We start from the raw sequence: 72,089 nt of genomic DNA, 5'->3' as shown, positions 1-72,089 counted from the left end.
CACATGCCTCATCCCTCAAACATAACCATATTTCAACATAACTTTTTTTTTCTACCAAGCTACTTAAAGAGACAATATTTTTTCCAAATTCTCTACCAATAACAATTTTCACAACTTTTCTAAAATTAATTAATCACATGATCTTTATACCAAAAATTATGAAATATGCTCAAGAGTAGCATTTTCAAGGTAATGAGTTCAAAAGTCCAAATTTCACATTTTTTATTTTCACAAAAATGAACACAACTTTATCATCAACATACCATCTTTCATAAAATATCATGAATATAACACTCTTAGAGTTTTTAATTCTAAAACAACTCTATAATCCCAACTTAACAATTTACACAATATTCCTCAATATCAATTTATTTTTCTCAAAAATAAATTCCGAAATTAAAGATAAAAAAATAATTCAACTTTATATTTCTCAAAATAAATCATCTAATCATAATATGATGTAAATACAATCATACAACCTTTAAATTTTATTTTCAAATTTTTTTTACAAAATTAACAACACAAAATGATTTTTCCAAAATCAATCTCAAAATGCCAACATTCTTAACATTTCAACATAATTTTCTTCCAAAAATTATCAAACAAAAATCTGAAAATTATATATATACATATATATGTGTGCAATACCTCTTAAAATGACATATTTTCTCAAAATAACCCTAACATAGCTTTAATGTAAAAATATGAAGAAAACCCCTACCTTCAAATAATGACGAAGAGCAGATCTGGAAGGAAAATCTAGCCCGATCATGAATCCAAGACTATCATTGCAAAGATCACAACGAGCTCTCTGACTTTTATTTACAACACTTTTGCAAAATCCCACTCTAAAGACTCCCACTCTAAGCTTAAAGCTTAAGCCAACAATGGAGGAAAGAGAGAGAGAGAGAGCAGGAGCTCTCTGCTCCACCCACCAAATGAAATGCTTAAAGAAAGGAAATGAAAAGATGGAAGGAAAAAGTGGGGAGGCAACCCACGTGGGTTTGCTTTCCAAAGTTTAGATTCCCCAAAAATATAATTTTTGTAATAATACCTCAAAATTTTATAATATAAATTATAAAATGATATAATTTTTCTCACCACAAAATATAACATTTTTGTGTACCACAAAATATATTATTTTGTTCACTACGAAATATACACATTTTCATTCTTTATAAAATATATAATTTTTCACCATATGGTACACACCATAAAATCAACTATTAAATATTTATTATAACTCTTATATAATAAATAATAACAACTCTCAAGGTGGTTACTACCAATCACATAATTAAAAAGGACCAAACAATTAAACATGAGTCATTAAACAAACTCAAATACCAATCACATAATTAAAAAGGACCAAACAATTAAACATGAGTCACTAAACAAATTCAAATTAAATTAAATATAAGTCATGGGTCTCACCCATAAGCCAAACATGGTCCAATTATATATTAAAATAGACCCAACAAATTTATCTAAATCATGATCTAAACATTCAAAATTAAATAACAAAATTTTGCATAAATTAAACTGAACACCAATCAGTCCGTGAATTTTCATAAAATAAATACTCATTAATAAATTCTGAAATTTTTACCCAACGTGCTAGATTTGTATATGAACAACATATAAAAATTTCATAATTTTTTGAGATCGGAAACTATTTTAAAAAAATACAAAACCGAACTATTTTCGCACAGAATTTACACAGCAGTCAAATCCAAAAATTTGCTCAATTAAATTATACACTGTCTATTTTTTTTTTAAAAAAAAATCTGGGTCATCACACCCACTACAGTTGAAAGATGGACTTGCCCCTCCACCCGCACATTCGGGCTAAAACATGTCCCCAATTTTTCAGAATTCACTTTTTGCCCAGAGGCCAATTCATATTTCTGCAACATAGCTTCAACTGTATGCAATGAATGGTCAATTGCCTTAGCAAACAACAAGCTATCATCGACGAAAAAAAGATGGGAGATTTGAGGTCCCCCTCGACTAATTGATATGCTAGAAAGTCGTCCCTATAGCGATCCAGGTTTTCCCGTCATTGTTTAATTGCATTCCGGACTCGGTTCCGTGGATGTGTTGTTGCCTTATTCTCGTTTCCATCATTTACTCTTTGTATTTGAGTCTTGGGTTGTGTTGAGCAGGTTTGGAACAGGTTGGTTGTGTACAGAAACCAAAAGTTGATGCCCAGATTTTGACCTCCACGCTCAAGCGGGGCTTTTGACGCTCGAGCGAACCCTTTTGTTTTTGCTTCTCCGCTCGAGCGGGCGTTTTGACGCTCGAGCGTGATTTTCCATCTCACAGTATTTTGTTCTACAGGTCGTCGGACGCTCGAGCGTCCACTTTCACACTCAAGCGGGGACCATCGACTACAAAACTTCTGGAAGTGTGCATCCGGCGCTCGAGCGGCGCTTTTGACGCTCGAGCGTAAGTCTGTGTCTGACGCTCATGCTCGAGCGAACCTGTTTGTATTTCAGTCCGAATTTCGACTTTTTGGATCACTTTTTCGGTACCTCTTCTCTCTCTAACTTTTCAAAACCTCCATTGGAGAGCTCCTCACTCTAAAACTTCAACTTCTCTCTAGGGTTTGATCTAGTTTGAGTGATCTTCTACCTTAGTGTCTTTATAAAAAGTGTAGAGCTTGGCTTGGGCTACATTTCCATCCAAAAATCTTGAGTTTTGGAGCATTTCGAAATTCTTCATCTTCTCCATTTGGTCTCTCCATTTGAGGTAGGGATAACTACTTTTTATGAGCTTTAACATAGATGTTGGGCACTTTGTATAAATGGTTTGATTTGGGAAAGTTAGGGTTTGAGATTTGAAATATTGAAAAGAGGGGTTTTGTTATTTTGACCAATACATATGTGTTTTGGGTCTTAAAAGATGGTATTGATGTTTATTGTTAATATTTGGACCTTTGGAGTCAATGTTGAAAAAATCGGGAAAAAGCCCTAATTTATTATTATGAATTAATTTGTATAATTAATTTGGAAAAGTTATGGGAATATGGACTTGGGTTGAAAATAATGAAATTGGCATGTTATGAGATTGAATGGTGGAGTTGGATTTATTAATCACCCACCTTTGAAAATATTGATAATTTATCTGTTGGATGTAATTATTATCTGTTTAGAAATAATTGCTTTGGGCTATCGGTGGAGGATAGTCTTGATTGTTGTAGACACCGTATGTTGATTAGGGAAAACTGAAACTAATTACATTGAGTATGACATTGAATAGGACGGTTGAAATAATACATCGAATATGTGTATTGATTGATCATTGTATATGATAAGTGTTTATATGCATTGTATTGTGTGAGAGGGGATAGGAGATGTACTCCACTGTTTGGTGGGAGATAGGGGATGGACTCCTAAATCAGATATTATTTGGGATGAGATAGGGAATGGACTCCATTGATACAGCAAATCTGTGTATCTATTGTGAAGTATGGAAGTGTTTTAATATGACTTTGATACAGCAAATATGTGTATCTAATGTGAAGTATGGGAGTGTTTTGATATGAGTTGTTATCTCATTTGAAATTGAAGTACTGTTGATATGGGATGTAGTCTCATTGAATTGCATTGTTTGGCCAGGTTCTGAGCAATGTTTATGAATTGAATCGATTAAGTAAAGGAAAGTGGAATGAAACATGGACATATTTGTCATGGAATTGGAATATGTTATAAGTTGGTTTATATGAGTTAAACATTTATCAAAGGCTAATGTTTTAGTTATTGCTCATAATATGTTTAGCATATCTCTACTGGGCGTTGGCTCACCCTATATGGGACATCATTTTCAGGTATAGGTGATATGCCGCCTCCAAGGATGTAGCTTGGGAGGTTGTAGAAGCTGAAGGTTTCCTTTATGTGATTATTTTGTGTATTACATGTAAATCAAGCCAAGGGCTTATTTTATATTTTGAGTTAGTACTCTCTTTTTGTAACCAAGTGTTGGGTTGGAAAGTTGTATGCCCGTAGGGCATTTACTTTTAATGTTAACATGTAATACTTTTGTAATAAATACTCTGATAAATAGAATTATGTTTTACTCTCTTAAGTTTATGGATATCTTGGATGTTTGATTTATGGGTTTATTTCGAGGGCGTTACAGTCCCTCTACTTTAGCTTGTCGTATTAGAGTCGATAAGGTCTCTGCACACAACAAGAAAAGATAAGGGGAGATAGGATCAACCGATGTGTTGGCTTACCATTCAGAAGCATCGAATAAGAGACACTCGATACACAATGCATCACCAAACCAACAAAATTTAACGAAAAGCCCATCTTAACCATCACCACCTCCAAAAAGCCCCACTCCACCAGGTTGTAGGCCTTACTCATATTAAGCTTTAGCGCAAAATACCCGATTCTGCCCAATCTTTTATTCTTAAGGTAATGGAACACTTTGAAATCCGTCAATACATTATTTGTAATAGCCCACCCTGGGACAAAGGCATTCTAATTTAACGACACTACCGTACCCAACACCTCTTTAAGCAGTTTAGCCAAAACCTTCGAAACTAGCTTGTACACGACATTGCACAGACTAATTGGATGAAATTGACTCGGCAGTTGTGGCTTGTTCAATTTTGGGATTGGAACAATATAGGTATCGTTAATAGAAGAAACAACTCGCCCCTCATTCAGAATTCCCAAAACAGCCCTACACATGTCTGCGCTCACTAAATCCCAAAATTTTTGGAAAAAGAGAGCTGGAGTACCATTTGGCCCAGGGGCCTTTGTGGGGTGCAGTTGGAACAAAGCTATATGAACCTCATCTGCCACAAAATGCCTATTTAGCCTTTGAGCCATCCATTCGGTTATAGATGGAGTGATACAGTCAACTACCTCGTCCATTTGACTAGGAGTATAAATGGTAAACAAATCTTTAAAGTAGCTTAACACAATCTCCTCCAATTCAGCTGGCTTCGAGCACCATTCACTCCACCCATTCTCCAGACCTGATATTGCCTTCTTCTTTTGTCGTTGGGATGCTTTCATATGGAAAAAGGCAGTGTTTCTATCTCCATCCTTCAGCCAATTCGCCCAAGTCCATTGAGCCCACATTATTCTTTTTCAAGAAGCTCTTCCACCTCCAATTGAACTCGACGCAACTCCTCCATTTCAGCATCACTAAGAACAGACAAGGCTTGTAACCGTTGAATAGCGGCCAATTTTAGTTGCAACTTGCGTTGCACATTACCCAGAACCTGCCAATTCCAAGTTTGTCATTTTTCTTCTTCTTTAAATGATTGAATTCAAACCTTGATCATTTCGGTTCAACAAAACAAAACAAAACAAACAAAAAAAACCCTTGATTGCTTGGGTTAAACAATGTGGGCCTGCAAAGAGAGAGCCCAAAAACTCAAAACAATGAAAACACTAGGGCCCGTTTGTTTTCAGAGGTAGAATGGAAGGGATTCATAGTAAGGGGATTAAGTAAAATTGTGTTTGTTTTGATGATAGTTGTTAGTGTAAGGATTGTTAAATTATTTTTACTTAACAAAAAATACAAAAAATACAAAAAATTAAACATTAATGTTCAAACAAAAAAATGCCCAACATGTAAAAAATAATAAAATAAAAAATTTGTAGTCCTTGGGACTATTTTTTTAATACCATCTCCACCTCCTCATTTTAATTCCCCTTCCAAGGCCTATCCTAATACCAAGGGATTAGGAGTTCCCTCTCCATCTCTCAAAACAAACACCCCATATACTGAGTCCACCTCACTATAAATCTCAATCCCCTCCCCATCAATCTTAACCCCCTCCCCATAACCCCAAACAAACGGGGCCTAGGGTGATTCAATTTGTACTCAAATAGTAACTTAGCCTCCGTTTGGGAAGTGGGTTGGCTTTTTGGCTTTTTGACTTTTTTGGCTATTTTAGCCTAGGCTAAAAAGCTTGGTTTGGGAAGGACTTTTTGGCTTTTTGGTTTTTTTGACTTTTTTTGTGAGAGAAGAGTGTAATGATTATGAGTTGGATGTGATGTTTTGTTTGTTGTGACTAAAATAACTTGTTTTGTCTTTTGTGGTTAAAATAGCCACAAAAGCCCTTGCCAAACGGAGCCTTAGTATAGAGTACTGTTATTAGTACCTATCTAATTTTTTTGGTCTCCCCAATTCTTTTTTTTTAATTACAATTATATCCTGAAGTAAAATTACATTAAATGACAACTTTTGATGAAACACCCACCCACCAAATGAAAATAATCAGAATGACACTCTACAATATTATACACCTACCTCCATCTCCCTCTCATATTCCTTACCAACCTAAACCCTAATCGTATTCTTCTTCATCACTATCCTAAACCCACGTATTCATCTTCAATGAAAAATATTTGAAACCAACTAATCAATAACGTTTTATTCGGTAGTTTCAAATGTGTTCAGTGTTCCAAATCAATCAATTAACGTTGTAAACAATTCTACATTTGTGGTCATTTTCACCATTCGTTTATGAAAAATCTAGAAATCCCCTAGATGTTGATTTGTGATTATGTATCAATTTTAAGCAGAATATAACAATCCCAATCAAACAATCAAGACAAAGAGACACAACGATTTTACGTGAAAAAAATCACAATTGGACACCTCCAACTGTGATCAAAAAACCACGGGCAACAGCCACAAAACAATCCACTAAGAAGATTTAAAGGAATTACACAGGTATACTCTCAATTACCTAGCGAATCCACGCCTAATTGAACCAAACTCTATGTGCCTCTTCCAACCCGTCTTCACCTCAGAATTGCCTTTACGATGAGCCACCCCGGAATCCACCAAAGCTTCAGGCTCGAATTCTTCAGAATCCACCGAAGAACAACTCTCTCTTTTGTAGAACAAACAAGACCTTTGATGTATACTCTTTAAAACATGAGTTGAATACTCAATCAAAACATCAAAGAAAACTCACAAAGTATCCCCAGATATAAACCTTAAGAACCAAAAAGAAGATCTAGAGGAATTAAATAGTTTTGGGAGAAAACCAACTATTTATAGAAAATCCAAAAGTAATCCTAGTTTTGGAAGAAATCCAATTACTTTTGGATATCCTAGTTTTGGAAGAAAATCAACTTCTTAAAGAAATCATTGTTAAATGGGATTGCCAATAATAAAACCTAACAATCTCCCCCTTTGGCAATATCGTGACAAAACACACCTAACAAATAAAATCCTAAACACTCAACCCATTACAGCCAACAAAAACAAACTTCTTTCTCAAGGTCATGATCTACAAAACAGCTATTAGTGCCACAATCTCCAAAACAACTATTAGTCCCACAAGAGTATAAGAAAAAACAATAAACATATGACAAGATTATCTTGAAATATGAGATGGAAAACATGAATAGATGAAAACTAAGACTCATGAAAAACAACTCTCAAACAACAAAAGCAAGATCATAAACCAACAACAAAAGCATGATCATAAACCAACCCAAGTCAAGATGAACCAAACTCCCCCTTACTAAAAGCAACCACAAACACTAAAAACAATGAACAAGAAGAAAACAAAAAAAATAATATGGTGGAGCAATCCAGAAATTTCAGATTAGTACCTTAAAACACACAAAACTATCCAAGAAGCACCATTACAAGAAAACACAATGTGCGCAGTCTGTAGAAGATTCCTCATGAAAGAAAGTGATGCATTATGTGAAAAGCATAGATCCCATGATAAAAAGTGTGTGTGTAACTCTTAGAGTTCGACAAACACTAGATTCAATCCTAGTAGTGATCTGAAAGTTGGGCCTCCGACAAGAGAATCTAAGCACGACAAAGGAAAGTCAAACCACTAAGAATCAAGGGGTATTTGGTGAGTAAACGCGGAGGCTCCCCTTCAATCAATGAATCTTTTTTTTTTTTTTCACACACTTTTTCTTACTTTTGCACATTTTTTCTTTCTTTTGCATATTTTTTCTTTTTCTTTTTCTTTTTCTTTTTCTTTTGCACAATCATTGGCGGCTGACACACTCAAGAGTATGAAAACCGAACCAGAGAAGCATGGATATAATAAGGATGACCTGGTTGGTGACTCTGAGGTAGCCTTTTCCTAATGGCTAGACTGCAAAGAATTAAGGGGAAAGCCGTGGAGGTGCAAAAAGATGGAAGGTGGTTAAGAGACTCAACATCACCCATGATATGCTAGTATAGGTCAATTCCTCTAGAAACGCAAAAGATCAATGACAGAAGTCCATAGAGAAAAAATAATCACTAAGACGGAAGACTCTAAAATTTGCTAATCCAAGAGTGTGTATAGAATGAGACATGCTAATCAAAAACACACACTCCAAAACGAGTAATGACCACAGAAAGCACACACATATTAACATGTAATGGATATTCTCATCTATTCCAATATGCACCAAGGACCACTCAAAAATTTCAAGCTTGCAAAACCATACTAAGAAAATCTTTTTGGGATTTTTTTCTTTTTTTTTTCAAAAATAAAGCAAGACAAAAAAAAATGAACAAGCACACATTTTTTTTTTTCATTAAAAACAACACACAAAAACCCAAAAGCTAAAACAAATAAACAAATTAACACAAGTCAAGTTTTCTCACCCAAACTGCTTTAGTACGAACAAAATTGTGAGAATTACGGTTCTTGGGTGGTGTTTTGACGTTGTGGTTCCTTTCCCCTGCAATAGGAACCCGTCTCGACATGGTTTCCAACTTCCTATTCTTAGGTCTAGGCAAATACACTCTCCCATGCAACTTATAACAATAAGGGCGAATATGACCAAGCATACCACAATGATGACAAATAAAAACAGGGTGTACCTTCTTTTCTTTTACTTTACCAACTCTAGGAAGTTTGAGAAGTCCATCCTTATGTTGAATTTTTTGTTCTCCCTTTCCTTGAGTTCTTGTATCATGAGATGTTGAAGCACTCTATTTTTGCTCTTTCTTACCACCAAAGCCAATGCCACTCTTGTCACAACTCTTTTGTTGAGATCCAATGATATCCTCCAAAGTTTTTGATCCTTTGTTCCAAAGACCAATGGTAGCCATAGCACACTTGAGCTCTTCATCTTTCTTGATCATTAGTTCTTCCAAAGCAACTTGTGACATCTCGAGAGATTCAATCTTTTCTTCATACATGGCATGGGTTTGCAGTAGCTCATTCCTTTCTGTCTCACAAGTCAACAGTTTTGCAAAAAGAACTTGTCGATCATTAGCTACCTTGATGGCATCAATCCTGGCCTCGAAAATCTCCTCCTTAAGTTTGACATTCTCACTTTCACATGCTTTGAGTTTCTTTGTGAGTTTGTCATTCAATTTGAATAAGTTAAGAGATTCCTTATACAACTTTTCATAAGCTTGCTCAAGCTCTTCATGATCACTCTCCGAGGATTCATCATCAGTGATATTCTCAACTGACATCTTCGGAGAATCTGTTTGTCCTTCAACTTCAGAAGCCGCCATGAAAGCAAGAAATTGTTTATGACCCTCTTCGCCTTGGTCTTCGTTGTCACTTTCATCTTCATCAGATTCTGATTCATCATCCCAAGTGATAGCAAGGGCTTTCTTCTTCCTCAAACGAGTGGGGCATTCTGAAGCAAAGTGGCCAAATCCTTGGCATTCATAGCATTGGACTCTTTCAGAGTTCCCTTCTATCTTTCCTTTCTCCTTCTTGGCAATATAATTAATTTTGAGTTTATCTTTGCCTTTAGATTTACGAGTATGAATAGATTCCAAAAGATTAGGATTCTTTTTCAAAAAAGATTTTTTAAATTGTTTAACAAAAGCAGCTGTAATCTTGGAATCTATCTCATAATCCTCATCAGAATTCTCTCCAACTCTATGAGCACTACTAAAAGCAATAGTATCTTTTTATTTCTTTTTGAAATTCCTGTGTGTCTCATAAGTTTGGAGATTTCCAACCAACTGATCCAGCTTGAGGTTGTCAACATCTTGAGCCTCCTCAATAGCCGTAACTTTTGGTTGGAACCGATCGGGCAAGGATCTCAAAATTTTTTCCACAACTTTGGATTCTGGAATTTTTTCACCTAAATTGAAGTTAGAATTTACAATGTCACTCAACTTCGCATAAAATTCATCAAAGGTCTCACTATCTTTCATTGAAAGGTTTTCGAAATTAGACGTGAGCCTTTGAAGTTTTGAGCGTTTAACAGAAGAAGTGCCCTCATGAATAGTTTGTAAGATATCCCAAGCCTCTTTTGCGACTTCACAATTGCAAATACGACTAAACTCTTCAGGTGTGACAGCGCAAAAGAGAGAATTGATAGCTTTGCTATTCCAGCTACTATTTTGGTAATCAGTTGTGTCCCACTTATCAATTGGTTTGGGGATTGTAACTCCATCAACAGTAATTGTTGGTTCAGTTCACCCATTCATGACGGATTGCCAAACTTTTTCATTAATAGATTTTAAAAAAGATCTCATCCGAGCTTTCCAAAAAAAATAATTGGATCCGTCAAGTAGGGGTGGTCGAACCATAGAATTTCCTTCACGAATTGTATCCATTATCACAAATCAAATAAGATCTCGTTCTAAAAGAATTTTTTTTAAAAAAAAATAGAACGACCTGCTCTGATACCAATTGAAAAATCTAGAAATCCCCTAGATGTTGATTTGTGATTATGTATCAATTTTAAGCAGAATGTAACAATCCCAATCAAACAATCAAGACAAAGAGACACAACGATTTTACGTGAAAAAAACCACAATTGGATACCTCCAACTGTGATCAAAAAATCACGAGCAACAGCCACAAAACAATCCACTAAGAAGATTTAAAGGAATTACACAGGTATACTCTCAATTACCTAGCGAATCCACGCCTAATTGAACCAAACTCTATGTGCCTCTTCCAACCCGTCTTCACCTCGGAATTGTCTTTACGATGAGCCACCCCGGAATCCACCAAAGCTTCAGGCTCGAATTCTTCAGAATCCACCGAAGAACAACTCTCTTTTGTAGAACAAACAAGACCTTTGATGTATACTCTTTAAAACATGAGTTGAATACTCAATCAAAACATCAAAGAAAACTCACAAAGTATCCCCAGATATAAACCTTAAGAACCAAAAAGAAGATCTGGAGGAATTAAATAGTTTTGGGAGAAAACCAACTATTTATAGAAAATCCAAAAGTAATCCTAGTTTTGGAAGAAATCCAATTACTTTTGGATATCCTAGTTTTGGAAGAAAATCAACTTCTTAAAGTAATCCTTGTTAGACGGGATTGCCAATAATAAAACCTAACAGTTTATACTTATAGAGCAATGGAGAGCGATGACAACAACTTTGATGAGGTTGGCGTTCCATTGGTAAGGTTATCTATTTTGCATTTACGATTCTAAGTCATTTTTGGTTCAGTATTGGTTTGCCGACTGTTAAGACATTTAGTTCAGTAATACAGTGCTGAATATAAACATTTTGTTTGACACTGGAATGCTGAACGGTTCCATTTGTAGGATTTTTCCCCTATTTTGGTTTTTTTTTTTTTTTTTTTGAGGGTTTTTCCCTCTAAAACTCCCTGTATTGATGGTTTTACCCTGAAATAAACAATAATAATAATAATATGTAATGGGGAGTTGGAGGCTACCTGAGAGAAGAAGAAGGAGACCGTCGAAGAGATTTCCAACTAAGATACTGTTGTTCACAGTGACAAGGAGAAAGAGACCATCATTTATGAGAGAAGGAGAAGAAAGGACACTCTATTCATCTCTCAATCGTTTGTTGTTTTCAATCGTCTCTCAATTGTTCATCGTTTACTGAGAGAAAAAGAAAAGAGGGTGCGCAAAATTAGGTAAGTGTGCACTTGGGTGTGATAATATTATGAATATAGATAAAATTAATATTAAGTGGAGTGTTTAAAGAAATTTTATTAAATTTTAGGATTTAGGGTAGAGGTTCAAAGAAATGGATGGTTCAAAGAAATTAGATAAGTGCTAATACCAACCCTCTTAGTATATTATTTAAAATTTTGAACATTTAGTTCCTATTATATTCTAATATAAATTTACTAATAAGGATAATACATATTAAATTTTAAAATAAAATGTTATCGTTTTTCTTATGGTATACCCAAATTACTTATACATATTCAATTGAGAGGGTTTGATGGAAGAAATGGATTTTAGGGTCAAGAAGTTTCAAAACACCAAAGAATAAACTATAAATCAAAATCTTCAATGGCATAATTTTATGAACAAAATATAAATCAGAATCTTCTCCAAAACATAAGCACCCTTTTAGGACAATACAAACCCAAAACTTCAATCAATGGATGCACCAACAAATCCAATTTGAGACATTATTGTTACAACCTACACAAAATCCAATCTATTAGAGGGTTCTGGCATTTGTGTTACAACCTACTGGGTTGTGGCTATTGAATTTTTTGTTGATGAATGCACTGTATGGAATATCTGATGATCCCTATCTAATAACATTTCAACATTCGATTACCACGTATGGAATACCCGATGATCCCTATCAAATAACATTTTAACATTCGATTACCTCAACAGACAATCTAGGTCTTTTGAACGTTTGTTTTTCATGTGTTTTACATATTCCAATCATCTATAATTCAAAGTGGTGTAATTTGAGATCATTTATTTTTAAAAGTGTTTTTTAAAGTGGTATAATTTGAAATTTTTGATTTGTTAATTATTTGGGTATACTTTGAAGGATAATTTGGCCCCAAAAAAAAAAACACAAGGTGTATTGAGAAAAATTAGAACCCTAAGGTGTCGTTTGGTAACACTTACGTTTTCAGTTTATATTTACAAAAATTTAAAAAACTCAAATAAAAACTTGTGTGGTAAATTTTTGATTTAAAAATCAGTGGTCTCAATTTATAAATTTGACCAAAAAATATAAACTCAAAAAATGTGTTTCCGTTTTGAGTTTTCAATTTTTTTTTTTTACCACCCAATACTAGCCGCTATCTGCCACTATTTTTCACCACCGTCTTCCGCTACCGCCGCCGCCACCACCACCACCCACCCTCCACCACCACTTGCCGCCACCACTCACCACCTACCTGCCACCCACTCGCCACCACCACCCGCCCCTCACCGCCGCCGCCGCCACCACCACCCACCCCCCGCCACCACCACTTGCCGCCACCACTCACCACCTACCTGCCACCCACTCGCCACACCACCCGCCTCTCACCGCCGCCGTCGTCGCCACCACCACCCACCCCCCGCCACCACTACCACCACCACTACCACCACCCACCACCACCACCCACTCGCCACCGTCACCTACCACTACCCACCTACCATCACCATCCACCCACCCGTTACCGCTTTCCACCACCGTCTTTCGCCGCCACCACCCGCCACTTGCCACCACTTTCCACCACCGTCTTCTACCACCACCACCCACCCACCCACTCGCCACTTGCCACTACTTTCCACCACCGTCTTCTGCCACCATCACCCACCACCTGCCACCATCTTTCGCCACCATCACCCACCACCCGCCATCATTTTTCACCACCGTCTTCCGCCGCCACCACTCGTCACCACCCGCCACCACTTGCCATTTCTCACTCTTTTTTATATTTTTAATTTTTTTTAAACATTTTATCTAAACCAAACACGTTTGTAGTTTATGTTTTTCTAAAAATAAACAAAAATAAACAAAAACTAGTTTATAAAATTTTTGTAAATATAAACTGAAAACGTAAACATTACCAAACAGGCCTTAAGTAATTGAATAGGGCGTATTGAGAAATTAGGCGTACTTAAAAAAATTTTAAGTGCAAATAGAATCTCCCAAAACACTATAAAGAGCTAACCCCTCATTTGCCATCCAAAGTTGGGAGGCTAAAAGGCTAAAATAACAACAAAAAAATAAAATGTCATATCTAAATTATAATTATTTTATTTTTTCTCTTACAAAAGTCAAAAAAATCAAAAACTCATCCCAAGTATTTCACCCTAGACTAAGGGCTCGTTTGGGAACATGCTAATTTAGTAACTTTTTGGCTATTTGGCTAAAATATGAGCTAAAAAAAATTAGTATATTTGGGATGACTTTTTGACTTTTTATGAAAAGATGTGCAAAAAGTAGAGAGAAAAGAGAATCTTTGACTTTTTTGTATGGGTTGTTGACTTTTTGTTTTTTTTAGTGACTTTTTGGCTAAAAAAGCCACTTGCCAAACAAGGCCTAAATTAGCAAAAAAATTAAAAAGTCAACTCACATCCCAAACAAAGCCAAGATGTCTAGTTCAAAAAAAAAAAAAAAAAGAAAACTAAGACGTGAAGTCCATCATATAAATGGTTCTATTTGAGAGAGAGAGAGAGTCCATAATAATAATAATAATGAATGGCCACGTTTATTTGGGTGGACATGTGCTTGAGATTTGCCTAATAGTCTAATAAAATTATTAATTCGATATTTGATAAAAAAAATTGAAATATAAACTAATAATCCGTCTAGATATGGTATCACACATATAATGGACTATTCAATCCCACCGAGGAGAGTGGGATATAAATTGGGAGACTAACCCAAAGTCTGGACTAACTTATCAAATGACCAAATTAACCTGACTATATATCTATATTTTTTTAATAGTTGCTTATATATATGTAAATTTTATAGTTGAATGATTTTTTTATTTTTTCTATTAAAAAAAGTGGATTAAATTTTGTTCAAATGAATTGAAATGGATGCGGAGCAACAATTGGGAAATTTGCTTTTTAAAAATTATAACACATGTTAGTGCAAAATTTTATATTAATTATAATAGGGGTATTATGGTCAATTTGGATGTCCCATGTCCTATCATATCTTATCAATTTCAATCACCTTAAACAAATATCGAATTGGGTAATATTTTATTTACCTCTTCTTATAATTCTAACTCAATTTAAACATAGGATATGATATACAACTAAAAGAGATTCATATTCCTACGACTATTAATTATAAAAATGCTAATCTAAGGCCTATATGTATTGGTACAACATCTAGCAGGTAAGAATCCTCAACTCTGATCAAACAATTGAAAATGGTAGATAAATACAAATAAAAGGTATATTTGTTCAAGTTGGGTTAGACCTATAAAATTAATCCTAAAATAAAATTTAAAAAAAAAAAAGAAAAAAGAAAAAAAAAGACAACTTTGCTGAGCTTATATCATGATTTTAATACTAAGTAGATGGTGTGCAAACTCAATAAGTATTCTATGAAAATCAATATGTTGAATGTAGAAAGAGTGAAAGAAATTGAAAAATTATCAAAATTTGAAATTCAAAATTAAAACTGAAGTAGTTATGTAGGTGTAGTAAACAACAATTTGGAAATGAAAGAATACTATTCACACCAACAGAGCTGTGTACTTTATATAATAGTATAAAAGATAATATAAATACATGCTATGATCAAGAAGAAACTATGGAAATGAATGTAATTTGTCCTCTATTTTTTTTTTTTTAAACTAATAATTTAAAAAAAAAATTCAACCACATCATTCGATTCCAGATACATATTACTCAATACTCCCATTACCACTATTTAAAATGAAACTTCAGTTCAAAGTCAAATTTGAAGTTCAGCTACTATCATTTTCTCAGATAGTTTAGTTTCCTTTTGTATATTATGTAGATTCAGGTTTTGTCTGTTTGTGAACACTATTCTAAACTCAAGTTGTTCCAAGGTTAGATGGAGTTAGGAGAGAAAAAAAATGCCCAAATTCCCAACTCCACAAGCTACAAAATCAATCCCAAAACATTCACAACAGGAAAACCATCTTGAATTGGGAAAAACACAATCCCCAGATGGATATTTCATCATCAAAAGCCTGCTTTCTTCTCTCCCTCCCTCTGTTTTTCAATCTTTGTTTTGGAAATAGTTTATCATATCTCAATACCAGCTCAAGCCACAACAATTTGATCTACAGCCACTGTCCAAACCAAACATTCAATGATCCTAAAGGGTCTCTACAACAAATCTTGTCATCCCTTTTTCAAGAACTTGTCGATCAGTCCTCGAGATCCAAGTTCTACCAAACCAGCACAGGCGACGAAAAAATTGCCATCTCCGGTCTCTTCCAGTGCAGGATTGATCTCAGCAACGGCGACTGCCATGGCTGCGTGAGCGGGCTCCCTGACATGTCAAGTGGTTTCTGTGGCAAGGCCATTCCGGCTCGGATTCACCTTTCTGGATGTTACTTGAACTACAAGGCGGACGGGTTTGAGACTTCCTGGTAAGGATGGACATAGCCCTGCAGTATTAACTATTAATTATGTCTAAGCTATACAACCCTTCTAGATTTTTTTTTTTTTTTTTCCCTTTTAAAATTTAAATAGTTTTATGCTATTTTTTTTTTTTTTCCCTTTTAAAATTTAAATAGTTTTATGCTATTTTTTTATTTGGATTGGGCTTTACTTTTGTTAAGAATTTGGGTTGTACAGTGCAGTCATTTCCCTGAAAACTAATCATGGATCCCACTTAATAATTTGATTAATTCATTTCTTAGATTCTGATCATAAGAAGAAAAAAAAACAAATTGATTTAATAAACTTGGTCATATAATTTTTTCACATTCAAATGGACGATTTGTTTATAATATTATACTTATTGCTTATTTTTTTTTAAATAAATATATTAAAATAACGTAGTTACTTGAAACAATCTGATTTGAACGAATCAAATTATTAAGAAAGGGTTTCTTGTACAAATAAAATTTGATATTTTTATTTTTTTCAAAAATTTGATTAATGTGTATGTTTGTCACCTCTAAATTAGAATCTTGAGTTCGTCTCTGCTTGCTTGCAGGGTGCAATTGCAACACAAGACCTGCAGTGAATCCAAAGCGGACTCGAGTGGGTTTGTAGAGCTGAGAGATGCAGCATTTGCAGCGCTAGAGAGCAATGTTGTGAGCAGTGCTAATGGGTTCATCGACATGACCTATGAGAGCATGCACATGGTGGCTCAGTGTGGAGGAAACTTAGAAGGGTGTGAATGTGGAGGGTGTGTGAACAATGCAGTCCAAATTGCTCAAGATGAATGTGGAAATTCACTCTCAGGAGAAGTATATCTGGACAGCTGCTTCATTAGCTATAGCTCCAATGACAATAATGGGATTCCTGGCAACTCAAATCAAGGTAGGGAAGAGAGAGAGAGATTTAGTTCTCTCACTCTTATCTCAACATAATTTTAACTTTGCAAATACATGTTAATCAACATTATGAATATTTTAGTAACAAACTTTTTTTTGTTTTATTTGAACTTAATAAATAGGGAATGAAACAAATCAAATTAGTACATCTTCAGGGAGATTAGTAGCAATTGTTTTGGGAGGAGCAGCTGCATTGCTATTTGTATTCATGTTCTTCTATTTCTATCGATCTTCAAAGAGGAAAAGCGACGGTACGTAGTAGTATCAGCTGTGTTTGGTTGTGTTTTTAATTTTATTTTTTTTTCATTTTTTGTTAATCGTATTTTTCGAAACACTAGTGGGTTGTGTTCAGAATTTTTTTTCAAGAATGGGTTTTTGTGTACTTTACAAAAAAAAAAACTTGCACACACAACCAAACTTTTTGAGACATGAGTGTTTTGGTAATGTTTCGAGAGGCTTGAAAGTGCTCTAAAAGCTGAGGTAATTAATACTAATACATGTGTTATTTGGTGCAGAATGGTGAAAGGAGAAGTCTAGATTTGATTTAAAAAGAACTCTAAAAGCATAGGCAAAATGTTGTACCAATTGGCATTTCTTTCAACTTGCAAGAAACTACTTCTTGCTCACAATTGGCGAGTGAGATAAGGAAAACTTCGAAATGTGTGATTTGGTTGGGTTGTTCTGAAGAATTGAGTAATATGACATTTACAATGAAAATGTTGTACTAATTGGTATATCTTGTTACTTGTAAGAAACTACTTCTTGCTCACAATTGATGAGTGAGGTAAGGAAAACTTGGAAATGTGTGATTTGGTTGGGTTGTTCTGAAGAATTGAGTAATATGACATTTACAATGAATTCTCTCTCTCTCTCTCTCTCTCTCTCTCTCTCTCTCTCTCTCTCTCTCTCTCTCTCTCTCTCCCTGTTATGAAGAATTGAGTAATATGACATCTACAATGAATTCTCTCTCTCTGTCTCTCATTTCAAAAGTAGTAAATTCTGTATAATTTGTTTTCATTTAAAATAGAAAAATGTTTACTTCACTGAAATAGAGGTTGTCCAATTCTGTCCAAATGATATGATCGGACGATCGGTATTACACTTGTCAATTGCGACGGTCACCTTTGTCATCTAGTGTGTCAATTGGCATTTGCCCTGATGACCAGTATCTTCCTGGATGACCGACTGGATGATCGGCATGCACAAATTTAAACAATTCAAGTAAACTCAAATTCAATGGATATAGTATTATTGTTTAAAATATAGTAATCTCCAACAATGTTATTGCTTGCTCGCGCACACAAAAAAAATGGTTCAAACTAATTTAAGATATAAATTTTATTATATAAAAATTGAATTTGGACTATAATTTTTGTGTAATTATTATTTTTCAACAATGCTAGAGGGCCACAAATTTTGTGGCCACAATGGCTCAAAACTGTCAAAACGACGTCGTTTTGGCATGTTTTGCACCCAAAACGGCGTCGTTTTGACAGTTTTGAGCCATTGTGGCTACAAAAATTGTGGCCCTCAAACATTTTCCATTATTTTTACTATACAATCTCTTCATTGTTAGGGGAAAATATATGATTCTCCACAAGTAAATCAATCAATAGGAATAAAAACTAACGCGAAAAAATTAAATCAAAAGTAACATAATAATTTTACGTGGTTCCCTCAATATGAGGTACGTTCATGGGATCGAAATCCAATTTCACTATCAACCAAACAGTTTCCAAACGATTATAAACGAGACACGAATGATCTCACAAAATCACCCTTAGGTGAATTTCAAATAATCACAAATAAATAAAAAGAAAGATCTCACCAAAAAGACGAACAAAAATCTTCAAAATCAAAATTAAAAAAGACCCAAAATAATAATCCAAATCAACTTCAAATTAAAGATAAACAAACTGTTGCTCCACAAAGCAAAGTCCACCGAATTGATTATCCAAGTCCTATCTCACCAAAATCAATTAGCTGCTCCTGCTATAAATGTAGAGAAAGACAAAACAATATTTATATATATATTGTTAACACTTGGAATTGTTTTGTCAAAATTCTACTTATTATCAAATTAAATTGGGTTCCGCAAATTAGATATAATATATAAAAATATATTATAATTAACATCAAATTAAATTAAATTTTTTTAATAAATCAATTAGGTCTCATACTCCAATAAGGATGTATACCTAACAATTCTCCCGCCAAAGTTCGACACTTCAAATGTTTGTACATCGACAAAGTCTTTGTCAACATATCTAAAATATTATCTGTTAATCATATTATTTAATTTTGATGATATCTAAAATATTATTTGCAAAAATTTAAATTTTTTAATATACATATTATTTGACACAAAATATTATCTGTTTAAAATATATATATATGTTAAATATTATTTAAATAAAAATATTTTTGAAAACTCTACTATTCACTTTTTGAAAATTTAGGCTGATCACTATTCACTTTTTGACAAAATTAAAATTGATTAATTATATTATTTTGACAAAATTGATTGATTGGTTGTATTATCTTGACAAATGTGATATTGATAAGTTGTCTTCTTTTGACAAAAGTGATATATCCAAATGGAGTGGAAGGTTATATTTAATTTAAAATCTCTACAACATATACAGAAAAATAATATATATGATCAGATTTATTATAAATATTACTTAAAGGGATTTTACTATATATGCAAATATTTGATTAGAATATTATATAGAATGCATAATATAAATAGAATACATAACGTGAGCAATAAAATTTTTTACACTACATTAATTATATCATATTATAATAAAACAAGAAGAAAAAGATGGAGTTATATATTATAATAAAACAAGATGGAGCAAATCATTTGCTTGATTGAAAGTTGTGAACTTTGTATTAAATTGTCTACAAAAACGGTGGCTCAATGTTTGAAAAAACAAAAAAAAAGAAAAAGAAAAAAATTAGTTTTACTTTTATCTTTTTAATCATTAACATTTGCTAACTATTTAAAATCAAGGAGCGTGCTTATGTAAGCCATGACGTCAGCAGCGTGCTTATGTAAGCCATGACGTCAGTAAGGAGCGTCCAACGGGTATATTTTTGTGTATAAATAGAAGTGTTGTGTGTGGAGAAAAACCAAGAACTTGAAGAGAAAATTTGCTGTGAGCTCCAAAAATTCTAAGTATATTGTATTCTGCTCTTTCACTTTCAGATCTAAGTCTAGCATTTGTTCTTATACTTTCATATCTACTCTTTATGAGAGAATTATTATAAAAGAGGATTTAAGTACTACTTATTCTTATTCCTTATTTTGGTGAGAGATTTTGTAAAGGTAAAGCATTTATTATTGAGTGAGGCTCAATAGTTAAAAGTAAGTCCTGTGCCAAATCCACAAGCTTGGTGGTGTATTTATTCAATTAATAGTAAAGAAATTCTTAAGGAGGTTTCTTGGGGAGTGGACGTAGGCCTGACGTGCCGAACCACTATAAATCTCAGTGTTTGATTTTCTCTCCTATCTCTCTTACTTTTATATTGATAATTATTATTCTGTTTTTTTTTATTAATTAAAATTCTGAATATTGTGTTAATTTTAATATTGTGAAATTTTTAATAACCCAATTCACCCCCCTCTTGGGTTGCCTACCTGGGATAACATTATCATTTATGTGAACCTTTTCGAGTTGTAACAATTTCGAATTGAACACATTACGAATCCAATGGTATCTCACATCAATGCGTTTTGATCTCGAATAAAAAGTAGAATTTTTACTCAAGTGAATAACACTTTGACTATCATGATAAAGCACATACCTTTCTTGCTTTAAACCCTACTCTTGCAAAAATTTCTTCAAACATAACTCTTCTTTGCAAGCTTCCGTAATGGCAATAAATTCAGTTTCGGTAGTTGAGAGAGCAACACATTTTTGTAATTTAGATTGTCACGCCACAGCTCCCCCTGCAAAAGTCATCAAAGACCCCAAAGTAGATTTCCTAGAATCAACATCACCGGTCACGTCAGAATCTGTGAACCCATCAAGCATCGGCTTACCATCCCTAAACAAAAACACACCTTCGAAGTTCCTCGAAGATATTTTAGATTCCACTTTACCGCTGCCCAATGTTCTTTACCTGGATTAGAGAGAAAATGACTCACCACACCAACGGCGTGAGCAATATCCGGCCTTGTATAAACCATGGCGTACATCAAAGAACCAACCGCTGAAGCATAAGGAATTTTCAGTATCTCTTCCTTGTCTTTCTCACTTGTAAGACACTGATTCGAACTAAGTTTGAAGTGACCCACAAGTGGACAACCAACCGGCTTTACTTTATCCATGTTGAACCTCTCAAGAACTTTCTCAATGTATCTTTCTTGAGACAACCAAATCAACCCCTTTTTGGGATCACGAACAATTTTCATACCAAGTATTTGCTTTGCCGGTCCCAAATCTTTCATAGCAAAAGATTTACTCAACTCTAACTTCAACTTGTTAATCATGATAGAATCTTGACCCACAATTAACATGTCATCAACATAAAGCAAAAGAATAATAAATTTACCATTCGAAAAATTTTTCACAAACACACAATGGTCCGAATTGGTTTTAGAAAAACTATTATTCATCATGAAAGAGTCAAATTTTTTGTACCATTGCCGCAAGGCTTGCTTGAGGCTATACAAACTTTTTTTCAATTTACAAACAAATTTCTTTTTCCCTTTTTCCATAAAACCTGCTGGTTGCTCCATGTAAATTTCTTTTTCAAGATCACCATGAAGAAATACGGTCTTCACATCAAGTTGTTCAACTTCAAAGTTCATACTTGAAGCCATGCCAAGTACAACCCGAATAGAAGACATCTTCACAACCAGTGATAAAATCTCATCAAAGTCAATACATTTCTTTTGCCCAAAGCCTTTTACAACAATACGTGCCTTGTACCTTAAATTCTTGCCATCATTCTTCAATTTGAAAACCCACTTATTTTTTAGAATTTTCCTCCTCTTAGGCAACTTCATTAAATCATAAGTGTGATTTTCAAGTAAGGAATTCATCTCCTCTTCCATTGCCTTTTTCCAATCATCTTTCTTTGTATGCTCAATTGCTTCTTGGTAACTCTTAGGCTCCCCTGATTGGAAATCAACACAAATTCATTCGGAGGATACTTTCTTGAAGGTTGTCGGTCCCTTGTAGATTTTCTCAACTCAAGTTGTGGTGGCGGTTCTTGAGTTGGATGTTGTTCGTCAATTTCTGGCTCAATTTCATTAGGATTAGCATCATCCTCCACATCTTCAATAGGTGGCTGCACATCTCCCCCATTTTCATCATCAATTGAAGATGAAGGAGATGGATCCATGTCAATGAGATCACTAGTTTTTGGCTTCGATTGATCACATTTGCCAAAGTCTTCAATTGTTTGGTCTTCAAGAAATACAACATCACGACTTCGAATGACTTTCTTGTCGACTAGATCTCACAATCTATACACGAATTCATTACGCCTATAGCCAAGAAAAATACATTGTCTTGATTTACTATCAAGCTTGGACCTCTCATCCTTTGGAATGTGAACAAAGGCTCGACAACCAAACACTCTCAAGTGCTCATAAGATACATATTTGCCGGTCCAAACTCTTTCAGAAACATCACCATTCAAAGGATAGGAATAAAACAAATTGATCACGTCAACCACTGTCTTCATTGCCTCACTCCAAAAGGATCTTGGCAATTTAGCTTGTGAAATCAAACATCTTGTTCTTTCCACAATTGTGCGGTTCATCTTCTCAGCAACGCCATTTTATTGAGAAGTCTTCTTAACTGTCTTTTGGTGCCGAATACCTTGGCTGCGACAATACTCATCAAATGGCCCAATGTATTCACCACCATTGTCTGATCGGATGCAATTCAATTTTTGCCCTATTTCTCTTTCAACCATGGCCTGAAAATGCTTAAATACTTCTAGAACTTGATATTTAGTTTTTAGTATAAAAGTTCAAACTTTCCTTGAATAATCATCAATGAAAATGATAAAATAAAGTGCACCACTATGTGTTTTAACTTTCAAAGGACCACAAACATCTGAATGAATCAACTCCAAAACATTTTCTTTTCAGGAAACAACATTTTTATGAAAAGAACTTTATGTTGTTTACCCGCCAAACAATGAACACAAGTTTTAAGATGTGTACCTTTCAAACTGAGTAGAAGCTCTTTTTTTGAACAAAACTTATAGCCCCTTTTCACTCATATGGCTAAGTTGCTTGTGCCACAATTCGGTAGAAGTATCATCTTCAAATGCATTGACAACACCTTTACAAATTTTTCTTTGCATCGAATAAAGTGTATGAGTCTTCTTGCACTTAGCCACCACCAAAGAACTCTTTGTGAGCTTCCATATTCCATCATCAAATTTGTTGTTGAAGCCTTCATCATCTAGCTTCCCGGTAAAGATCAAATTGAGGCGAATGTCAGGAACATGTCTCGCATCTTTAAGCAACAACTTGCAGCCCAAATTTGTTTCCAAGCAAACATCACCCATGCCAATAATCTTAGACAAACCTTCATTACCCATTCGAACAAAACCATAATCTCCTTTGGTGTAGGTAGTGAAGAAATCAACTCGAGAAGTCACATGAAAAGAAGCACCAAAATCAATCACCCAATTGCTCTCTTAGCCCACAAAATTGATATAATCATCTTCACAAACGACTATGAGATCACCATTGGTAGTAACTGCTGTTGTGTCTTCTTGCTTCTTATCCATACTTTTGTCACGCCTTTTCTCCTTGTTCTTGAGTTTTCGGCATTCTCGCTTCATGTGCCATTTCTCATGGCAATAATAGCACTCAATGTCTTTATTTGAAAAAGAACCATCTTTTGATTTGTCACGGTTTTGATCACGACCATAAGGAGTCTTACTCCTCCCCCCTTATTTTGCTTCGGCCTCTTACAACAAATGCTTCCAAATAAGAGGAACCCGCTGATTTTCTTCTAGTTTCTTCATTCAACAAGTTAGTAGTGACTTGGCCCATTGTGACAACTCCATCGGGCGCCAAATTACTAACTGTCACAACCAAAATCTCTCAACTTTCGGTCAAAGAACTAAGCAGCATCAAAACCTGTAACTCATCATCAAAAACAATTTTCATAAAAGCAAGTTGGTTAACAATACTCTTTATTTCATTCAGATATTCCGGAATAGGATTGCCCTTTTTATATTTTAAATTAACGAACTTACGAAACAAAAAACTTTATTTGTGGCTGATTTTCTATCATAAAGGCCTTCTAATTTTTTCCAAAAAAATCATGTGCAGAAGTTTCAGTAGCAACATGATGAAACACACTGTCATCAATCCATTGACGGATAACACCAATGGCTTTTCGATTAAGCCTTTTCCATTCATCATCTGTCATATCCTTGGGTTTGCCACTGTCACCCTCAATAGGCCCATACAAATATTTATAAAATAATAGATCCTCCATTTTAATTTTTTAAGTTACCCAATTGCTTCTATTGAAGCTAGACATACGACTCACATTCCCCTCCATTGATTTACACAAATAAACCCAAATAAATCGTAAGCTCTGATACCAGTTGTTAGGGAAAATATATGATTCCCCATAAGTAAATCAATCAATGAGAATAAAAACTAATGCGAAAAAATTAAATCAAAAGCAACACAATAATTTTACGTGGTTCCCTCAATGTGAGGTACATCCACGGGATCGAAATCCAATTTCACTATCAACCAAACAGTTTCCAAACGATTACAAACGAGACACGAATGGTCTCACAAAATTACCTTTAGGTGAATTCTAAATAATTACAAATAAACAAGAGCAAAAACCTCAGAAAAAAAATCGAACAAAAATCTTCGAAACTAAATTAAAGATCCAAAATAATAAACAGCAAAGTCCACCGAATTGATTACCCAAGTCCTATCTCACCAAAATCAATTAGCAGCTGCTGCTACTATATATGTCGAGAAAGACACAACAATATTTACATATATATTGTTAACACTTGGTTTGTTTTATCAAAATCGTAGTTATTATCAAATTGAATTGAGTTTCCACAAATTAGATATAATATATAAAAATATATTATAACTAATACCAAATCAAATTATACTCTTTTAATAAATTAATTGGGTCACATATTCTAATAAAAAGCTATACCCAACAATCATGTCACAGACGTATAACTCATGCTTTATTGACTATTAAATGTAGTCAAATTTGTACAAATCAAATGTACTAAGGTGGATATATATTATGTACCCTTAAATAGCTTAATTTAACTTTGTAGATTAACAATTAGATTCCTCTAAAAATAGAAATTGTTGAATTCCCTTCAACACTAACTGACCTTTTTTTTAACAAACAAAACAACCACTATTCAACGCGTTCGGATACTATTCAACTACTCACAAGAAGGTCATCAATCACAAATTCACAATGACAATATAGTGATAATTTTAGAGTAATGCTATCTATATTTAAATTTTTTTTAAAAAAAAGTATAAATTTTATTTGCAAATGTGACATCTATTATATTAATAATTTTCATTTTGCATTCTAAAGTCTTTTTTTTTTTTTTGAACAATTTAAAAAAGTTTAACTACTCAATATCACATCAGTTTGTAAGAAAAATTGTAATTATTGTGTTTGGTTTGAGTTTTTTGAATTAAATTTTTTAAAAATTACATTTTTGTGCTTTTCGTTTTTTTGTTTTTAGTAAATTTTTTAAAATAGCATTTTTTTTACTTTCTTAGATGCATTTTACTTAGATGTATCTAAAACTAAAATATTTGTGAAAAAATATTTTAAAAAATTATACACAAAAATATAAAAAAATGTACTGAATTTTTGTATTTTTGATATTTAGTGAATTGTTTAAAGATTTTTTTCTCAAAAATTATACTTTTTAAGTGTATTCATGTTAAGTATGTCTAACAATTAAAAAAAATTAATAAAAATAAAAAAATACGAAAAACAAGAAAGTAGAATTTTCTTAAAAGTGTTTTTAGAAAACTCAAACTAAGCAAAGTGGTAATTTTTTTATGTAAAGAAAAAAATTTATTTGCATAGTATTTTTCATAATTGTAAAGGAATTTTTGCCACAACCCCCTAATGACAAGAATTTATTACAAAACATGAAAATATCTCAACAATATAATAAAAATAAATAAATAAATAAATTCATGCACAAATATCTGGCTTATTAAAATTTGAATGCCATAAATTTCTTTTTTAACTAAATATTCTACCACCACCACCGTTACTCACCAACACCCGCACCATCACTAGTGCAAGTATTGACATAAAAGTTTATCAAAATTAACAATGAAATGCTCTAAATTAATACTCTAATGTGATGATCGTATACAGATATATATACTTAATTTTTTTATACAAAAATTCTCCTAACATTATTGATTTTATCAATCAATAAAATTTAAGGAGAAAATAAAGTATTGTATTAGAGAGTACATGTAATCTCAACTCATGGAATCAAGTCACATATTTAAAAGTAAGAAAAGAAAAAAGAAAGTAATTTTCACATGAAAAAAAAAAAATAAATGATATAAAATAAATAAAATTTATTCACTGGTATGGCTGATACTTTATTAAAAATGGCACATATTATATTATTAAACTGAGTCATATTTTAGATTTTAAAATTTTCTTATTACATAATCATATCAATTAATAAGAAAATTTTATAATATTTATTAATTTATATACTAACATTTTTTAAGGGCAACAAGTGATGGTGGTTCTACTGATCAAAAAAAATTGATGGTGGTTCTACGTGATAATCGAATTTTGACTACAATCATAGATCATGGTAGGGTCCACAAAAGTAGCAGGTTTCAAACCAATAATTTTACTCCACGTGTCGTAAAGTGCAGACCCGAGCTGTGTCCTTTTTCTTTGCAGCTGGAGGTTATTGACCAATAATCCAGTGCGCTCTCGCTCACCTAAACACCATGTTCCCTCTACACACATTGTGTTTTTTTTTTTTTTTTGAACGGAACTAAAATTGTGTTTGTATCATACATTTTGATGAAGATTTATAAAAAAAAAAATGAAATATAAATTATTATTTTTTGATTAATTTCTTTTTCTAAATCTAACTTCGTAACTAAATTCTTAATTAAATACAATCAATCTTATAATTAAGGGTGTGCGCGGTGCGGGTCGATGCGGTTTGAGAGAAAAATAGAAACCGTATGGCAGGTAGCGGATTGATAAAAGTGTCACTAGAATTTGTCATTTTCTTTATCAAAAATCGACAGTTTAGTTGGCAAATAATAGTGGATTTGCCTTGGCGGTTCGGGCGGATTGACGGTTTATAAAAAATATAATTCAAATTATAAAACTTAAATCAAAGAGTAAAAAAAAGACGAGAGATACCGTGATGTTAAGTATCTTGCGAAGCTTTCTTCTGATGCAGCAAGTGTAGCAACAACATAATAATATCAACGACTATGCCATCAGTTCATTATAAGCATCTGTGGAAGCTACAATGATCAAATACAATACATAAAATTAATATCATTAAGGGTTTACAATATATTGAAAATGTTTACTGTTGAAAAGTATTTTGATTGAAAAGTGAGCTGATGCAAGTTTGCAACATGGCCAGAAAAAAAAAAAAAAAAGATTGAAAAGTTAATTGGAATCCAACTTTATTTTGAATTACTGACATCTTGAATTCCCCTCGAGCAGTAATATAATACTATATTCTAAGGTATAGAACAACAAGCAAACTTAAGTAAAAAATAATTTTTAGAATCTTATAAAACATGATTTAATAGCGGTGCGGGTCGGTTGCGGTTTGGAAGAAAAATAGAAACCGGCGGATTGATAAAAGTGTCACTAGAATTTGCCATTTTTCTTACCAAAAACCGGCGGTTTGATTGGCAAATAATAACGAATTTGCCTTGGCGGTACAGTTCGGTGCGATTTTGGCGGTTTCGACGGTTTTGACGGTATTATACACACCCCTACTTATAATATTAGTTTAAATTTACGTGATTCTTTGTGTTTGAAGTTTACAATATTATTTTACTAATTCAAATAAAAAGTTATAAACGTATTTCATACTTTCTCTACATTATATATAGGTAGTGGTTTTGGTCCAGTTCAAGATCGGATTGGACCGTGCTGTTGGGCTTGTGGGGCCCACCACGGGTCCCGTTTTGATAACCCGAACCGTTCAATGTGTAGAACTCGTCGAGTACTATATGCCTGTAAAAAATCACGTTAATCAGATATCGATAGCTATATGAACAAAACAGTTTTTTATCAACCGTTAATTTTTTCACCGTCCATTTTTTTATATACAAAATTGATTTGACACATAGCTATTGATATCCGATCAATGTGAAGTTCTACGCATTCAACGGTTCGGATTATCAAAATGGGTCCCAAAAATAGACCCCATAGGCCGAACTGGACGGGTCCAGTCTTGATCTCAACTTGAGACAAGCTGGACCCTTATATATATATATATATATATATTTATCTCATCAATTACAAATGAGCCATGTTTGTATGCCATTCTCAAATAATAAAGACATAAATAATGAGGGAATGAACCTCCTAATAAATGAATTAAAAAAAAAATACTTCGAATACATGAATTAATAATTAATTCATACATGCCTTAGTTAGAAAGAAAATACATGAACTTTCAAATGTATCCACCTTTCAATACATGTATCCAAATAAATTTGAAATGAATCTCAACAAAACATTAAAAGAAAGCAAAATTTATTTATAATAAGTCAACATAATTATTCATTTTTAGGCATTCATCAAGAATTTGCCTATTTAACAAGTAATCCTTAAAAAAATAAAAATAAATAATCCTTATTAAAGTTTATTCTAATTTGAATGATAAAATAAAGAGATTAATCAGTGTGTTTGATTTGAGTTTTTTGAAAAATTGAGTTTTTTTTTGTGTGTGTGTTTTTTTTAGTGAATATTTTTAAAATTTTAAGCATTTTTTTTAACTTTTTTAGATGCATCTTACTTAGATGTGTCTAAAAAGTAAAATATTTGTGAAAAAATATTTTAAAAAATTAATAAATACACAAAAATACAAAAATGTACTGAATTGTCATAATTTTTTTTGTATTTTTGGTATTTAGTGAATTTTTAAAAGATTTTTTTCACAAAAATTATACTTTGTAAGTGTATTTATGTTAGGTGTGTCTAAAAATTTTAAAAATTGCTTAAAATATTAAAAATATTCAGTAAAAACAAAAAAAAAATATAGAAAATAAGAAAGCAAAATTTTCTGAAAAGTGTTTTTAGAAAACTCAAACCAAGCAAAGTGAAGAGTTTTATAAGATAAGATAATGACCATGATATAGGAATAAGTATGGGTGTAAATTTGGCTCGGCCCATCCGGGTTCGGGCTCGGGCCAGCCTATGTCGGGCCACATGGGCTCCCGCCAAAATTCAGACCAAGTCGGGCCGAGCAATGGGCCAAAAAATTAGGCCTAGACCCAGGAGGTATTTGGGTATTGGGTAGGTCGGGACTATGGCTCGGGCGGGCTGGAACATTTTTATAAATTTTTTTTTTAATTTTTTTCACCAAAATTTATTATTTTTCATAAAAAATGACACAGGGCCTTGGCCCCGGCCAGGCTTTGGAGTGCACATTGAGCAAACTGATAGGTCGGACTTCAAAATGATGTACCAAGCCTAGGATCTTGGACTGGACTCGGCTTGGGCCTAACTGGGCCTAATTGGGCTGGGCCCATCTCGAGTTGCGTGTCATTTTTACACTGCTATAATAAGGTACTTAAAGAAACAAAATCAAAATATAATTTTTTGTCTCCTCCATTATATCCCTTGAATATGACAACATGAAATTAACACATTAAATGTGTTATTATTTTAACGTGTCATTGATGAATTAGTTTAATGGAACATAGATTTACCTTGTAAATTTTATATTAATGCGGTGATAACACATTAAGACATTATTTGGCATCTCTTATAACAGTGTACTTTTTTTTAAAATCTTTTTTTAGTTACATTGCCTCTCTATGTTTTTACACATTTTTTTGTAAAAATTCAAAAAATATAGTTATTTAAATCATCTCAAACACCCTCTAAATGGTATTCAAAAATTAATACTCAATTTTCATCACTATAGCATTTCTTTTTGGTACTAGAGGGGACGAATTTGTAATCAAGGTAAATAGATTTAAAAATTAAATTAAGAATCTTAACTTCCATCACAATATATATATATATATATATATATTGTTTTTACTTTTTATTTTCTTTTACTGAAAACAAATAAAATAGAAACTTATATGAAAATTTTATTTGACAAATTATTTTTCTGAAAATTATTTTTGAGAAAGTTTTATGGAAAGCACCACTTTCTAAGAGACACTTTAAATTGTTGTATGAATTTTCGAAAAAAATGAGAACCATGGATGCTAACACAAATAAAAAAGGTGAATTTTTTTTGAATAAAATTAACTCAATACCTTAATGATAGTAGCATAACAAGCAAAATAAAAAAAGAAAATTTCAATCCATGTAAATTTTTAAAAAAATTACAAATAAATAGTAAATTTTATACATATTAATAATTAAAATTATAAATTATAAATTTTGTAATATATTTTGTACTCCCATTGACAAGTAATATCCCCAATAAAAAAACAAAAAATTGATACTAGCGTAAAAATCTTATTATTGGCAATTAGATTCCTCACGATAGAATCATATTTTTTTGGTAATTAATACTTTAATCCAAACATGGAGTATGTGATCTCTAACATTGTGTTTGATTTATAAATTTGAAAAAAGATTTAAAAAGATAAAGAAAAAAATATGTGAATATTTAACCTTTTTTTTTCTTGGACAAACTACACTTTACCCTCATAACTATCATCATTTTTCACTTTATCTCCTTAAACTAGAAATCAACACAATTGACCTCTTTCATCTTCTGAAAGTTTTCAATCTAAATCTTATAACGACCGGGCAAACCTCCAGTGGCCCGCACAGTAACCCGTGGGGAGTGGGATTCGAACTTGGGACCTCCAGGAGGAGCAAACTCCCAGACCCCAGGTTTTCTTCCCTCACCCACTGGGCCACCCTTGCGGGTTGCACATCTCATACTTATGCAAAAACACATTTTGAAGATCTATCGTAAATACGACATGTACACATTACATGAATCTTTCATGTCAATTTTGTTAATAGAATAGAGACATAAAAGTTAGATTAAAATTTTGGGCAAACTTCACTTTACCCCCTATGATTTGGGTTGGGTGCGGTTTACCTCACTGACATTCGAAAATCACCACATCACCCCCACGTGATTTGTGGACCAAAATGCACCGTTAACTTTTCCGTTCAAGAGAACACATTGTGAGAGTCACGCACTTATAAGGATGGTAACACTATTTTTAAGATAAAAATACCTCTGGTACATCTTCAAATTTATAAATAATGCCATCAATATCCACCTCCACCCAGGCAAAAAAAAAAAAAGAAAAAGAAAAAGAAGATGAGAGATGATTTGATCTTACTAAATATCGAATCCCTCTCTCTCATCAAAAAAATTTCTTACAATCATCAACGGACTTCGAACCCACTTCACAATTTTGCGATATTGAATTGTTTATCATAGCTGTTACCCAAAAGACAACTTAAGAGGGGGGTGAATTAGCTTTTTACAAATAAAATTCAGTGTGTTTGGTTTGAATTTTCTAGATTAAATTTTTTGAAAATTGAGTTTTTTATTTTTCGTGTTTTTTTGTTTTTAATGAATATTTTTAAAGTTTTAAGCATTTTTTTTACTTTTTTAGATGCACCTTACTTAGATGTATCTAAAAAGTAAAAAAATTGTGAAAAAATATTTTAAAAAATTAACAAATACATAAAAATATACTAAATTTTTGTTTTTTTTTTGTATTTTTGGTATTTATTGAATTTTTAAAAGATTTTTTTCACAAAAACTATACTTTTTATGTGTATTTATGTTAAGTGTATCTAAAAATTAAAAAAAATTCTTAAAATATTAAAAAAATTCAGTAAAAACAAAAAAATACAAAAAATAAGAAAGTAGAATTTTCTGAAAACTGTTTTCAGAAAAACAAAACCAAACAATACTCTAATAAAAATTATGATTAGCACAATAGATAAATATAGTTAATGAAATGAAAATAATTAAAATAAGTGTTCTAACAGTTATGTCAGTTAATGATTTTAGTACAGTGAAAATGTGAAATATAGTTATGGCAATTTAAATAAAATAAAGAGATAAGGGAGAGAGAGGCAAACAAATTTATAGTGGTTCAGTTTCAACTCGGCCTACGTCCACTCCTCAAGCTTCACTTGAGATTTTTCACTATACTCTAGCTTCACAGGGTGCTAACAACCTTTTTACAGATTGAGCAATATTTCACAGATTTTACACAGACTTTCTAAGTCAAGAACACTGAGTGTACTACACTCTTACAAGGTTAAAAAAAATATATTTTTGCTTTCACATAAAGTTACAAGAATTATTTCTTAAAGATAGATATAAAAATGAAGCTCTGGATTTTCTGTAAATCTCACACAGGAAATATGATCTTAATGCTATAAGGCTCAGTGTATAATTTCTGAGAGAGAATGTAAACAAAAATTGAAGAACACTTCTCAGAGAATTTTTCAGAGAATAGATGAAAATGATTTTTGATTAAGGAATGTTTTCTGTTTGTTTGTTTGTTTTTTTTTTTTTTTTTTTTTTTTTGCAACTTGTTTACATTAGAGGCTTTGGTATATATGACGAAACTTATAGCCGTTTATAGCCGTTGTATTCATTTGGATTTATAACCGTTTATAACCATTGTATTTATTTGAATTTATAGCCATTGATAATCGTTGTATTCATTTGAATATTTTCCACTCCATCATTACTAATTTGAATATCTTCCACTTGAACCTTTTGGCCTGCTGCTGTGCTGGGCTGTTTAAATCTTTTGGCTTGTTGCTGTGCTGGGTTGTTTGAACCTTTATTTTGAGCTGTTTAAACCTCTGATTTAATCAAATATTAAATATATTCTAACAACATTTAGGATAAAAGTTTTAGGTAAGAAATAATGGGACAAAATAAATTTTGATTCTATTTTTCTCTTTCAAATAAATCATCAAAATAAATTTTGATTCTATTTTTCTCTTCTAAATAAATTAAAAACATAATTAAATAAATCATCAAAATAAATTTTAGATTCTATTTTTCTCTTTCAAATAAATTAAAATATAATTAAATAAATCATCAAAATAAATAAGTCTAACAATAGCCAATTTGATGTCGTGGTTGGAGGAACTAGATATCAGCTATCCTCATAATACTTTGGGATCAGGTTTCGAAATGCAGTGTCTGAACATTAATAAATTGGATGTGACTAATTGTGGGATTGAATTGTTGTCATTGAAATTAAGCGTCTGAACAGATTTTAGGAATATATATATATATATATATATACGCAATTTGCAGGTTTATATATATATATGTTAGAGTTGGTAGCATGAAACTAAATCAAGTGTTTTGGTGAATGGAAGTGAAATTTTGTTTAATGCGAAATTGGATTTCGAACAAGGTGGATTTGGGTATGTGGATGGCTCTAAATTGGAAGAGAAAATTGTTGAAAGTCAAGTAATGGCAAGAGATGTGCGAATAATGATGGTGTTGATATGTATATATGTATATGTATGTATAAAATGTGGGTACGTGGAAAGAAGAGAAGGAAGAGAGAGAAAGAGGGAAAATGGTATAACACTTCTGGATATGATGAAGAAGAAGAGAAGAAAGAGAGAGAGAAGGATATAACTGTCAATTTACATACAAAAATTAGTGTGCGTTTTGGTTTACAAATCACGTAGAGATTATGTAGTAATTTCTGAACGTCAGAGGATAAACCGCACCTAGTTCAAATCACAGAAGGTAAAGTGAAGTTTTCCCTAAATTTTTAAAAAAATTTATACATTGTATCAATTTTTAGATTAAATGGATAACGTGAAAAACCATAATAGATGAAGGGAGTGAAGTGTAATTTACCCTCTCTTTTTTTTCAAATTTTTTTTTTCAAATTGATGAACCAAACATAGCTTGAAATAAGGGTTCGTTGGCAAGAAGAGTTTGGGGCTTTTTTGGTTATTTTAGTCACAAAAAACAAAATAGGCTATTTTAGTCACAAAAAACAAAACATCACATTCAACCCATAATCATTACAATATTTTCTCACAAAAAAAGTCAAAAAAGCCAAAAAACTAAAAAGCCCTTTCCAAACCAAGCTTTTTTAGCCCAGGCTAAAATAGTCAAAAAAGCCAAAAAGCTAAAAAGTCAATCCACTTCCCAAGCGGAGGCTTAATGAGAGGATATCAGTAGTAGTACTGTAAACGTAACCGTATAGGATAACAACTCACGTCCAATACCTATACCATGATCCTTCTCTTCTGCCTACGTTTCTCTCTTTATCGCTTTCTCTCTCAACTGTGAAATTCCCCTCCTCTCTCTCTCTCTCCCACTCACTCTCAGATGTAGTATATACATACATATATGTATATATATATATATATATATCTGTGCACTTGACTAAGAGGAGCTGATTCTCTCTCTCTCTCTCTCTCTCTCTCTCTCTCGAGCATTTCCTGAATATATACAAGCCTCCTTTTACCCGTACCAGTCATGTTGTAGGCACCATCTTCTCTCTCCAAAAAAACCCGATTAGGAAACGATCGTGGTTGTTTCTCACTCTCCGAAACCCTCGCTCAAAAATCCTATTCTGTTTCGCATTTTTTATCCTCCTAGTTTTCTTGGAGTAGGGGTTACGACTCTTATATATAAGGTAAGACTTCAATCTTTCCTTCTTTTTTGTTTTTGTTTTTGTTTCTGTTTCGTTGCTGAGAATTCTCATGGTAGATTATTTGGTTTTAGTAAAACCCTTTTTATGATTTTCTCTCGTTCATTCGTTTTTACTCTGTTTTTCTCGGCAACCAAACAGAGCATTGTTGTTTTGTTTTTGCATAAATATTGAGACTTTATTGAATGTTGTCAGTGAGGGTTTTCGTGGTTTTATTTAAATTGATTTAACAAATAGGGAAATTGAAGTGTTTTATTTCATTTGAGGGTTTAAATGATTTCCGGTGTTTTTACATTAGATAATCTTGACCTAGGGTGTATTTTGGGCCACCCAGAGAATAAAAATCACTCTTTGTGTCTTCTCATATCGCTTTGGTTTTAGGAAGTAGTGAATAATGTTGGAATTTTGCATATCGCTTTGGTTTTAATGCAACCCTTTTAAAGAATTTCTTGTACATTCATTTTTACTCTGTTTTTCTCTGTTACCAAACAGAGCATTGATGTTTTGTTTTCCATAGATAGTGAGTTTAGTGAATGTTTATTCACCCAAAAAAAAAAAAAAAGTTTAGTGACTGTTGTCAGCGAGGGTTTTGTTGTTTCGTTTAAACTGATTTAACAAGTGGAAAAATTGAAGTATTTAATTCCATTTCAAGGTTTAAAATGCTTCATAGTGTTTTTACATTTGATAATCTTGATTTAGGGTGTATTTGGACCACCCAGAGGATAGAAATCATGAATTTAAACAATGATTTTGTTTACTTTAGCTTCAACACAAATAGCAATTCTTTGTTGCACCAAAAGAGACATGCCGTGTGTGTATGTGTTTGTGTTTGCGTGTGTGTGCAGGAGAGAGACCTTCCTTGAAGTAATTTGGTTTCAATTTATTTCATGTATGGGAATGGTTCCAATTTTTGTAATTTTGTAATGCTTATATTTGAGTTTTTTTTCCATTTAATGGGGTGGGCTCAAGCTTTTGTTTTGCGATTTTTGATGATCTTTAGGTGGGGAAATCCTGTTCTTATTGACTAAAAGCATGGACATGGGAGGATACAGGAACAAATTAACAAAATTAGAACACGACACAGCAGGATACAAGCACAAATTATATATATTTGTGTACGTAAAATAAAAGCTTACTCGTTTGTTACCTTGCAAATATATTTATATTTTATTATAGCAAAGAAAAATAGTAAGAATTCAGTTTTTACATTTTATATGTTAGGGAAAAGTGTGAATTAGAAAGTCCTAATATGTATTTTGAAAAGTATTCCCAAACAAATTTGAAGTTTTAGGTTGATTTCTAAAATAAAAGAGCCAAAAGATAAAGAAAAAGAGATTAATTGTTATATTACATTGTTTTGATTTTAATCATTGACCCTCAAGTAATTCTCTTCCAATTTGTGCTAAGACGCATATGTGATTCACGCGTGTTCCAAGTGTTTGATTCTAAAATAATAATAAAAGAAAAAACTTGAAGAAAAAAAATACTATGTACAACTTTTTATGGAGTATCTGCCTTTTCAAGTCAGGGTTTTTGTTCAATGTGGATTTGGATGTCTAGTTCAAGATCATGGCTTTATGTTTTGCATTCCTTTCAAATCATCTGATCTCATTTTTATTACCCTTGAAAGTTTTCTTAATATGCATCAGATTTGGATTTAAGGAACTTAAGTTATCTACACTTCATAATCTTGCTTGGCAAAGACTAATTTTGTTTGTTTGTTTGTTTGTGTATTATTTCATACACTGTATCTTGTTTCTCAAGGAACCTAGTGATTGTAACAAATTGTAATTTATGAACTCTTTTTTGAGTTTTGTTGTCTATCTTACAAGACTGATGAATATGAACAGGTAGAAAAGGAAATATTACTGAATTGAGATCTTGCAATTTTGGATAATTGATGGCACCTAATCCAAAAGTTTTGAAGGCCTTCAGTGCAATGAAGGTATTGGGCATTCCTACAGAAACTGTGAAACCGGTGCTCAGGAATCTTCTGAAGTTGTATGATAATAATTGGGAACTCATTGAGGAGGATAGCTACCGTACTCTTGCTGATGCTATATTTGAGTGCACAGATGATAAGGTTTACTCTTTTATTAATTGTTGAACTTTTTATGATTCAAGTGATAATATAGTTTCTTTGTTTATCTGGTTATGCAGCATAGGGTGCTTGAGCTTGGTTTGTTTCATTCTTATTAATCAATTCGTTTAAGAGTAGCAGTAATTTACATAGTTATTATTTGTAGTTGATGCAGTATTTATTGAATTACTTTCACAATCTTCTATTTTCTCAAATTTTATAATTTTCTAATGATTTCATTCCCTTGGCCTTTCTCTAGAGAAGGGAAGATAAGAAGAAAAGTACAATGGAGCATGATGGGCCAGAACCTCCACTAAAAAAATTGCACTTGGAACAGCAGGAAGATCAGGTTTCATCTACAATGGATAATGCGAACACCATGTTGGGTTTAGAAGAGGGTGAAAAACCCCAAACTTCAATTGTCCCAAAACTGATGGAATCATCTCAATCGTGTTCCAAAGATATAAAAATTGGATCTAGTTCTCATTCCCTTCCAGAAGCTGTTAGTAACAAAGGGAAGGACCCTATTTCCCTGCATTTGGCCACCAAATTCACAAAATCATCTTCTGAGAGGGCATCATCTGCTTTGCTTTCTAATCAGACAAGGGATGGAGCTGCTTTTGACCATATGCTGAGAAAAAAGAAGCATAAAGATTGTCGTGGTGAAGATTTTGTGGTGCCTAAAAGAAAGAAATCTGTTAATGATGTGCCAGGTACTTATGCCGACATATTATTTGATCTTATATGATGGACTACTGGTTTATGTATGCATGTGCGCTTGCCTATGTGCATTTGTGCTTGGTTGTGTTAGGATATTGGCCTGTGTATGTATTATGTTATGTGCAACATTGAATTCTGAATTTTTTCCTTGGTTCTATATGCTTTTTCTGTCAAAGCCACAGTCAATGAGCCACATAATGAAAAAGGATAGACCAGACCATTGAGTTTTGCTTCTGTCACCGGTTATAGTTTTTTGATCTTGTTCTACCAAGAGAAAAGAATAAAAAAATCCCACGATCTGTAGGGTTTAAGTAATTAGCTTGACTGAGGAAATATGAAAGAAGAGTTATTCTAAAGGTTTTTCATGATTCTAATAACCACTGTAGTTCATTTGAGCCCTGGAATTTGTATAGGAAATAATATATGTTTCTTCTTAATCCTTTTCTTTATTGAGGCTATAGAAAACAACTAGCTTCATAAGTTTGATATGGAAGTAAATGATTACCCCATATGTACCCATCTTATTGATTTTGTATTTCCTATTATACATTCAAGTATTACTTATTCATTTCTGACTTTTTGCTTTGGTCTTGTTTAGCTCTTCCAGGTACACTGGAGGGTTCTTCAATTGGAAATAGTTCTATCAAAGAGTTAGTGTCTCCATGTGACAATAAGGACAACCAAGCTGATGCTTCGGCTTGCAATCCTGGGACAACCTCTCCAAATAATTTTGAGATTGCTTCATCGCTCTCTGGAGATGTGAAAATTTCTTTGAACTGTAACTCTGCCCTTGGACAAACTAACTTCCACGCTCCAAATTTAGACACTGTCCTGAAATTTGTGGAGAATAAATATCTACGATTATACAAAATTGTTGGGTCCCAGTTTTCTGTGTTGAAGTTATTGAAAGACTTTTGTGAAAGTTATTTAGAACTAGGTACTGATTCCACTGACAGATCTTTAATCAAAAAGGAAGCAAGCTGTTTGGAATCTACAAATTCATGTGGTTTGGTGGTTACTCAGCAGCAAGCTACCAGTCATGATAGGAAAAGGACTTCTCGTAAAATAAATGACATAACAAAAGGAACAGAAAAGGTACGGATTTCATTGATTGATGATACTGGCAATGAGCATATACCGAAATTCGTGTACATAGCTCAGAACATAGTTTATCAGAATGCATACATCCATTTCTCATTGGCTAGAATTGCGGATGATAATTGCTGTTCAAGATGTTTAGGGGATTGTCTTTCCTTATCTATACCTTGTGCATGTGCTCGTGATACTGGGGGAGAGTTTGCCTACACACCCCAAGGCCTTCTAAAGGAAGAATTTCTGAAAGCTTGTATTTCTATGAATCGAGAGCCACAAAAGCATTACCATTTTTATTGTGAAGATTGCCCATTGGAGAGGGCTAAGAATGGGATCAGGCCTGCACCATGCAAGGGCCATTTGGTGAGGAAGTTCATTAAAGAATGCTGGCGGAAATGTGGCTGTAACATGCAATGTGGAAATAGAGTTGTGCAGAGAGGTATTACCTGCAAGTTGCAGGTGAGCCATTATGTTGTAGCAACTTTTGTTTTGAATGTACTAATTATCATTAATTATTACACTGGACTTGTGTAAACATAGTATCATCCCCAGCCTGTAGATGCATTTCTTACTAGTAGCAAATGATGCCTTTTTGGAGGTCAATAGTTTGTTTCTCAAAGGTTTAAAATTATTCTTTCCATGGAATTATGCTTTATTTTCACTTTCACTTTCCCCCATTAGAAAGACATCTAATGAAGGCATAAAAAATTATTCTAGTTAGTTGTTTGTGTTCGATCTAGTGTTGCCCGCCAATCATTTACAGAAGTTACTTGTGTCACCATCATTAACTCTTTAAATTAGTCTCGCAGTTTGTTTTGATCTGCAGCTATTTAATATCACTTATGTTTCAGGTGTTCTTGACAAATGACGGTAAAGGCTGGGGTGTTAGAACACTCCAGGACTTGCCTAAAGGTTCTTTTGTGTGCGAATACGTTGGGGAAATTTTAACGAACATGGAACTGTATGAGCGTAATAAGCAAAGCAGTGGCAATGAGAGACATACATACCCAGTGCTACTTGATGCAGATTGGGGTTCGGAAGGAGTTCTAAAGGATGAAGATGCACTTTGTTTGGATGCAACATTTTATGGAAATGTTGCTAGGTTTGTAAATCACAGGTGAGCGCGCCCCCCCCCCCCCCCCCCCCCCCCCCCCTCTCTCTGTCTCTGTCTGTGTGTGACATTATATATATGTAGTTACATGAAAAGCCCAACTTTTTGTGTTACTTTGCTTATATGTCCAAATGGCAAAGCCTTTGTAAGCCAGTTAAAGTAGACATGCTCCTCACAATTGAACTCAACTGGTTCAAGAATAAATACAAACATGTTGTGATGTCATATATTTTTATTATTTTGATAATCTAAGCTAAATTGGCTTTGATAGAGTGGGAAGAACTAGACTCTCTTGATAAAGCCTTTGAAAATCTTTATAGAAAATTCTCCTATTGCCCATGCTCGGCCTTATGAATCCACAAATAATCTATCTGTGGTCAATTTCTCCAATGAACTAAGTACCTCCTAAGCATGCCTCAACGTGCCCTCTCTGTTCTTATTGTTGACCACCACCTTGGTGCGTTTCTTGGTAGGTCTAACTATATGCAGAAGGTCAGTTAGCAATTTCTACAAACTCTAATTGATCATTATGGAATATGATCTTCATATTTTTACCCCTTTACACATTACATGGTTCTAATTAACTTAATAAGGCTTGTTAGTAATCCTTCACTCTCTAAAATCAAAGAATGAATTGTGATTCTTGCTCCTTTTAAGTCCATGATGCCCATGGTATGAAGAACCTAATTATTGACATGAATGTGGCATATTTGTATATGCTTTTTCCTTGCTCTCCCATTTTTGTTTTTTAATTTTTTAATTTAATAAATAACAAAATGTGTTGAGGGGACATACCCTTTAGTTAGCGTATAATTCTTTCAGAAATTTACAATTTCTTTGGATTTTTTTTCTTTTTTGTACTTGTTATATACTTTTTGAAAAAATAGTCCTTTATTTTTCTTTTTTCTTTTCCATTCCAGATGCTTTGATGCAAACTTGCTCGAGATACCAGTCGAAGTGGAGTCTCCTGATCACCATTATTACCATGTATGGGTTTGACTTATTACATTTGCACAATTTCATGCATATGATTTCAGGGCTATTTATCCCCCATCCATCTCAAGAGAAGTACATTTAAAGCACACCTATGTTCCTTTTATGCAGCTTGCCTTTTTCACTAAAAGAAATGTGGATGCTTTGGAAGAACTGACTTGGGTAAGTGGAGTTAAAAATGTTATTCATAGAATTATGTTATACTTCTTCAAGTGACTACTGGTGAAATTGTTAAACAATTGTTATCAGTGTGCAATGTCAACCTTTAATTTGAATGTACTTGAACAAACTAGTAAGGTAGGTTAATTAGTAGATTTGGCAACTTATGAACCAAATGCTATGACTATGTAGCTTAGTTGTTGCTTAATTATTTGAATTTGGTGGAGATACTTGGAGCTACATATCCTTAAAACAATTATTTGTCTTCCATATGCTTGGCTTTCAGGATTATGGGATTGACTTCGATGATCATAATCATCCTATTAAGGCATTTCAGTGCTGTTGTAGAAGTGCATTTTGTCGAGACGTGAGAGGAAAAGGTTAGTATATATTATCTTTGATAAGATGCTCTTAACTGTGCCCTTACTGTTTGTAGATTTGTTTGATGTCTCTTGCCAAATTTCCAATCCCGATGTCCAAAAAGTTTGGGATCAAAGAATTTCAAGTGCTTGTCATTATGCACTTGTATAAAAATTTGAATGCTCGTATATAGGCTCTTCTGTTTAGTACTTCCCATTGCTGCTTAGAAATATAAAACACTAATTTCTGTTACAGGAACCACGTCAAGTGCCATCAGATGAACAACTACTAGGAGAGTGAAACCATGCGCAAGTTCTGAATGCCAATAATGACCATTTTTGATCTTCGGCTGCTATGCTATATTGTATATGATGATACAGTAATTAGACCATCATCTTTGGTGTAGTATATACAGAAGGTTGGTGAAGTACGTGAATTCATTCTGGCAATTTTTTGTAGGTACAAAAGAAATATTTTTAGGTAATTCAGTTGGTTGTTCCAAGTTTCTTTTGCATTTTCGCAGCATCAGAGTCGGTGATTGTATGTTTCCTCTTTCTAGTTTATGTCCTTTAATGGATGATTTTAAGTGGGAAAAAAGTTTCACTGCAAAAGCAGAAAACGAAAAAGACCATTTAATTATTTAATTATTATTTTTTTATCTATTTCTGTTATGAGATCTATTTCTGCTGTTCGGCCTGTGGGGGCTCATTACGGGCCGCGTTTTGATAATCTGAACCGGTCAATGTGTAGAACTCGTTGAGTACTGTATGTCTGTAAAAAATCATATTGATCGGATATTGATAACTACATGATCAAAACTGTTTTGTATAAAAAAATGGATAGTGTTATAATTAACGATTGAAAAAAAATAAATCTTATCAGATAGTTATGGATATCCGATCAACGTGATTTTTTATAGGCATATAGTACTCATTGAACGGTTCAGATTATTAAAATGGGACCCGTGATGGCCTCCACAGGCCGAACAAAACCGTCCAGTGCAATGTCCGAAAAGTAGCTAATAATTTCTTACCATCAATTCGGCTGTGCAGATTGTACAGCTGTACAACACACATCTCTAATCTTCTCCTACACATTTCTTTATACAATTTTTTAATACACATTTTTATATAAAAAGTTAACCAAAACATCAATATTTTTTTCCTCAACTTTTTAGTTCAAAAAAATAAAAAATACACTTATTTAGGACAACCTTAAACAAATCCTTATATTGGTAGTTGGACAAGTTTGCAACAAGAAATGTTGAAATGTGTTTAGAATTCACTTGTGTATCACTGCAACATAAGAAGGCTGCTACGTACATTAGGTAGAGGCAAGTTTTTTTTTTAAATTTATTTTTTTTCCGGTCACCCCACAGGGGCACAGAATTTAAGATATCAATTCTATTATTCTAAGCAGTACTAAACAATTCACATTTATACTCATCAGCGTAGTGAAACTTCAAACTTGATCTTGGAGAGAGATCTACTTCAACCTTAAACATGATTGACTTCACAAGGAGTTGTGATTAGTCCGTTATAGATATACAAAATAGATGGTAATAATGAAATAAAACCACCAAAAGACCCAAAACATAATTGCACAAAAGATTCCTACAGATGTATTCACAAGCACATATATACAAAGAAGCCTTCTTTCCCAGTTTAGAGAGTTAGTTTGCTTATTTGCTAAATGAAAAAAAAGAAAAAAAAAAGAAAAGAAAAAAAGAAGCACCATTTGCTACTTGAAAGAATGTCCAAAGTTCCCACCATTCTTTGAGTTGATCGACAAAGTACATGCCACACAACTAACACAACACCAGTTTAGCTTACGAGCACTGCTGTTTCATCTCCTCTTGCACGCTTCGTAGGTGGAGAAGCAGGCCTCTTAGCATCTGGGTTGAGATCCTTGCCAATCTTGCTTTCAGGTTCCGTTTGTTTCTCAATTGAGTCCTTGGAAATTTCATCTGGTACTGAGCCTGCAATACTTCCACCACTTCCTGCATTGATGTTGTCCTCTTCTTTGGAGGCTTCTAATTTGTTGTTGGCGTGGGAAGATTGCATGACCGTAGGGGGAGGGGGTTCATCTGAATTGGAGGAGGACGCGTTCAACCTCTCATCACCCATCCTCTTCTGCTTCTCAAACATCATTTGCAGGTACCTCCCTTGTTCTTCAATTCGCAACTGCAAATTTCTTTGTATCTGAAGTAAAAAAAAAAAAAAAAATTGCAGGCATAATATCAGAATTAACAGCAAGTCATAGATCCACACACCCTTTCAAAAAATAAAAATAAAAATTGCTGCAGTGACTTCTCATCAAACTTTGCAGCAATCTGTGGGCATAGCAATTGAAAGGAAGTACACCTAAAAATAAAATCAGTATTAAAATCTTTGGAAAAACAACATTTGAAGCCCTCTTGACAAAGAAAAAGAATCTATACAGTATTAAAAATTCATTGCCCAGAGAGACCCATTTGACTTCTAGTGAGGGAGTAAAATGAGCAGTGAGCACTTGTAGAATAGGTACCAATGTGAGTTTCGATCCTTAAATCTCTAATCTTAATCCTTGCAGCCGCAACCTTTTTCCCTTGGGTACAAAAAAGGCAGAAGAATCTCACCATGCACACATAGGATACACAACTTTTCTACGGGTATGAATTTTGATGCCAGTCTTTCAAGGGTTCCATGGCATGCTCAGACGACAAATTTTGTAGAGTATGAATTGCAGTGTAAGTCAATTATGGGTTTCATAGTGTCACTGAAACCATTTTATGTGACAGGAGTTGCTGGGGTATGAAACACTGCTATACCATTCGCCATTCATGCTGCTACTATAGAAAATATATTAAGCCCAGATCTTTACTATATGGAGTCAATTTTATTCAACACATGAGATCAATGGATAGCTTGTTAGAAGGAAATAAATGGATTGAAAGACGCATTCTTCCAAATGAAAAGCAAGTATAAACTTCTCATTCAACTATCATGAGAAATGAATAGTCAGCATAACTACGCAATATATCAAAATTATCAAGGTCTCAATGAAATCTGAAATATATTCCCAATTATGCTCCTAAAGGCGCCTTTTCAATAATCTGAATGACCAGCAATAGAAGCTCCAACTTAAGCAGTAACTACCCAATTGGATACCGAGTATCAAAGGCATACCTCGAGTTGTTCATGGAGCCGTTTCTGAACTTCCATCTGCATTCGCAATGCTTCAGTAATCCCCATACTCCTGTTTTCAAAATCAGAGGAACAGCGTTCTGTTTCAAGTCTTCAGTATAAGAAACACAAAATAAAACTTTACAATGTAACTTTATATACAAGGGCTAGAAATCCCTGCCAAGAATGTATTATACCAGCTAAAAAAAACACACCCGAAAAAAGAAAAAAAAAAAAAAGGGTAGAAGAAGAAGAGGAAAAATGCATTATTTTTCACCTAGCCAAACAAGCAGAAATAACTTCGAAAGTAATACTATATATAAATGGATTTTCCACCAGATATTCTTACCATCAGACACAAAGGTAGTGGGATCCACAACAACAAAAACATATAGGACCCATGCCTCTGTGTCCAGGGGCTAAGAAAATCAAGTAAGAAATTTGTTAATGTATAGCATTTTTCAAACTTTATTACAAGAAGCAACTTTAACTTAAAACAGATGCCGAAAGACAGAAACCAAAATGCTCATAGCAAGAAAGTTGATATCCAAGAACTAGTACACAAAAGAATCAAGAATTCCGAAAATGGATGACAGAATTTAGCAAGAATGTAACAAGTCTACACTTCTAATTCTTTCGATGATTATAAAGAGTTTCTTGACATCAATGGATCTCCTAACAAAAAAATTACATTGACCACAAGGGTTGGCAATGAAGTGGCTTTTGGTGAGAGCAACCTCAAATTTAACTCCACTCAAAAAAACCTAAAAAAAAAAAAGGGCCAGCCTCAACATGAGCCAGCCTCTAATTCAAACTATACCAAATCCATACCTAATGTCATTTAGGTGCAAGTTACCAATCTAATGTCACAAAATAAGATTTTTAGAAGCCACCAATTGCTTCCTCACATAGTTTATGAAATTTCTTTAAACCTTTTCCAAAATGACTGTCAGAAAATAGAAGACATAAATCACTAAACATTTTTAATGAGAAAGAGTAAAAGGTCTCACTTTCAAGGCCAAGTTACTTATCGATCATAGTTACAGAGAAGCAACATACTGTAAACTAGAAATTGAGCTTGTCAACTTTTGAAACATGTACAGCATGAAGTAGTTCCTCTGAAGCAAAAGGGGGTAAAGAATGACATACAGATTTCACTATGATGTTATCTGAGAAACTTTCCAGGTAAGGAAAGATGTATAAACAAACTTACGTTTTCAAATCCAAAGATGTAATGTCCTCAACAGGAGTTGACTTTTTCTCTGAAGTTCCTGCAGTACAAATAGACAACAAAATTATCTTAGACTACTGTGTCATATATATATACTGGAGGTGCATGAGAAAGAAAAATATAAATGCACAAATTACTACTTTTTTTTTTTTTTTTTTTTTTTCTTTCTATCTTTTTTTTTTCCCCCTAATAAGATGATAAGTTGGCTTCTTCATATACAAGAGCAACAGTTCACATAATCAATAAATGCAGCAAGCATGAGAACGATGTGCCAATATGAATGATGTTATCTCTGCTATGACAAGTTTGAAGTCTAATAAGTTGAGTTAGTACCTTCTGATGACTCCGGTTTGTATCTGGCTGTTCTATATTTCTGAAATGTAAGAAAAGCACATCCAATTAAATTTGGCGAGTTCACAATCATTTTGGAAAGGGAAGCAGAATCAATATTAAAAAAACTTATCCATACCTGCAGGTGGCTTTTAACATGATAGATGGTCAGGCCTTCAACGTTCATGAGCTTCAGCACACCCTTTGGAGTAGCTCCTAAGTTAAAATCACGAGTCAATGCAATGAGAAACACCATGATTCCACAAACCCTTTTTTTTTTTTTTTGTTAATCAGTTGAAGGTTTAATTTATATTAAAAAGGCACCATACGGGGTGTCACCCATTTACATCACCATGATTCCTCCAACCTTATTGAGATCACAATTATTATTATTATTATTTTGATCGCCGAAAGCCAGTTGTTAGTTATTAATGTTATATTAATTCCTAGAAGAGTTGAACCCCAATCTCTCCCATGCAAAAACATCCAAGTGTTGCCTCCACACCACTAGGCCATGAGGCCATTGGCAAAAAAAGTATTAAATAAAAAAAATTTAAAAAAAGGGAGGGTACGCACTTTCACTACCACCAAGCTTATTGACAGCTTCCACAAAGGATTCATGAAGTTCAGGCGTCCAGCGCATGCGGGGTTTGGTCTGGGCTGCACTGGCTAAGGGGCTAACAACACGACAAGTTTCTCCAGATGGTGCAGATTGATGAAGATGAAGTTGGGCCTGGTGCGCAGAAATATCCGTAGATGGTTCTATCACCTGGTATGCCATTCAAAAGTAAAATAATAATCTTGGATAAGAAAGAAAACAGTAGCAACTCTAGTGAAGTGATGCCAGACGGCTGACAAGAGGAGTAACCAAAAGAAAAGAAAAGAAAGACCAAGCACCAAAAAAAACAGGTACAAAGAAATCAAAATCAAGGCATCTTGGGTATAGATTGTCCCCTCCCATATTAAGCCTCTAGCTGAGCTTCAAAATGGTCAAAGGGAGAGCAGAAAACATATATAAATATAGCATTTAAATGGATTTTTTTACCAACCCCTAGTGATTTAGAAACAAATTTCTTGGACCCAAACACTTTTAAACTTATTTGCCAACCTAGGTACTTTCTGAAATTGTGTTTTCAAAACGTGATAGCATGAAGCCAAAACACAACTTCAGAAAATTGAGATACTGAAGTCATGATGTCATCACAAGATTTCATCCTTTTAGAGCTTCATGCTTTGTATAGACTTTCACTTTCATACACACAATTCACAAGCAGGGGGAGGCCTAGGAGAAACAAGTATTGAATGTAAAAATGAGGAAAAAATAAATGAAATTATGGGATGGTTTCTACATCACAGTTCAATGTTGGAATTTTATTTCTTCTGTATGGCTGAGGCAAATCATAGGCATCAAACATAAGACAGGCATCCAGGCATGAGTAATTTTAATTCAAAAAATCTAAAAGTAATTTCAACTTTAAACACTATAATACAATTTAGGAGGTATTTTTTTTTATAAAAATAAATAAATAAATAATAAAAGCTAGAAAAAAACTACAGGATGGTTTATATATCTCAGTTCAATAGTTAGAACCTATAGAACTGATGGAGGCACATTATAGGCATCAAACATAAGACAGGCATCCAGGCATTAGATGCAATCCATAAGCAACTAAAATTAAAGGGTGAGCCTCACTCTAACATATCTCAGTCCCACACAAATAAATCTCATTCTAAGTTGAGGAACAAACCTTTGGTTTAGGATGATCTTGTACATCATCAACCAGAATGTCACTCCAATTTGAGTCTAGAGTATCATCAACAGTGATTAACTGGTCTGCCCATTCCTGCCAATCAGTTCTCTTAACATGGTCTTCAGATGCCATTACGCCAGTGCTGCTTTCGACCTGACCATTATGGACATGTACGTTTTCTGGAAAGTTGAGGAAGTCCTGCAACGAATCTGGAGTCCAGGACATATCATTGTCTTCCTTCGGGTAATTAATTAATTGTGTGGATCGTACACCTGAACGAGAAGAACGGATTGCTGGCAAAGATGCTGCATCACTAGATGTTTGAGAAATGAACGGAGAATTACTGGGACACCTTGCTTGAGGTGAAACTGAAGAGAAATGAACATCTGTGGAGAATCCAGAACCCGATGAGAACAAGTGCCCAACTGCACCACTCTTAGAAGCCAATGGACTTGATAGAGGAGAAATTGGATGTGTCATCATTTCCCGTTCTGAGGAAACCTGAAACGAATCTGGCAATTTGGGATACTTCTCTTCCGAATAGGTAGGAAATGAAGACATGGCTCCAGAAACACCCATGTTACTCATCTGCTTTTCACCAGATATCCGAAGAAATAAAGGAGGTCGCATGTCCATTTTGGTCATATAAATTACAAATGCCAAACAGCATCAATGACACATCTTCTAACTAATAGCTTACTGTTTGTTAACACAAGGAACAATTTTTAGAACCCAATCATTGATATCTGTCAAGATCAGTACCACTCAGGATTATGGCTTGTATGCTTGTAGGACCTGCCAAGAAATAAGAAACTAGCATATCAACAAAATTGAACAACATAAGATAGATGCTAAGCAGGTGAAAGAAAATTTGTGTTTTACTTTATTATTAACCTTGTGACACTAAGCCTAACTTTATTTTAAGGCTTTTATCTTCAATGAATTTAAAACAAAAATATTATAGTTTTTACTTTAGGCTTAATCATTGCCCAATTAAGCAATTCTATAGAAGCTTTCCAATATTTCTATCAAAATTGAAATGATGTTGAAGCCAACTCATTTATCATTATGACAGATATCCATGGAACTAAAGCCACTCAAGTCTAAGAACTAGAAACTTCTAAAGCAAAAGAAGAGAAAAAAGAAAAAAGAAGGTTGGGGAACCAATTCAAAAAAAATTAAATTAGAGTTTTTATCCATATTCAAAAGCCAAATTAGGATTAAAATGGTCAGTAGAGACCTTTAAACAAATGTAACTCAAGCCACTAAAGGTTGAAGGCATAGCTTTTAAGATAGAACGGAGAAGTCACCAAATTAATTAAAATAAACACTGGGTTTCAATCACTAGAGCTTGTCCTTTGAAAATACAAAATCAATAATATAACTAAACTTCTCAAGGTTGTTCAATAAAAATAAAAATAAAAATCACTTCAGAAAACAATCATCAAACCAAGAGATGATTAAAAACTCAACAGGATCCGAAATAATCAACAGAAAACACAAGAGAAAATTGTAAACAACAAATCAATAATTCAGAAAATCATCAGCCAATCAAAACCTGAATTCCCACAAAGTGGGTCACGTACCCATCACCCCAAACAACTCCATTTTGCAAAATTCTCACTTTTCAAGGTTCAAAAACACATCCAAAAAATATACACACATAGCATATAAATAAACCACAACATGAGTTGAGTCCTCCATGAACGAAATCAAAGATCCAAACCCAACTCAACAATCACATAAAAAACACGAATTAACCCAGACCCACTTATAATTCAAACAAAATCAGATCAAAACCCAAACAATTAGCAACAAAACACAAGCACAAATGAAAAAACCCACAAAGCCAGCGTCGATACAAAGAGGTAAAGCTGAAGAATTCGAGATGGGTATGTTGAAATTCAACACAAGAAACATCGTACTAGATAAAGATTGAACCTTAGGACGCTGCAAATTGAGTATGAGAGTTCTTTGGCGGCTGAGGAATCGCACGCAATTTGGGAGTTCCAATGGCAATGTCTCTCACGCAACTCTCAATTTCGAGTGAATGAATGAATGAAATAATCATGAATTGATGTGATGATATATGAGGCCGTGTTGCTTTAGGGAAACAGTTATTACCTGCTTTTGATCAATCTTCTTTCATTGATTATCAACCGCTGATTTCACACTAAAATTTGACAAATCTGATCGATGGAAAATCAACTGTGATTGATGAGAGAGATATTAAAAAAATGGTGGTCGTACGGTTAGAGTAGTGCTCCCCCCGACCGAAAATGATTAGTGGGACCCACTTTCGAACAGCCGTCGTTGCTATTGCCAAGGAAATGGTTCCTATTGACAGAAAAGAGTACAAGCTTTTAATGCCTAAATAGAAATTGACAAGTGACTAATAAGTGATGGTTATTTTGTATTTTTGTTTCGTGCACCAAAACAAAAGACTTACCTGAGGCCCCCTTGTAATGAAAGACTATGCCAACATTCCTATTACAAGAAGTGATAGATTGTTGACAATTGTGGTTTATGCTACCATTAGGAGACGAAGACAATCTAACTTTGTTCCCTGTCAATATCAAAATTCTTGTATTGGTAATTCTCTCCCAAAAAAAAATCAAATAAAAGGAATAATTGCATTTGGTTTATTTATACAAAAATGCTTTGTACCTCCAGTTTTTCAGACCCCCAAGTGATCCCCAGTGTTTTCTTATTGGCTGAAAATTTTTTTTTTTGTTTTTTTTCCTTCTCTCTGCCAATCACAGAGCCCCACGTGGAGTGGGGGTGCTGGGGGTCACCCCACTGGGGGTCCCCAGCACGGTTGTTATTTATAAGGGTAAAATAAATTTTTGGTTTCTAAAATATGTTATTTGTGTCATTTTGATTTGTCTTTTAATTTTGTTAAGTCTGTCTTAAGACATAAAATATGACTTTATTTTATCTTCAAATTGTACAGTACTGACGAAAATATAGATATTTTGAATATTATATCTTAACCCATATTATTGTTGAAAAAGATCATACAAAAAGAAAAAAAAAAAAGAAAAAAAGAAAGAAAAATAATCACTATGATTGGTTTCAATTTTTAGAATTTACTTTTCAGAAAATTTTAATTTTTCAGTTTTCGTATTTTTTTGTTTTCACTGATTTTTTTTAATATTTTTTTAATTTTAAGTCACACCTAACATAAATACACTTAAAAAATATAATATTTATGAAAAAAAATCTTTAAAAAATTCACTAAATACCAAAAATACAAAAAATATAAAAAATTCAGTTTTTTTTTTTTTTGCATTTTTTAATTTTTTAAAATATTTTTTCACAAATATTTTACTATTTGAATACATTTAAGAAAGGTACAGCTTAAAAATAAAATTAAAAAATTGCTTAGAATTTTAAAAATATTTATTAAAAACAAAAAAATACGAAAAATAAAAAACTCAATTTCCAAAAAATTGAAACCAAATATACGAAATGATTTTTTGGTACCATACTATAAAATATTCTCAATGGATCTGGATAAGAGAAATATAATTATTGACCACAAAAGAAAGGAAGAAGCAAATAAAGAAGCACGAAATAAAATAAAAGAAAGAGACAAAATAATGATTTTTTTGTACGATACTAAAAATCATTCTCAATAGATCCGAATAAGAGAAAAATAGAATCATTGATCACTAATGAGTGAAAATCATATACAAAAAATAAGATGAATTTTGTAATTTTTATCTCACAATATGACCCTTATTTATCATTAAATTTGACCATTCTAACTTGTTTGCTTATCGCTATAATTAAACTTACCCCTGAAATTGACTCAACTTATCGTCCAATATAATCATACTTAAAATTTCTTTTAATTAGAGATACCATACCTATAACAACTAGTTGGACCCTCAAGGATATTGACAGTTAAGTATCCAAAAAAAACCAAAAAACAAACGAAGGTATATCGACAGCTGAAACATTTTCCAACCACAAAGGTTTATCATATGATCACATAAGACTTCTTGCTATGCAGTATCAAAGCACCTTGCTAGGTCCTTCAAATCCTGGCAACATTTTAATCAAAACCTAAACAAACAACCCTGTCCGTCCGATCTAGATGGCTCAAAAACTTCAATCACACGTTTAAGATAAATAATAATACTAAGCTGCAACTCAAGGGCTCTGTTCAGAAAATTGCTTCACATAAATTTAATTTGCTCCATTTCTGATTACTTCAGAGCGCTACCAAAGTTTGTAAAATCGTTGTTCAACATGAAGAAGCGCTTTCTAATAGCTGCATGATTAAGAATTTAGGGTGCTTGTCTAGTCCCAGCCTTCAAAAGAATCCAATCACAAATGTAAACTAGATAATCACAGATATATAGTAGATACATGGAGAGGTTTCAAAAGAACTAGAACAAAGAAAACAAAAAAATATTAAAGAACGAAGAATATCTTGTTCCTCAACAATTTCACATCGCATAAAAATACAACAATGAAACAAAATAACTATCCCAAGAGTCATGGTACATTGGTACCGCATATAAGGGAAGAATTGAGGTCGGTGTTTTAAGGAATGGTTTTTACCTCATCTACTCTTCCAAATCCTTGCTTGCCTGGCGTCCACTGTCCCCGCTTTTAGCTGCTGTTTGTTTCCTATGTTTCCTGTTCTTTGCTTTCTTCGCTTTCATACGACGCTTCTTCTCATTGGCATCAACCCACGCATAGTCAGATGGTATTTGGAAAGAGTCAATTTCATCCCTGAAGCTGCGGCCTTCACTGTCACTTGATTGCCCGCCACGGCTCCCTCTCATCCACGACATCCATGATGTTGACCCTTCCGATTCCTTAGATTTGGCATCTTCAAAATGCATAGGGCTGGAAGGAGGGGTTGAGAACTCTTCCATCTGCTGAAGCTCCTCGAACTTTGTAAAAGTGATGAGGACTCTAATGGTTGGAACAATAGGGACAGCAATCTGCAGTTGAGAAAACCCGTGATTATTTTAGTAGGAAAGAGCCAATAGTGAAATACAGTAATGTGAAGAACTAATCATCAGATGCAACAGTTCTTTTTGCAAATGACACAACAAATTATAGAATCCATGATATACGGTGAGTTTATAGAACATTTCTCCCAATAAATATTCTACTGATATAGAATCAGGAAATATCAATGCAATAGCTAAATGCATCTATGGAATTGTGCCCAGAAAGCGGAGTGAATAGGCCAATTTAGTAAATTACTACCAATTTTAAAAATAGCAAGTTATTGTTTAATCTCTGGCGTAACTCCACGAAATTAAATATCATCAAAACTCTAAATGTTTTGAATTGTTAATAAATTCATGAAGCTGCTAGACTATTTCTTAGATTTAGGAAAAAATAATTGGCAACCTTCCCACCAATGTAAAAGAGCAACAATGTCCAAATTCAACATGGGTTAAGGTATTGAAAGAAGACATGGTCACTTAAGGCTTAAATGATGGTTTAGCCATTAATAGAGCAAATTGGAAAAATGAGATTCATGTAGGCTACCTCAAAGTTGCTGGGACAGTTGAGATTCATAGCATTAGAATTTCAAAACACAATTCGAATATCAAATTAACAACTATACATTCAGCTTATGACATTATTTACAGGCTTTACCCTTCCACACACTCATTCTTCTTAATTATGATACCCTCAATGTGTTTATATAACTAGTGATCAGAAATACAGCAAACTAAGGATATGTTGTCCTTTTTTCTACCATTATATGTTGCAGTAAACTTTCACTACCTCCTCCCCTTTAACACCGCAGTTGCCTTGGACTTAAAAAAAACCCAAATAATCTTCACTTATTTTCTTCTTTACTGAAAAAAACACAGACAAACTATCAATTTATTACACAAGGAGTTTTTCTGTTTGTTTCCCCCTTATTTCTCTTTCTTTTTCTGTTTATCTACCATAGAAGTTTCCTGCAAGTGGCACCCAACTTCAACTTCTATGATTCCTCCAACCATATTAAGGGGTGCTGGATTCTACCAATTTTTCTTCAATTTCCCAGTAACCATCACGAGTTTCAAAAAAGGCACGCATATTCTCTCCAAAAACTGCATCCACCATTACACTTCCAAGTGTTTTTTTTGTTTTTTATTCATTTATTTATTTTTATAGCAATTTGCTCACACAAATTTAGAAAATACAATTAACTAGAAAAAACAGCAGTGACTTGAGCCACAGGTGTGTTTTCTGTGAGTAAATGATGGTGCCTCAGTCACTTCCATAACCAAACGCAATTCAAAAACTTGGAAGGTAGTTCCAATAGCCAATTTAGCCTTCTTGAAAAAGAGCATTCAAGAAAGTAGACAACACCACTCCCATTTTGAGGCGTGAAATACCATCAAAAGAATCCAAGCACATGGGAGAACCACTGCTAAAACTTCTACCATGTTCTGCTCAAAATATTAGACTATCACTAGTTGGATCCATCTGTATGAACTTACTTCGATGTAGTTTGCACTGAAGAGTCATTTAAATTGTCATCATGATCTAACAAGTACATTACAGAACAGGCAATCAGTCAAAAGTACAAATATGAACCAAAACCAAACTGACCCGGCCTTTTTCCCCCGATGAAACTAATATGAGCTGTAAAATTTGTGTACTCTGATGACTTATCAAAAAAAAATTGTCCACTGAAGAAAATCATGTTCAACACCACAACAAGAGATTTTCTACAGCCTATAACAAATTCCATCAGTCTGGAAAGAAGATGAGTCAAAGTAAATAATACCAAAATTTCCCATCTAAAATCCCAGTCTCTAAGAATCACAGTAATGGTCTGGCTAAAGTGTATCAGCATAAAAAAGTTTAAATGCCATGGCAAACTGCTCATTAGAGTGGCATGCCCAATTCAAAAGCTAGGCCAAATTGCCAGATTTCCCCCCCAATAAATATGATTTGCATGTTTATCACACCCACAGGGAGATCTGCATCCAAGAAAAGTGAATATGTCGATCATATCCAGAATGTCCTTTGAGGGTTCACACTCTGTACTCAATACAAACCCTTTAGGTCACTAAAGTGTCTAAACATTGTAAACTCCTATATCAAGATTTCTCAGCCAAAGATTTATAAGGCGTATCACATATATCAGCAATTTTGCAAGCCTCCTTAGATCATTACAGTGACACACCACAATCATCATCTTATTCAGGATCCAACATGACCTAAGAAAGCAGAGGACAAAAAAAAAAGAAGAATAATCCTAGCATGTCACACCAAAATTGATCAACCAATTTATAATTGCAGTTAGTTATTGATTGACAAGGAAGAGTAACAAAGGCAAATGGTCAATAAGGTAAATACAAGATTTCATGCTGTTGAGGGAAAGACAACTTCTTAGGAGGAAGGGCTGGTTGTGAAGATTCTTGTTAGCTACAAAGACAACTTTTTACTTTGATCTAATCTCTTTCTTTCCACCCCAACCCCCCCCCCCCCCCCCCCCTTTCCCTTATTTTTGGAGTGATCATGCTTGAGAAGCACTTTTTTCTTTTTTCTTCTTCCTTTTTCTTTAATAAATTCCTTTCAACTATAATTTAATGTAATATCCTAAAATCAGCCCTTAAGAAAGATGCACATGTTAAGAGACACTGTCCTCTCTCAGAGAGAGATTAAAGATTTAAAAAATGTAGCATCTTTCTTAAACTTTCAAGGACTGAGGAAAGAAAGTATTATTCAAGGCCAGCTGCTGATTAGTTGGGAGGTGTAAGGTTTCAATCATCGTCAATTGCATGAATAGAATAAAGATAGTGTTTGAAAAACTAGATGAAGTATCTAAAGATCTCAAAATAGAATGGCAATTTTTTTTGCATAAATACAATGGCAATTGTTCATATAAAACATAGAGGAACAAGAATTAATAGATGTGTAAAGTCCATAAGCAATTTATTAGTCAGTATTGAAGTCTAAAAAAAAGAATCCTAAAAAAAATTAATCTCTTTAATAATCAAGGAAATCTAGCATCAATAGATGAGAGCTAGAAGGCAAAGGCCTAAGACATTTCCAATAACGAACTGAGGCACAATTATGTTTATATGCATGAGCCCTAATCATACTCTCATAAGGAAAATATGAATCATATCCAAATTAAGTAGAAGCATATCACTATTTTAATTTTTCACAGAGAGCATGCTATTTGATATCACAATTGGAAGCATCCCAACAAGTTTGGATTTATCAAGTTCGTAACATGATTCAACAAGCATAGAGTAATGGTATATCCAGCAGATATACTCACCAAATGTTTTCACCTATAGGCAGAAGGTAGTGGGATGCACTTGATCATATTCAGTGGGTCCCACTCCTTGCGTCTATCAGTGAGAAATAAGGCAATTTCAAACAGGTGAATATAGGATATCATCTTAGTAGTGGGAAGCACCATAATGATATTTGCTAGTAAAAGAAGAAAATACAATTGTGCTGGAGAAAGAAGCAATGATAGGAAGTATGTACTACCAGAATCAAACATGCAAACAAAAAGAGTTCACTATTTACCTTAACAGGAAATGTGCCTTGAGGCAGTTTAGTAGTTAAAAGCTCCCTCAGTCTCCTAACAGCTTTCACTTTGTTGGCTAAGATGTCAAGTAAAGGCAAGAGCTCTTCCGTCTTCAGAGGGAAATCCGGGGTCAACCACAGAACAGGCCTTAAACCCTTTTTATACTCACTCTCACTCTTAGGCTCACTTGTGGCCCCCTTCAGCTTTTTCTTCTTGCTGCATTTATCTTTACTCTTTTTAGTATCGACCATATCCTCCCTAGGAAACTCAGAGGATGATCTTTGACCATCATTAGGTCGCTGGTTGCTACCTTCTGGGGCCAACTTTGAGAACTTCTTCAGAATTTTTGAATCATCACCACCTCCATGTTTCGAACCTTTCTTATTCCAACCAAACCAACTCTTCTTCTCTTTTGATTCAGCATTTTCATAGGAACAGCTATCACCATTTGCATGGCCATCCTGAACCCCACGGTCCTCATCCTCACAAAGAACATCTGAGTTTCCCATGCGAAGTGCAGAATCTAACTGCATCCTTTCTTCAGCTGTCAATACATCATCATCATGCTCACCTCCATTTCCTGTCCTTTCATCATCATCTACAGAAAAAAGCTCCTCATCAGTCATAGCACCAGGGACCCGCCTCGATTTAACACTCACCATCACATGAAGCATATCATAGATCTTTGCCTTCCAATTTCCAACCACCTCAGTTCTCTCTTGCCGCCTCCAATTTAGATGGGGAACCAGCTCAGCCTGAGTAACATCAATACCTGGCCTATACATGTTTGTTTGAGACATCAAGGCCACTTCATGGGCAACTTCAGCTTCTGTCGGTTGAGCACCTGCTCCCTCCAATGCATTTGTGATTTCTTTTTCTTTATGAGCAAGCACAATCAAAGATCCAGGAGGCAAAGATATATTCCCATCCTCAGAAGAATATCCCTCTCCAAGGAAGAGGAAAGTCTGATCAGACCGTTGAATTCGGAACCCATCAAAGCCAGCAAGGGTCATATCAACACGGAAATTGGAACCACGCTTCCAAATTCGATAAGTGTCCGACGGTGCAATTCGACCAATGAACGGAATAACTGAGCTCTCAAAATGGAAAGTTATCTCCATGTAGAAATCAAGAATTCGAGTTGCTGAAGCGACTATGCGAGGTAGTCTACGGCACCATTTGGCCCAGGCAAGAGGCTGGTAGTACCGAGCAATGATCATAGCAATATTTTCTTCTCTGCTACAAACTGCTTCTTGGAGAGCGCTCCAGCCATTCTCATTCTGGAGACTCCAATCAGCACCTGCTGCCATTAAAATCTCAGCGGAGATCGGATCCCTTAGGTGCACCGCAAGATGCAGAGGAGTGTCACGGCCCGGAACATCTCGGCGATCAATAACTGCCGATACAGCATCAGCTTCAAGCTCGGCCGCAAGAGATTCATCTTCAGTGTTAACTTCTCCGGCCTTTGCCAGCTGAGGTACGGTTGAGATAATTTTCTTGAGGGTAGCATAGTCACGGCGTGCAACTGCCATGTGAACAGGACTATGGGCATACTTTGAACAATCTTCCATTGATTCTTTACTGTTCTATTATTTAAACAAAGCTATAATTTCTCCCATTATTCTTCTAAATTCAAGTAACAGTGCTGAATTCTCATCTTCCACAACAATTCAAACTATTTCTAGGGTTTCACTTCACCCCCTAGAAAAACCCAGAAACCAAAATGGTTTTTAGCCCTGTATAATTACAGTCATTTTTAGATTCACAATTATTAATAGAAACCCTTTCAATGACTCTCAATTAGTTCAACAAATCCAATCCAAACCGTAATCAGAAATTCCAATCCCAACTTTACTCTAGAAAATGTGTCACAATCTAAAAACCCGATCTGAATTCTACTCCAGACTACAAACCCTAACCCAGAGCTCAAACCTGAAAATTCACAAACACAATAAAATAAAACAATCAAACAAAATTAATACGCATTTGTTCATACATACTTACATATATATATTTACAAAATATAGGTATTTTCTAAATCTACTTCTTTGTCATACATTGAATTCCTTCCCTTATATGTATGAATGTATATGTACATATATGAATTGAAGCTAGAATGATGAGGAATATAAGGGAGAGAGAGGAGGACCTGAGACGAGAAAATCGAATCAATCGAGTGCGCTTTTTGAGAAGATAAGCTCCGATTCATTCAGATTGTTCTTCGTCTCCGATTGAGCGAGAGAGAGAGAGAGAGATGTGAAATTGGAAAATCACATTTACACACCGTCTGGATCTTCTTCTTCTCTGCAAAGGACTGAAGACATTTTGACGGACCCGACCCGACCCCCGTTTCCCCAAAATATTACTAATTTAAAGAAAATGTCAAAATATTAGATAAATTAATATAAATTATAAATATTGTGAATATTATTTACATTTTGATTTGAGATTTTAAAAATACAAAAACGAGATTTTTTAACTCTAAGTTAAAATAATTAAAAAATCAACTCATATGCCAAACGAAGGTTAACTATTTGATGGGCACCAATCATATTTTGAAGATTGGGCTCATTAAAAGAGTATGCTTAGCTCAGATTTAAAATAAAATTAATGTTCAAGAAAGTATTCAATCACAAGGTAACTAGTTATGGATTAAAAAAAAATTATTTCTCAATGATTTAATTGCTAATTAATGAAAAAAATTTCTCTTCACATTTTAATACTTGTAAAATTTATCATTAATTTATAAATACTTTTTAAAATATAGACTAACATGTATTATCCCAAAAAACCAAAAAACAAAAAAAAAAAAAACTACATTGACCTAAAAAAGACATTTTGTCCATTGAATTGCATGATTAACGCCGCCATTAAAGTTAAGAAATTGTAATCACAAGTTAATGGCACCAACTTCCTCAAAAAAGGAGGAAGCCATTGCAATAGGTGTATAGTCCAAAATGAACCATACTCATTATGGGTGAAGAGCGGATATATCAACCTATTTAAATTGATCGAATTGAACTGATCCGTCATATTTTAGACGGATGTGTGATGACGAACGGACGTTTGTGGATTGATTTTTTTCAATCTGTCTAGTTTTGGACGGATGGCGGATTTGAGGTTCTTTTGACCCCAACCGAACCGCCAAACCTCAAGCACCCTTAGTAATTTGTAAGATTTTGTATTTTTAATTTGTTTAGATATTCTGTTTGTATTTTCAATTGAAAAGAATTTTAAATATTATGTTGAAAAAGAGTTTTCAACTTAAATATATTTTTGGAATTGAAAAAAATAAATGTATTATTTATCTATATTTTTTGGTTTTTAAATCTAGCTTTAAAAATAAAAATAAAAAATATGATATATACTGGTTGGTTTTTGTTTTCAAAAATAGATATCGATGTAACAATGCAGAGGCATACAATCTCTACTATTGCTCTATTCAATGTTTTGATGGTTTGAATTGTTTTTATATTTTAAAAACCACATATTGTAATACTTTATGTAGATGAGACATGCAGTGATTGTAATATTCTAAAGTTTTAAACTTTCTTTATTTTGATAGGACATGCAATGATTGTAATATTTTTTTAAGTCATTAATTGTAATATATATATACATATATATATTTTAGGAAGTGCACAAGTTAAATTATATTAAAAATTTATAACATTTTAAACCGTCAAACTCATTCTCATTCATCCGCCAATCCACTCAATTCACATCCGTCGGATTGGCGAACGGATGCGGATTGATTTTTTTTAATCCACCAATCTAACAGACGGATGGCGAATTGAAAGTTCTATGGCCACAACTAACCTACGCCTAAGCATTCATTTTTCCCAAAATCTCTAAAGTTGAAGATAAATTTTAAGCATACCAGTTTGAAATTCTTTTATTTTGGGTTGTTTTAAAAAATTAGTTACAAGTTGACATTTTAATTTTTTTGATTTTAAAAAATATATATATAAAAAAAATTAAAAAAAAATAATTTGATTTAAAATAAATTAAAAATTAAATAGCGATTTTTTTTTTTTTGAGGACTAAAGCAGCATAGAAATTGCATTAATTATCAGAAGCCTTTCTTACAGAAGTTGCAAGAGAGTAAGCAGAGTGTACCTCGGCTCTATCTACTTTTTCTAGGACAACATATACAAAATTTTTAGAGCATAACAAAATATCATTCAAAAGGGAGTGAAGCTGCCAATCACTATGTTGCTTGAAGGTATGCAAGAGTTGCACCAAAATCAGGCAATCGGTTTGCAAGAGGAGGCACTGGATACCTTGCTGGGATGCCCAACGCATTGCATGGAGAACCGAAGCAGCCTCTGTTTGTTGAGGAGAGAGCATAGGGGGCCCCAAAATGGCTTCATGCTTGACAATGTGGTTATCAGCATCCAGCCAAACCCAAGCCAACCCAGTTCTGTCCATAGCCGAGATCCAAGACCCATCGACAACAATCCGTTGTTGCGGAAAATCTGCAATAGAAAAGGCAGCATTGTGCAGAACAATTTGTGTATCAGTAGGCCTTAGAGCAGCAGAAGTAGCAGATGACATAGTATGAGGAGCATAAGAGTATGGTGACAGAAGGGTGAATAACAATTCCCGAGCTGTGGCTAATGTATGCGCAATGGACACAACTTCAGATCGAAATTCAACCGAATTGCGTTGCAACCATATGGCCCATAATAAGGCAATGGAATGAACTAAAATCTTAACATTTGTAATTTGTTCCACCCAATTCTTGAACCAGGAGGAGAAGGATAATGGGATTCCCACCCCAAAATCTAAGCCTAATACAGACCCACGCCAAACCCGGCGAGAAAAGGGACAGTCAAAAAATAGATGTTCAATAGTTTCCTCATATTCGGCGTAATGGGAGCAGAGAGGATCAACATTGAGCCCTCGTTTCTTGAGTTCGTGCTTAACCGGGAGTATATTGTGTAGACATTTCCACAAAAACAAGGTCCATTTGGGAGGGATCTTTAACTGCCATAATTTTTTCCAGAGGGACCAATCCGGATCAGGCCTACAAGAGTCCGGGAACTGTCGCATTAAGGCCTGCTTGTAGCCTGATTTAACCGAATATTGGCCATGTTTCAAAGGGCTCCAAACAAGTTTATCCTCAAGCGCCTCATGTGGGATGTGAATTGATAAGATGTGAGGGATAACATGGGTAGGAAAAAACACATTTAACAAATCCAGTCTCCACGAAAAAGATGAGGGATCAATGAAATGTTCTACCCGCATTGCAGGACAAATATCAGTCAACCCTCTTCCTCTACAAGGATTGGAGACAATCGGAATCCATTGATCTTCAAACGGGTTGATACTCCGACCATTACCCACGACCCATTGCAGCCCCGACAATAACAATGTACGTCCCCATAATATACTCCGCCAGCCCCAGGATGATGATGAAGAAGGCTGAGCCGCAAAGAAAGAACTTCGTTGACAATATTTGCCGAGTAGAACCTTTGAAAACAATAAATTGGGTGATGACAAGAGCCGCCATGCTTGCTTTGCTAGTAAAGCTTGATTGAAGCAAGTAAGGTTTCGAAATCCGAGACCACCCCAAATTTTTGGAAGGCATAAAGATGTCCATTTTTTCCAAGGTAAACCCGGACCCTTGGGTGAAGCCCAAAGAAACTGGCGGATTATTGCTGTAATCTTATGTTGGAAACAGTCGGGCATGCGAAAAACAGACATGAGATACACAGGAATGGAGTGAAGCACATGTTTTACCAAAATTCCCCTACCTGCAAAATTCAAGAATTCACATTTCCAGCCTTGGAGCTTGGATTGGACTCTGCTCAAAAGAGAATTAAAGATCTCGGACTTAGAACGCCCCGAGAACCCCAAGTAAGCGCCCAAATAGATCCCTGGTTTTGGTACAACTTTAACACCAAAAAGAGAGACGAGCCAGTCCTGGGCTGAAGGTAAAAAATTTGGACTTACGTAAAGTTCCGATTTATGAAAATTGATGCGAAGTCCAGAAAAGCAGAAAAAGGCATTGACAAACCAGTGAAGGCACCAAATATCCGCTGGGTTATAGTGTTGAAAAATAAAACAATCATCAGCAAAGAGCAAGTGAGAAATGGGGGGGGATTTCCGGCTAATGGCAATTCCTCGACAAACATTAAGAGACGCCAAATGAGCAAAGCCTTCCGACAAAACTTGCATAACTAGTAAGAATAAATATGGTGAAAGGGGGTCTCCTTGACGTAACCCCGCCTTTGGTTGGAAAAACGATGAAGGAACTTCATTAATGAGAACGGCAAATTGGACAGTAGAGACGCATTGAGAAATTAATTGTATCAATTTAGGTGAGAATCCCAATTTAGCCATGACAGCCTGAAGAAAATCCCAACTAACGCGGTCATAAGCTTTATTCATATCCAACTTTAACCCAAAACAAGATAAACGCCCCCGCTTATATTTTTTGATATAGTCAAGAACTTCATGGGCCAGCAAGACATTATCCGAAATAAGGCGACCCTTCAAAAAAGCACATTGATTGTCTGAAATTAAGTCCGGAAGCACCGAGCTAAGGCGATTAGCAAGAACTTTAGCACCGATTTTATACATCACATTGCACAAACTAATGGGCCGATAATCATTCACCATAAGAGGACTCTTCGTCTTAGGAATAAGGCAAATGAAGGTTTGGTTGATTGGAATATATAGGTTGCCTGAATTAAGAAACCCCAACACTGCTTCAGAAACCGATTGACCCACAGTCGCCCAATATGTTTGATAGAATCCCGCTATATATCCATCCGGCCCCGGGGCCTTAAATTTCCCCATTTGAAATACAGCAGATCTAATTTCCTCCAAGGAAAAAGGTTGGTCCAGAAAAGTGGAGTTGTCGAGAGATAAATGACTATTCATGACACTAATTAAATTGAAGTGGGAAGGAAAAGAACCTGAGTCCATAGAGTCCATGTGCAAGTTGTTGGAGTCCGGTATAGGTGAAAAGAGTTGCTGGAAATGCTCCACAAAAGCCCGTTGAATGTCCTGCGGATGAGTCAGCACAATCCCATCTTTATCCACTAGCGGTAACCCGTGCTATGCACGGGCAAGTAACAAAAAATGGTAAATAATGTTGAACATGCTAAAAATTAACAATTAAATACTATGATATTAATTTAGATGGGTATTGAAATAATATATTTAGTGATCTTACTATATTTAATTAAATAAATTTTAGAAGAAAAAAATGTTCAATTGAAAATTAAGAGTAAGAGTGGATTCTGTAAATATAAGATATAGATAAAAACAAATTAAGTTTAAATTTGAAGATAAACTAAAAAAAATATATATATATAGATATATATAAGAAAATTAGACAAATCCTAGAAAAATGAGGTAGAGAGAAATTCAGTAATTGACAAAAAAAAAAGTTGAAATTTAAAATTAAAAAATAAGATAAGACAAACTTGAAAAGAAAAATAAAATCTAATATAACTCTAATAACAGAAGAAATGGAGAGGGTAATAATTAAAAAATTAGATAAGAGTGAAATGCCACTTATAATTTTTTAAAATTTGTAAAAAAAAAAACTAAAATAAAATCAAGGTAGTATGTTAAAAATCAGATAAGATTTAAGTGCCACTTATAAATTTTTAAAATTTAAATTTTGTGTAGTTAAAAAATAAGCAATTATGTTATCTTATTATACAAATTTTAGCTCTATTTTGTGTCTACTACCTATAATTTAATCAAATTTTGTCTTCTAAAGCTACTTAATTGAAATAAGAAAGAATAAAAAATTATAAGAATATAGAAAGTGAAAATCAGATAAAAATAGAATAAACTTAATTGAAAATCAAAAGCAAGAATCGATCCTGTAAATATAAGATAAAGATTAAAAAAAAAATCAAATGCAAATTTGAAGATAAATTATACGAATATAGAAAGAGAAACTTAGATAAATTGTAAAAGTAAAAGAGAGCAAGAAACACAATATGAGATTTAAAACATGTGCTTCTTTTCACATAAGATGCTAAAAATCTTACATAATTGGTTAAATCACCCGTTTAATTTCTTTAGAACGTTATTTTTGTTCTCCAATCTTTTTGCCTAATTTCATATTGTCATAGAAGTTAGGTTTTGAGATTTATAAATTTATTTATTTATTTATTTCAAATATCCTTGGGTAAGACATAAATTGATGAAGAAATTTGAATTAGAGTCAAACTCATCTTTTATTTTTAAATATTTTGAAAATCTTTTATCTTTAAATATTTTGAAAATCTTTTATATCCATGCCATGAGTAATTAAAAAGTGAAATAAAAAATATAAAAAAAAGATAAGAAAAAATAGGAAAATAGAATGAGAGAAGAATGGATGTGCCACGTAGGAAAGAGGTTCATGAGATGTTAGGATTGAGAGTTTTGATGAAGAAATTTGAATTAGAGTCAAACTTATCTTCTATTTTTAAATATTTTGAAAATCTTTTATATCCATGCCATAAGTAATTAAAAAGTGAAATAAAAAATATAAAAAAAGATAAGAAAAAAGAGGAAATTAGAATGAGAGAAGAATGGATGTGCCACGTAAGAAAGATGTTCATAAGATGTTAGGATTGAGAGTTTTGAATTTTTTAAGAGATCACTACATGATGTTAGGATTGAGAGTTTTGATGAAGAAATTTGAATTAGAGTCAAACTCATCTTCTATTTTTAAATATTTTGAAAATCTTTTATATCCATGCCATAAGTAATTAAAAAGTGAAATAAAAAATATAAAAAAAGATAAGAAAAAAAAGGAAAATAGAATGAGAGAAGAATGGATGTACCACGTAGGAAAGAGGTTCATAAGATGTTAGGATTGAGAGTTTTGAATTTTTTAAGAGATCACTACATTTACTTATATATATGTATGTATATATAGTATAGATCCGGGCCCGGGGCCTCAAAGTTTTACATGTGGAATCCATTACCATCAATTTGCATCATTTATAGGAATATTTCCTCAAATTTGTACTGTTATTGCACATGGTAGTAATGAGATTGATGGCGGCTAATGAACTTATAGTAATTAATTCAAACTCGCTTCATCAATTTGAATTGAAGGTTCTGGTTTGGTAATAGCTTATTTTAATAATTTTTTAATTAAAATATAAAGTAAAAAATTAATATATTTAAAATAATTTTTTAATTTTTTACAAAATAATGTGCAAAAATAAAGAAATTTTTTTTTTTAACTTTTTAATATATGTTATTAATTTTTTAAATAATTTTTAAAATTTTAAATTAAAATATTGAATTACCAAACGAAATCCAAGTTGGACTACAAGATTAGGTAGGGCTGAGCAAGGAATCCGTGAAATCCGTAATCCGATCCAGTCCAGTCCAATCCGATAGGTTTGGATTGGTTTTTTGAATCCGTGGTTCGGTTCCGGATTGAATAATTAAAAATCCGTAGTTCACGGATTGGTTCCGGATTGAATCCCACGGTTCCGGATTGGAACCGATCCGGACCGTATACAAATAGTCTATATTTTTATTATACATCCTCCCCCATAGTATCTTTTCTTATTCTATGTAAAATCTAAACTCAAACCTAAAATTGTATAATATCTTCTTTTATTACTTTTGTTTGTTAGTTTTAAGTTTTAATTTGCAATGGTCTAAATACTTATGGTGAAACCAGTTTTCTTATGGTTGTTTAAATTCTAGAACAGTATGTCGTTATTATAGAAAAACATGTTGCTATTATGGAACTAATATAGCGCTATGTTTATATTTTTATGAAATTCAAGTGTTATATATATATTTTTGTTATTTAATTATGTGAATCCGTGGTCCTAAACCGATCCAATCCGTATTTAAACATGGTCCGGATTGGACCGGATTGGGATAAAACCAGGACCAATCCGTTATCTACGGTTCCCGAAAAATTAGAACCAATCCAATCCGTTTAAATCATGGAACCAATCCGAACCAATCCATTTAAATACGGATTGGATCGGTTTAGGACCACGGATTCACATAATTAAATAACAAAAATATATATATATATATATATATATAACACTTTAATTTCATAAAAATATAAACATAGCGCTATATCAGTTCCATAATAGCAACATGTTTTTTTATAATAGTGACATATTGTTCTTGAATTTAAACAACCATAAGAAAATACAAACAAAAGTAATAAAATAAGATATTATACGGTTTTAGGTTTGAGTTTAGATTTTATATAGAATAAAAGAAGATACTATGGGGGAGGATGTATAATAAAAATATAGACTATTTATATACGGTCCGGATCGGTTCCAATCCGGAACCGTGGGGTTCAATCCGGAACCAATCCGTGGACTACGGATTTTTAATTCTTCAATCCGGAACCGAACCGCGGATTCAAAAAACCAATCCAAACCTATCGGATTGGACTGGACTGGATCGAATTACGGATTTCACGGATTCCTTACTCAGCCCTATACAAGATGACTGGCTATTACCCAGGGTCTAATCTTAATGACTTGAACATGTGAGGCTTCTATTTATAATTATTTTTATTTTTACTAAAAATTTTAAAAATTGATTCAAATTTCTTAGATTCCTCTTGATTTGATAATTTTAAAATTTTAAAAAAAATAATCATTTTTTAAACCTTAGAAAAAAATAAAAATAAGCTAATTTTTGTAAGCTTGTTTTAATAAAAATTGATTTCTTTTCATCTTTAATGAACTTTTTAAAAATTGATTCAAATTTTTTTTTCCTTTTAAATCGTCTAGTCCAGACATGACTTTAAAAATAAAAAATAAAAAAACTCAAAATTAAAAAAAGTTTAAAATAAATCAAAAACTAAACTAACTTTTTAATTTTGTCAATTTTATCAAATGAAACGTTAGTATTAACATTTGGCAAAATAATTTTTATTAATTATTAATAATGTAAGGCAGAAGATTCAAATATATAATTCCATTTACATGCCACTATCTCCTCTCTTTTTTTTATTACATTTATATCCCCTAAATAAATTAACGTTTCAGCCAAAATTTCACGGCTCTAATCTCTCAGTATACACCCTACCACCAGCTACCGTTCCTCGCTCCCCACCTCCAACCATCTTCACCAGCTCCCGCCACCACCACTACAATCCTACTACCCAATCACCATTGCAGCCCCCCAACCTCACTTGCCCCACCACCCTCCGCCCTTGCTACCAAGAAGGGGGCAGTGATTGAATCAACCCACCAAGTGGAATCCAACTAATGGTGACGTGAAGTTCCAATTGGCTTTTGTACTTATTCTCACATTGCAGTACCACCAACTTGCCTTAACTTTCAATGTCATTTGGTCCTTTTAGATTGTGGGGGTGTTTTGAAAAGATAGTTAAAAAGTTGATTTTTTTTATATGAGAAGTAATATGATCTAAAATGAATTAAAAATTAACTTTTGACTTTTTTAAATGTTCCCAAATGCCCCTGTATATGCAATTCCAAAGTGACCAATCATTTTATTTTTTTTATTTTTTAGAGTTGTACTTATAGCCTTCTTTGTATTTTTCTCACTTCTCTCACTCTCTCTCTGCTCTCCGTACCTCACCAGATTTCTTCCTGGCCCTCACTCTAATTCACAGCCCTTGTAATTTGGCCTCTTGTACCAAATATAGATGCAAAATTACAACATCAATAGGTTTTTGGGCAATTTATTACACTGGAACAACACCATTCAAGCGAAATGGAGGAATATTATTGAGAAAAAAATATCAACATTAAAACCTAATTTTATAAACTTTTTCATGAGCTTAATATTATATTTTCAATGTTATGCCAAAATGTTACTTGGGCTATTATGCATCAATAGAAATAAAAAATAAATAAAATATTAATAAAGGATAGAAATCAACCCACCCACTTTTGCCACTCCCTGGCCCCCTTTCCCTGCCCACTCGAGACTTGGTTATTATCAACATCAACATTTTATTGTTCTTTCCAAAATATATATACTTGGCAGTTAAAAATACCCAAATAATGATAACAGAATCCAATAAAAATATAATGTAATATTCTACTCTTATTTCTTTGTATTTATCCTTTCAAAAAGGAAAAAACACCCACACATGTACACTAATAGCCTAATAAGAACCAAACAAGTTGCTTCCTTCGAAAGTTTTGCTTTCCTATAGATAAGTAAAGTCTTGTACTTTATTAGGTGTTTTGGGTCTATAATGATGTAAATCTAACCCATTTTGCTTCTCAACAACACCACCTCTGTGGGTTCCCTCCATTGCTTGGCACACATGCACTGCCCCGCAAATGTCTTCGGTCCCCCTCTCTCAATACCCCTCTTCAATTTTCTCTTTCTACAACATTGCAATTATCTTGTAAATTGCAATTTTAGAGGGGGGTAAATTGAAGACATCTTGAAAATAGTAGGCTAAACTGTAATTTTGAAAATTCCTGAGCACATGCTAACAATTTTCTTAAAAACGATAACACTGGTAAAACAGAAGAGAAAATAAAAGAAAGAATAGTCAGACATGAAAACGAAAAGAAAAGAAATGATTAGAGTTTTTTTTTGTAAGGCACCTACCAAACTTTACTCCAAACAAAGAGTGGAAGTGTTGCCAAGTCCATCATAACGAGTACTAAAACTGGAAAACAACTATGAGTGTGTGTATACAATCATTATACAAAGCTATTTGGTGCAAAAACTAATTAAGACAAAAAAACGAAAAAAGAAGAACCAAAACAAAAGCAGTGAAATGATAATTAACACCTTGTATCGGCAGAGTGCATGAAGTTTAAGATTTCAGGGCAAATAATTCGCGAGTAATTACGTTATCCACGGATTTTGCAGACCTTCTAGCCCCTAAGATGGGAATTATGAGGTTGAAAATGTGTTCCTCGCTAGTCTGAATTCTCCGAATCATTTCTGCAAATTCATTGAAATACACAGTGGTGAAAATGAGCAAGTGTAGACTTGTTGGGTAATAGAGACAAAAATTCAACAAAAGAGGAAGGGATACAGATGAAATAGACACATTTAAGGCAAGTACAAAACACAATTTCATTTTCATTTTTATTTTTTGATGAGTAAATAACAAGGAAAATCATCAAGAAATGGAAGTTCAATGGAAAAATAAATATGAAATATAAAATTGGAAATTCAGGAAGAACATCTTGAGCATCACACTATCATCAGCAACTACATGCTAAGAGAACTATTGTAGAACACAATCTCAGACCAAGCAATGACATCGCCACTACTGAAGATGAGGATACCCTCTTCTCAATACTCTCTTCTCATGTGCTCAAAACTGATTTAGTGTATTTATTTTGAGAAGGCTTTTATTATGTTAGTACATGCCACACTTGGTCCAAAATTATAATTTTCTATTCTACAAAAAGCTAAATTCATCACCAAAATTCTAAAAACAAAATAGAGGGGAAAACAAAGTATAAAACTAAAAAGAGCATTACTTCAAAAAGCATAGGAAAACTTGTGTATTCACGTCTGGCGGAGGTGGGCCTTATGTACGGACAAGTACACATACATGTATACATTTTACATATGGAAACTAAATGTTGCATATGTGTAAAAATATATGTATTATTGATTGATTGTCTTGATGTAGTATTTATTACAATTACAAGGATTCCTATTATATAGGAGTGTGTTTGGGAGTAGGTGGAGAGTAGGTGAAGTGGAGGTGGTAGTGGTGTAGTGGGTTAGGTTTAGTGGAGTAGGTGAGGTGGTAGTGGTGGTAGGTTTATGGTAAATTCTAACAGCCCCCGCAAACTCAAGGGGGATAGGAACTAACCAACTTGAGTTTGGAGATAGTAACAAAACAAGAAAATACATAAAAATAAAAAAGGATAGGAGACACTGTATGGTCGTGTCAGACCATTGGTGAAGACACTGGATGGTGGTGTCATAACGTTGTAGAGGACACTGTATGGGGGTGTCATAACGGTGTAGAGGACACTGGATGGTGGTGTCAGACCGATGTAGAAGACAGTTTATGGGGTCATGTTGGACCGTTGTAGAAGACAGTTTATGGGGTCATGTCGGACCGTTGTAGAAGACAGTTTATGGGGTCATGTCGGACCGTTGTAGAAGACAGTTTATGGGGTCATGTCGGACCGTTGTAGAAGACAGTTTACGGAGTCTTGTCGGACCCTTGTAGAAACTAACCGGAATCTATGTCGGGACAGTTTACAGAGTCTTGTCGGACCCATAAAGGAGCTAACCGGAATCAATGTCGGGACAGTTTACAGAGTCTTGTCGGACCCTTGTAGAAACTAACCGGAATCTATGTCGGGACAGTTTACAGAGTCTTGTCGGACCCATAAAGGAGCTAACCGGAATCAATGTCGGGACAGTTTACAGAGTCTTGTCGGACCCTTAAAAAGTCGCACCCTCAAAAGGTGTGCCCAATCTTTCAAAAAAGGCGTGCCATTAAAAGGCGTGCCCAATTCATCAAAAGGTGTGCCGGACATGATGGCGAGGCACGTGGGCGCCTTGGCTTGCGTGCCCGTTTGTCGGTTGGTGGTAAGAGGCGCGCGATGCGCGTGGCTGCCTCGGCTATAAAACAGAGGCTGAGACTGAGGCAAAAAACCTGCAAGAGATATTCTGAGAGAGATTTCTGAGAGAGATTCTGTAACACTCTGTTTTCTGAGAGAGAATTCTGAGAGAGATACTGTGTAACACTCTGGTGCCTAGAAAATGGCTTCATCGTCTTCCCGCGGGCTGCTCACCCTCTTTCCCGACCTCAACGAGTCAACGAGAGAGAGAACTGGTGCGGTGGCACTGGAAACTCAACCAAGCGCCCCGGAGTTTGCTCCGTTGAACTTTCCGATGCGGTCGGTGGAGCAAAGAATGGCAGTGCAGTCAGATGTGGAGGCCAATCAGTATACCTTGAAGGCATGTGTGGAAAGCATGACGGCGGTCACAAACTTGTCGCACCGGCTGCAGAGTAGGGCAAATGAGGTGCAGCAGTTAAACTCCCAGCTGGCTCTGCTTCAACGCATGTATAAGGATGCGCGAGCAGAGATAAGCGTGCTAAGGGCAGAAAACAAGGAGCTGAAGCGGAAGGGCACCGTGATGTTCCGATTTGGAGGTCCTCCATATGCTGCAGTGGAGGAGTTTGGGGGAGTGAACGTGCTCGGTGGACAAGGAAACACGGAGACCGGACTGGCACGGGACACCCAAGATAAAAGTAAGAAGAAGAGACCTGCAGTAGAATAGAGAAGGGAAAAGAAAAATCCCACTGTGGGTGTGGTTGTTTTGTTTGTATTTTTTTTTTTTTTTTTTTTTTTTTGTAAAATGGTGATCGGGGTGAGGCCCGATATGAATAAAATGAGTTTGCAGTTCGTCTTCTTCCTCCGTGTTTGTTTGTTTGTTTGTTTGTTTTTTTTTTTTTATAATAAAATAAATAAATAAATAAAGAAAATAAAAGAAAAGAAAGAAAGTGGAGCGTTGGGCCCACGGTTTTGAAAACCTGCAAAGGTGTGTGATTTATTTTATTTATTTATTTATTTTTTATTGTTTTTTTTTTTTTAATT

At 33.9% G+C, this 72,089-nt stretch overlaps 5 protein-coding genes and 1 long non-coding RNA gene across 12 annotated transcripts in view; 2 read left to right on the top strand and 4 right to left on the bottom strand.

Moving 5' to 3' along the window:
• The window catches only part of LOC145789488 (uncharacterized), a 2,524-nt gene extending 1,586 nt beyond the window's left edge, over positions 1–938 (bottom strand). Inside the window, exon 1 of the long non-coding RNA XR_014327471.1 lies at positions 722–938. This is a non-coding gene — a long non-coding RNA (uncharacterized LOC145789488). The remainder of the gene's footprint in view (positions 1–721) is intronic.
• Positions 939–15,547: 14,609 nt separating this feature from the next.
• LOC114312705 (plasmodesmata-located protein 2) lies at positions 15,548–18,018 on the top strand. Its single transcript, XM_028258982.2, has 4 exons — positions 15,548–16,236; positions 16,809–17,137; positions 17,274–17,402; positions 17,667–18,018. Exons 1-4 carry the CDS (start codon positions 15,809–15,811, stop codon positions 17,672–17,674), a joined length of 894 nt encoding a protein of 297 aa, XP_028114783.2. The 5' UTR covers positions 15,548–15,808; the 3' UTR covers positions 17,675–18,018.
• A 16,585-nt stretch (positions 18,019–34,603) lies between these two features.
• LOC114312710 (histone-lysine N-methyltransferase SUVR4) lies at positions 34,604–42,217 on the top strand. Of its 2 annotated transcripts, XM_028258993.2 has the most exons (10): positions 34,629–35,032; positions 36,048–36,162; positions 36,898–37,130; positions 37,387–37,840; positions 38,446–39,398; positions 39,791–40,056; positions 40,971–41,037; positions 41,155–41,205; positions 41,489–41,582; positions 41,818–42,217. In XM_028258993.2, exons 3-10 carry the CDS (start codon positions 36,948–36,950, stop codon positions 41,841–41,843), a joined length of 2,094 nt encoding a protein of 697 aa, XP_028114794.2. In that variant the 5' UTR covers positions 34,629–35,032; positions 36,048–36,162; positions 36,898–36,947; the 3' UTR covers positions 41,844–42,217. The 2 variants fall into 2 exon arrangements, with proteins under 2 accessions (XP_028114793.2, XP_028114794.2); XM_028258992.2 differs by lacking the exon at positions 36,048–36,162 and having other exon boundaries at positions 34,604–35,032.
• Positions 42,218–43,160: 943 nt separating this feature from the next.
• On the bottom strand, positions 43,161–50,266 carry LOC114312712 (protein PHR1-LIKE 1). 3 transcript variants are annotated; one of them, XM_028258994.2, is made up of 8 exons: positions 49,980–50,266; positions 48,036–48,833; positions 46,864–47,056; positions 46,427–46,503; positions 46,291–46,330; positions 45,940–45,997; positions 44,730–44,799; positions 43,161–43,763 (listed from the first exon to the last, which is right to left on the bottom strand). In XM_028258994.2, the coding sequence occupies exons 2-8, from the start codon at positions 48,681–48,683 to the stop codon at positions 43,386–43,388; spliced, it is 1,464 nt and encodes a 487-aa protein (XP_028114795.2). In that variant the 5' UTR covers positions 48,684–48,833; positions 49,980–50,266; the 3' UTR covers positions 43,161–43,385. The 3 variants fall into 3 exon arrangements, with proteins under 3 accessions (XP_028114795.2, XP_028114796.2, XP_028114797.2); XM_028258995.2 differs by having other exon boundaries at positions 49,964–50,127; XM_028258996.2 differs by having other exon boundaries at positions 49,884–50,107.
• Positions 50,267–52,358: 2,092 nt separating this feature from the next.
• Positions 52,359–58,951, bottom strand: LOC114312714 (uncharacterized). The gene is made up of 3 exons (XM_028258999.2): positions 58,712–58,951; positions 56,562–58,494; positions 52,359–52,999 (listed from the first exon to the last, which is right to left on the bottom strand). The coding sequence occupies exons 2-3, from the start codon at positions 58,131–58,133 to the stop codon at positions 52,616–52,618; spliced, it is 1,956 nt and encodes a 651-aa protein (XP_028114800.2). The 5' UTR covers positions 58,134–58,494; positions 58,712–58,951; the 3' UTR covers positions 52,359–52,615.
• Positions 58,952–69,064: 10,113 nt separating this feature from the next.
• LOC114312715 (serine/threonine protein phosphatase 2A regulatory subunit B''beta) overlaps positions 69,065–72,089 on the bottom strand; it is a 16,412-nt gene continuing 13,387 nt past the window's right edge. For all 4 annotated transcript variants that reach the window (XM_082871053.1, XM_028259000.2, XM_082871055.1 and 1 more), the window contains exon 14: positions 69,065–69,456. The gene's annotated coding sequence lies outside the window, so the exon portion shown is untranslated. The remainder of the gene's footprint in view (positions 69,457–72,089) is intronic.

This window comes from Camellia sinensis, chromosome 1 (assembly GCF_055761805.1).
Source record: "Camellia sinensis isolate YWXY chromosome 1, ASM5576180v1, whole genome shotgun sequence".
Taxonomy (NCBI): Eukaryota; Viridiplantae; Streptophyta; class Magnoliopsida; order Ericales; family Theaceae; genus Camellia; species Camellia sinensis.
The sequence above is the reverse complement of the archived record's forward strand: the minus strand, read 5'-3'. Positions and strand labels throughout refer to the sequence as shown.

Coding starts and splice junctions, on each gene's coding strand:
- LOC114312712 (XM_028258994.2), bottom strand. CDS start 48,683: ATGACCAAAATGGACATGCGACCTCCTTTATTTCTTCGGATATCTGGT. Junction 46,504..46,863: donor TAAGCTTGGTGGTAGTGAAA/GTGCGTACCCTC, acceptor ATTTTAACTTAG/GAGCTACTCCAAAGGGTGTG. Junction 45,998..46,290: donor CAAACCGGAGTCATCAGAAG/GTACTAACTCAA, acceptor TTTGTACTGCAG/GAACTTCAGAGAAAAAGTCA.
- LOC114312710 (XM_028258992.2), top strand. CDS start 36,948: ATGGCACCTAATCCAAAAGTTTTGAAGGCCTTCAGTGCAATGAAGGTA. Junction 40,057..40,970: donor GCTAGGTTTGTAAATCACAG/GTGAGCGCGCCC, acceptor TTTCCATTCCAG/ATGCTTTGATGCAAACTTGC. Junction 41,038..41,154: donor CTGATCACCATTATTACCAT/GTATGGGTTTGA, acceptor CCTTTTATGCAG/CTTGCCTTTTTCACTAAAAG.
- LOC114312714 (XM_028258999.2), bottom strand. CDS start 58,133: ATGGAAGATTGTTCAAAGTATGCCCATAGTCCTGTTCACATGGCAGTT. Junction 53,000..56,561: donor AAGGCACATTTCCTGTTAAG/GTAAATAGTGAA, acceptor TCTCAACTGCAG/ATTGCTGTCCCTATTGTTCC.
- LOC114312705 (XM_028258982.2), top strand. CDS start 15,809: ATGGATATTTCATCATCAAAAGCCTGCTTTCTTCTCTCCCTCCCTCTG. Junction 16,237..16,808: donor GACGGGTTTGAGACTTCCTG/GTAAGGATGGAC, acceptor GCTTGCTTGCAG/GGTGCAATTGCAACACAAGA. Junction 17,138..17,273: donor TCCTGGCAACTCAAATCAAG/GTAGGGAAGAGA, acceptor CTTAATAAATAG/GGAATGAAACAAATCAAATT.